Source organism: Nycticebus coucang, chromosome 8 (assembly GCF_027406575.1).
Source record: "Nycticebus coucang isolate mNycCou1 chromosome 8, mNycCou1.pri, whole genome shotgun sequence".
Classification (NCBI taxonomy): Eukaryota; Metazoa; Chordata; class Mammalia; order Primates; family Lorisidae; genus Nycticebus; species Nycticebus coucang.
In genome coordinates, this window is record NC_069787.1 from 106274469 (window position 1) to 106346557 (window position 72089).

Consider the following 72089-nt stretch of genomic DNA (forward strand, 5'->3'; position numbering starts at 1 on the left):
TTTCTATTTTGAGCATTCAGTTTGGTGTAGAATTGTAGTTAAGTAGATGCTACCGCAAGAAGAGACAGTGTCAAGTGGAAAATTAGAGATAAACTGATAACTCCAGGGTAAGAGGAACTGATTCATCCACTCCCTTCATCTCCCCTTTTCTTTTTTAGGACACATTTGGCTCAGAAGACAGTCTATGTAATTTTCTGGAAGTTTATTTCACCCCACGGAACACATGTGCAACAACTTTTCCACTGTAACAGCTGCCAGAGACCTCAGCGCTTAGCTTTGTCTCTGCATTGAATGAATTGAGTGGTCTTAGGCAAGACCCTCAATGTCAGAGACTCAGCTTATTCATATAGAAGATGGGAGTTTCAGTGCCTGCCCTATGTGCCTCACCAATTTGCCATGATGAACAAAAAGACGACGAAAAGCTAGTTTACTGTGAGTGAGAGGAAAGGGAGTCATTCTATCATTCTTCAAGGTAGTTCAAGGTTTTTCTGTGCCTACACAGCCTTGCAAGGGCTTCCAGGCATGTCTTCAAATGTTTCCCCTATTCCTCGGGAATTATCAGAAATAGTTTCCTAGTTAGGATCATCATTCCCTGAAGTTTCCCTGGGGATCTCATACCATCACTTAGCTCTTCTCGTTGCTGGATCTTTGCTTTTTCCCTTGCAACCAGTCCCTTCTCAACACACAAAGGGGAATTTTGGCCATGGAATTTGAGTTTATGTAGGAACTTGTGAAGAGTTTGGGCTCTAAACAGAGGCATAGGGGAAAAAGAAACCCTGAGTGAGGACAAATATGAGGCAGACATGAGCCTTGGGGGAAAATTCTAAGATAGGGTATTGGAGACTATATAGAAGTTGCAAAGGTGTTGCTGGAGACAGCAGGGGTCCCTGGATTGTCTGGAGTGTCATCTTTCTCCCATGGGCCTTGTCCTTCCTCTCTCTATCCATCTCCATGATTTCAACCTCCAAACACCATCTTGAATTCTAAAAGCTCAGGGAAAAATCCTAATCTCTTTAGGAAAAAGAAAGTTTAGATCCTGCTAAATCACTGACAGTTGAGTAATTGAGACATTACTGTATTTTTGTTTTACAAATAATAGGAAGCCATTCTTGCTCCACAGAGCTGGTGAAGGTATGACCGCATGAATCTTACCAGTAGCTGTAGCCAGATAGTCTTGGGTTATAGATTAAAGGGTCAGCCCGCCTATCCTCCCTGGAGGAGTAGGAACACACCCAGGTCAATCAGGATCTTGCATTTGATGTAAAGCGTGTATTGGAACAAAGTTATTATGACAGCCGCCTCCTGGAGAGATCTCATGAGTTTTTGCCTCTGGGGCTCCTGGAACTGTCTTCCTTCAATCCTTCCTAAGCTTTCACTGTTCAATTTTTCACTGTTCAATTTTTTCTTTAATGCTGAGATAGTCATCCTTCCAATCACTTCCATCTCTGTTTTACTCAGAAAAATTTGTCTCTTGCAATAAGAGAACCTCTGGATACCTTCTTCAGAAGTAAACTACCCTAAATTCTGAGAAATGTGTCTTTTAAAAAAGAACATAATTAACTTGCACACAACCTTCTCACACCCCCTTTATGAAACACTAGGCATCATATCCTGAAAGTACTTTATTTTTTTTTAAGGACAGAGTCTCGGTCTGTTGCCCTGGGTGGAGTGCCATGGTATCATAGCTCACTTCAAATCTTGGGCTCAAGAGATCCTCTTGCCTCAGCCTCCTGAGTAGCTGAGACTACAGGTCCCCACCATGATGCCTGGCTACTTTTTCTATTTTTTGTAGAGACAGGGTCTTGCTCTTACTCAGGCTGGTCTCGAACTCCTGAGCTCAAGCAATGTACTGCCTAAGCCTCTCAGAGTGCTAGGATTACAGACATGAGCCATGGTGCCTGGCCAGTACTTATTCTTAAAATCTTCAAGATAAGTTTATCATTATACACATTTTGCAGGTGAGGTACTGAGACACTGAAAGATGTGGGCATCTGCCTAAAGTTATAGCTAGAACCAGGAATCTTGGTAACTCCCTGTCAGCAAAATTCACTGTAGCCCAAGTAAAGGAGGTTAATGAAAAGAAAGTGGAAGGGTCTCTGGCCAAGATAGCACCTTTCTTCATTTCTCTCCCATCTCTGTTTCTAAAGATCTGCTCCATTTTCCTGCTTTTCTCTGAAGACTGGATTTCTCGACTCACTCATCAGTAAGTGCATTGCTAAAATAGGCTGCTTCAGCACAAACTCTAAATAGTTATTTATCTCAAACTTCCACCATGGATTATAATTTCTATATTCTTAGTTTGAATTATTGAGAGAAAATCTGCTTGGTGCCTCTTCAGCTGGGGTAGGCAGAAAAAATGTCCCTCTACCTCTTCCCAACCCCCAATGAAAATTACATCCTAATCTCTGGAATCTGTGAATGTTACATTGTAGGGAAACATAGTCTTTGCAGATATCATCAATGAAGATTTTAAGATGGGGACATTACCTTACATTATCAGAGTGGACCCTAAATGCAATCACATACATCCTTATAAGAGGGAAGCAAAGAGAGACTTGACACAAACAAAAGAGGAGAAGCTGATGTGAAGATGAAATCAGAGACTGGAGTGATGTAGCTACAAGCCAAGGAATGCTTGCAGTCCCCAGAAGCTGGAAGAGATAAGGCACAGATTCTTCCCTAGAGCTAAAGCCTCTGAGCAGAGCTCTGGTGATCCTTTACTTCCAGCCCAGATTTCTGGGATTCAGAATTGTAAGAGAATTTCTATTATTTTAAGCCAGAAAATTTGTGGTAATTTGTCAGAGCAGCTACAAGAAACGAATACAGTGGCCAATGGATTCATTCCTCTTGCAGTAAGCATTCATCTGGTGTCCCATGAGCTGTGTCCTAGAGCATGTTTACAAGGAAAAGCGCTGAGGTCTCCCCTCTTAGCAGTGGCAATGGGATGGCAAGAGATTCTCAGGGTGGAGGCATGAGTTAGGAGAAATCTGCATGCATTGTTATCACATAGGTTATAGAAGAAATGTTGGGAAGCGCAGGGCAGCAGTCATACAAATAGGTGCCAAACCTACAGCTCCCCTCCCCCATCAAAATCAGGAATGTTTTCATAAACGGCACTGTTAATGAGAAGTGGGAGAAAAAACAGGCAAAGTTAGAAAGTGAATCTGTTTGTTCAGATAATTTAAAGAAATGTTTCTTTCACAACCTTCTTTCACCTTAGCATAGGCACCAACCTATAGTCTAGGGAAGCATAAAACCTGCATATCCTGGACAGTTGGGAAAGAACAAAAAGAATTAAAAAAAATTTTTTTTAGAGGCAGAGTCTCATTTTATCACCCTTGGTAGAGTGCCGTGGCATCTCAGTTCACAGCAACCTCCAACTCCTGGGTTTAGGCGATTCTCTTGCCTGAGCCTCCCATGTAGCTGGGAGGCTTACACTACAGGTTCTGGCCACAACGCCCGGCTATTTTTTGTTGCAGTTTGGCCAGGGCCGGGTTTGAACCCGCCACCCTGGGTAGATAGGGCCAGCGCCCTACCCACTGCGCCAAAGGCAAAAAGAATTTTTTAAACAGTAATTTATTCAAGTGTTTGCTGTGTGCATAGATGTACTAGGCTATGTGATACTGCAATAAAATTGGTAAAATCACTGTATTCATGGGGTGAGAAAAATAAATATTTAGATAAATGAGCAGAATAATCACAAATTGTGAAAAGGGCAAAAGAGTAGGTTTTGAAACAGAGTAAGATATATGATTTGGTGGTGGTGGTGATCATCAGGGCTTGAATTCAGAAGTTAGATTTGGGGTGTATGTGAGAAGTTTGGAAAATCCAGTAGGTAGTTGGGATTTAAAACTGGGGATGGGAGAAATGGTTTGGGTTGGAAGTAGAAATGTATTAATATCATTTAGAATCATACAAACGAATAAAAACCCCACACAAAGAAGCGCATAGGTGAAAAAGTGTAAGTTTCAACTTTTGCTCTATGTGTCTTCTACTTGTGAATAAGCAGTACAGGAGAAACCATCTACAAAGACCCAGGAGACTTCCGCCCTGCCTCCCTCACCTAGACTACATTTCCCAGAATGCCGCAGAAATGGCGTAAACCGGAATTGGCTCCCAGCCGCTTCCGGCGCAAGTGGTTTCGGGTACTCATGGCGACTCTCAGGTTTCCTCCGTTGCTGCGGAGCGTCCTGACAAGTTCTTGGGGTTCGGAGTGGGTCTGTATCCGGGTCCGAACCCAGCCCCGGCTCGATGCCCTGCTCCAGCCGCTTCCCTCGCTTTTCGAAGTGGGATTGCCACGCCGCGGGTTCGGCTCCGAGGCGGGTAAGCGATCTGCTGAACTACCCAGAATCTGATTCTGCTGGTGAAAACCACTCCGGGTCCTTCTCGCAGCTCATTTTCCGATTTAGCCGGCTTCTTTCTGTACTTGCAGAGCTTGTCATCGCCTACATTTGTTCATTCATTCGCTCATTAAGCCTGCAATGCCTAATTTCCGCTAGTTGCAGAGCACAGATCTAATCTGAGTGGGCATAGCAAACTAATACTAACACGGACTTTCCCCTGAGGGAACACATAGTCCCTTGGGGAATTGGCAGTGCAGTGTGACTCGGACTGAGAGAGGGAACGCACATAGAGGCAGTCAGACTGGGTTCCTGGAAAATAAGACTAAAGCTGACACCTGGTTAACTATGCTAAGGAGAAAGCCAGAAGCATTTCAAGCAGAGGGGGCGGCATAGGCAAATGTCCAGAAATAAGACTGAACACCGGTATTTGGGGAACCCATTTTGAAAGTAGGATTGATAAAGGCTGGTATAGCTTAAAAGGAAAAATCAAGATCGTTTTTTAGGTTTCTGGCTGTAATAGTTAAGCTGAGGCTTGTCCCATTTATACCAAGAACGTTTGCGTGTGGGGTGGGGTGGCCTGCAGAGGGCAGGAGTGTATGAGGTCGGGAGATGGGAAGGGAGACAGAATTAAACCCGTTTTGGACACAATTTTTTTCATATTTTCTTTTTTTGTTGTTTACTTTTGATTAATATAAGGGCACATGTGTTACATTGTTTGTTAGGAAAAGTCAGTTGTATTTGAGTCCTTCCCCTAGGAGATATGCTGTATATCCTTACTTTGTACCCATTAGGTAGGAGCTTACTGAGTTCCTTTCCTCCCTCCCCCGCCTTCTTAATTTAATTGTGTTTTTACTCTAACGTGGGCTGTAGTTGTTCATCTGCTAGTTTCAAATTAGTATTGAGTACACGGGATGCTTGTTTTTCCGTTCTTGAGATTCTTTACTAAGAAGAATGTTCTTCAACTCCATCCAGGTAAATACAAAAGATCTCAAGTCTCCATCATCTTTCTTTGGCTGAATAGTATTCCATAGTATACATATACCACTGTTGATTAATCCCTCATGGGTTGATGGGCACTTGGGTTATTTTCATATCTTTATGATTGTGAATTCAACAGCTATAAACATTTGAGTGCAAATATCCTTATGTTAAAATGCTTTTTTTTTTTCTTCTGGGTAGATACCTAGTAATGGGATCACAGGATCAAACAGTCTACTTTTAGCTCTTTGAGAATTCTCCATACTTCTTTCCAAAAAAGTCTGTATTAGTTTGCAATTGTACCAGCAGTGTTCCTGTCTCTGTGTACCCTTGCCAAAATCTGCAGCTTTGAGACTTTGTGATGTGGGCTGTTCTCCCTGATGTTAAGTGATATCTCAAGGTGGATTTGATTTCATTTCTTTGATGCTTTGAGATGGTGAGCATTTTTTCATGTGTTTGTTGGCCATTCTTCTGTCTTCTTGGGAGAAGGTTGTGTTCATTTCTTTTTGTCCAGTGACTAACTGGGTTTTTGCTTTTTTCTTGTTGATTTGCTTGGTTTCTTGCCCTTTGTCAGATTCATAACATGTGAATACCTTATCCCATTCTGAAGATTGTTATTTGCTTTGTTTGTTGTGAATCTACTAAATTTGACCTGCCTGGGCAACATAGTTAGACTCCATCTCTTTCAAAAAAAAATTTTTTTTGAGGTGCCTTTGGGATTCAAGTGTTCACTGTGCAGTTAGATATAAATTGAGGAACACTGGAGTACAAATGGTAACTAAAACTTGGCACATGGGCAAGATTGTCTGAGGAGAGAATAGTTTTGAACATCTAATGTGTGCTGGACACTCTGAGGGACCCTGGCTGTCAGAGATAAGATAAGGTTCTGGTCTTCAGAGAGCACATCATTTAGTGGGGGACATAGTGATGTTGGGAGCCATTGGTGAATTTTAAGCTTGTGAACTGTCTTAATTACCTTTTTAACGGATTATGCTTGTTGCTCTGTGAAGAATGGTCTGTAATGGAGCCAGAATGGAGGTAGGGAGGATAAGGCAAGGGATGAGGATGATATTGACTAGGGTAGTGACAGTGGGAAATGGAGGATTTAAAAGAGATTTATGAAGGATATCAATTAGTATGTTCTATGTCAGTTTTTTTGTTTTGTTTTCTAGGCTTTTCTTTTTTTTTTCCGGTAAAATGAGGATAATGGTAGTATTTACCACGTGCAGTGGTAACAAATGCCCGTGGTAAGCCTTTAATAAATGCTAACAGTTATCATTACTGTTGTTATTACTACTGCTGTAGGCTAGAGCTGGAGAGTAAAGAAGTTAGGAATGACTGTAAGGTTTCTGGCCTGATGACCTACTGAGTAGGTTCTGAGATAAGGAACAAAGGAAAAGCAGGCTTGAGACAAGAGAAAGTTGGTTGGTTTTGATTCAGAAATATTTAATGTGAGGTGTCCATTGGGTAATTGGATGGAAGATGGTCTTGACTGGAGATTCATATTTTAGAGTTTCTAGCATATAAATATAATTAAAGTCATAGGGAGGGGAGGAGAGCACCTCCAGTGAGAATATTTGAAGGGAGAAAAGGATATAGTTCAGAATCTTGAGGGACACTAACAGTTTACGGGACTGGCAGAGGAAGAGGTGACTGGGAACAAATAGCTTTTTGTTTTTTCCTAATTGAAATGGAAAACAAGTTAGGTAGTGGAAGAGGCAGACTACATGATGTAGAGCCAAGATTTGAGTCTCCTCTTCTGGGGCTCTTCCATGACACCTTATTGGCCTGTTTAGTATCATGTCCAGTGACCCGAGCCACTCTTTCCTAGCTGCAACCCCTTAGCCTAGAATTTTCTTCTCTTTTTTCTCTGGTGAGGCCCTTGGGATGCTTTCTTTGGCCCTTTCATGCCCTTCCCTCCTCCAGGCTATGTTTAGTTCCTTCCTCTGCAATCACACAGCCCTTAGGCTGAGGAGCGTTGTAATAGATCGGGAATGACCTAGGCTCTAGAACCTGACAAACCTTTGCATAACTCATAGCTCTCCCACTTAATAGCTTGTTGTCTTTGGGTAGGCTTCAGTATCCTCATTTATAAAATTGGGATAATAATAGCTATATGCTTGTCATAAAAGAGACAACTCTGTAAATGGTCGCAACCTTTATTTATTAATTACATTAATTACTCTTTTGTTTCCGTGAATATACTTTTTATTATGAGTTTGACTTTTTTTTTATTGTTGGGGATTCACTGAGGGTATAAGAAACCAGGTTATACTGATTGCATTTGTTAGGTAAAGTCCCTCTTATACTTGTGTCTTGCTCCCAAAAGGCGTGTCACATACCGAGACCCCCCCACTCCCCTTCCCCCCTTTCCTCTCTCTGATCTTCCTTCTCCCACCCCCTCCCTCCTTCCCACTCTCTGCTCTTCCTTTTCCCCACCCCCTCCCTCCTGTCTCTCTGTTTTGCCCTTCCCCCACCCCCCACCTTGTACTAGGTCATTAATTGTCCTCACATCAAAATTGAGTACGTAGGATTCATGCTTCTCCATTCTTGTAAGGCTTTACTAAGAATAATGTCTTCCACTTCTATCCAGGTTAATACAAAGGATATAAAGTCTCCATCTTTTTTAATGGCTGAATAGTATTCCATGGTATACATATCACAGCTTGTTAATCCATTCCTGGGTTGGTCAGGGCATTTAGGCTATTTCCACTTTGGCAATTGTAAATTGAGCTGTGATAAACAGTCTAGTGCAAGTGTCCTTATGATAAAAGGATTTTTTTCCTTCTGGGTAGATGCCCAGTAATGGGATTGCAGGATCACATGGGAGGTCTAGCTTGAGTTCTTTAAGGTTTCTCCATACTTCCTTCCAAAAAGGTTGTACTAGTTTGCAGTCCCACCAGCAGTGTAAAAGTGTTCCTTTCTCTCCACATCCACACCAGCATCTGTAGTTTTGAGATTTTGTGATGTGGGCCATTCTCGCTGGGGTTAGATGATATCTCAGGGTGGTTTTGATTTGCATTTCTCTAATAATTAGGGCCAATGAGCATTTTTTCATATCTTTGCTAGCCATTTGTCTTCTTTAGAAAAGGTTCTATTCATGTCTCTTGCCCATTGATGTATGAGATTGTTGGCTTTTTTCATGTGGATTAATTTGAATTCTCTATAGATCCTAGTTACCAGGCTTTTGTCTGATTCAAAATATGCAAATATCCTTTCCCATTGTGTAGGTTGTTTATTTGTTTTGATTGTTATCTCCTTAGCTGTACAGAAGCTTTTCAGTTGAATTAAGTCCCATTTGCTTATTTTTGTTGTTGTTGGGATTGTCACAGAATTCTTCTGTTTTGAAGTCCTTTTGCTTCCTCCAGTAGCCTGTTTTGGCAGAGACTGAGTCTATATTTTCATCAGAGTGAATGCTTGGTAAACTTTAAATAAAGGAATGAATGAATGAATCTCACAGATAGCTTTATGCAGTGCCAAGGTAGACATCATGGTAATAGTTCTTATTGTTAACTTACTTTTCTATTTAGGGGTCTTGTTGGCTTGCTATTTTTGTCACCTTATTTATTAAAGTACATTTTAACAGAATCTGGTAGATCAGAGATCAAGAAACCTACATTTATGGATGACGAAGTTCAAAGCATACTGATGAAGATGACAGGCTTGAACTTGCAGAAGGCTTTTAAGCCAGCTATACAAGAACTGAAGCCACCAACCTATAAGCTGATGACCCAGGCACAGTTGGAAGAGGTACATGAATGCAGGCACATTGCTGGGATACCTTTCTTTCTTTAAGGGGTTAAACAAGATTTCCAGAGGTCCCCTCCAGATGCATATAGCTGCTCTTCCTAGTGAGGCACTAGTGAGGAAGAAAATGTTACAGTAGGCAGGCAGAGAGGTAGGGCGCATGGTCAGAACTGAGGAGACTAGGGTAATATGTATCAGATCTGGGTGTCCAGAGAGTCTCCTCTCTGCTCTCAAACCAGCCTGAGCCTCCTTCCTTTTCCCTGCGTTCTTCAGTATCCTTCTAGGAGAAACATTTGCTGTGAGCTGCCTTGGGGCTGAAGCTTTGGTGGGATTATGAGATCCTGCTGAACAGCATCCTACTCCAGGCACCAGTGTCCTTCTGCAGCCATGGGTACTGAGTTCTTTGTGGAAAATACTTTGATGCATGAATATATGAAGCATTAATTTCCCTCTGATTCAGAAGTAATTTATAGTCATAGCAAAAAATCACGTATCTAATAGTAGATCACATCAAGAGTAAAAAACCGCCTTTTCACCTCTCAGAGATAACACTGTTAACAACGTGGTATGAAGCAGTGTAGTCAGTGGTTAAGAGCACGGGCTCTAAGGTTGGGTTTCCTGGGTTCAAATCCCAGTGCTGTAACTTCTGAGCAATTTAACATCTGGTTGCCTTTATTTTAGCTTCCATAAAATGGAGATAACTATAGCATGTAGCTTATAAGGTATTTGGGTCATTAAATGAGTCACATATATTCAGGATATTTGAATGGTATCTGGCAGAGTGAGCACCCATTAAATGCAGTTCTTTACTCTATTTCAAGCAGCTTTTGAAGCCTGGCTCCGTCAGAGCATTCCTTTGCATAATGGTGGAGCCTGTAGCTCTCAGCCACACCACAGAGGCAAAGACCAGGGCTTATAAGTCCATGTTTGGTTTTTCACTCACTGATGTATAGCTACAGCCTTCTTTTCTTTGCAGTTATTAGCGTTTTTGATTAGTGTCTGCTTTTATCAGATGATCCTTTTGGTCTGTAATCTTTTGGCTTTCTTAAGAAATATGTTATTTCATTAGGCTACAAGACGGGCAGTTGAGGCAGCTAAAGTACGATTAAAAATGCTGCCTGTTCTGGAAGAACGAACACCAATAAATGACGTGTTAGCTGAAGATAAGATTTTGGAAGGAACAGAAACAGCCAAATACGTGTTTACTGATATATCATATAGTATACCACACCGGGTGAGTATTGTATCTAATTGCAAAATGATCTTTGTTTGAAATACCATGTGGGGATGGACCTAAGGGACTCTGATGCTTCCAAACTGGAATTTGTCTGACTGGGTGAGATCCTTTAGGAATTATAAGGAGGATGAGAAATACAGACAAGTCCCAAATCATTGTATTACTGTTTCCTTACAGATTATAGACACAGTATATTCCACATTGGCTGCAAAGTGACAGAATAAGGGGTATACAGACAGAACCCCACAAGGCAAAGGGAGGATGAGATTCTTTTTGCCTAGTTAGATTGAGTTCCTTAGCTGAAGCCTTTTAAGACAGTGGAGTGTTTCTGTTTTGTTAATTTCCTTGATGATGCCAAATAACTCAGACTTCCAAAGGATTTTCATCCTCTACAATGTTCAGTAAGTAAAAATGACAGAAGTTTCTCAGTTTTCAGACATTACCTCTGATGTAGTTGTTATTTTCTGGCTCTTCTTTCCTTGTTGCCAGTAGCACTCTGACACTTTAAAAATGGGTCAGTTTGGTATTTGAGCCTTTGCAAGCAAAGAATAAAAAGACGGTAATATACAATTGAACCTACAAAATACATTAGGATGGTAAAGACTGCTGAGTTTGGGAGAAGGGCCAGCCATATTATGTGATCTTTTATACATATGATGATAGTTAGAAAACAGGATTTGAGCTATGTCCATGCCTGTAAAACATCCATCTGCATATCTGACATAATGAATGAGGATCACAAAGTTTTCATCTTAATTAGAATTTTTGTGTGTATGCTGCTTTAATATATGTCTGCAATACTAAGAAGGCTGGTTATGGGAACATTTATGTAACTTCAAAAAGGAGAAAGAAACTTAGAATTCAAGTTTCTCCAATTACCTAAATCCTTTTGAGGTAAAACTGTGTTATTTTCACATCTGGTGTATATATATATATATATATCTATATATTTTTTTTTTCTAATTGCAGTGTTTGAAGAAAGCTTTAATTACACCATGCCCAGAACACATTTAGAGACTCATACACCTCTGAAAAGTTGACAGTCATTAGCATCTAATTAATTTATACATTATCAGCTATCAGCAATATGCAGAGCTCCACGTGTGTTACTCTCCATGTTGCAAAAAATTACAATCCATGGTTTTTACCCTTTTCCAGTTACATAACAATATCTGAGAAGTATAAGAATTGTGTATGTGCTAACTTGCCAGCTGGATATTATAAACAGTGGGTAGAATTTAGAGGAAGCAGTCCCATGGCCCAGATTTGGCAGGTGGAGGAGTGGGGAGATAAGAGTCAGGTGGACCAGTCAGTAGAATTAAGAGCCTGCATTCTTGGGTTTGTTCCTTTTATCCCAAGGACTTTAAACATAGATTGTAAAGTAGTAAAATCTGTTCAGGTGAGACTTTGAGATAAGGAAATATTTTGAAAAGGTCATGTAGCACTTCTTTCCTCTAAAATAGATTTAGATGAATCTCTTTTTTTTCTTTAGTTGAACCATTTCATATATTGAACTCACCTTATCACCACAGTTGGTACTTACTAAGTACTTTTATTTTAGGTTTCTGACTGCCATATTCATAGCAGTGATTAGTGAAGAAGTGTGAAACCTCACCAAGTCTTTGAGGTTTAAAATTATCATTGAACTCATATGCATGATTGCATCTTATGTTTCCTAGTTGCGCTTTATATTGTTGATTGCAAATTATTCTTATAATGGTCCTAGTGGGACACATGAACTAAAAATAAGTTCCCACAAACTCATCCTTGATTATGTTTTCTATTTTAGGAGCGTTTTATTGTCGTTAGAGAACCAAGTGGCACATTACGCAAAGCCTCTTGGGAAGAACGGGACCGGATGATACAAGTTTATTTCCCAAAAGAAGGTCGTAGAGTTATGCCACCAGTAATTTTCAAAGAAGAAAATCTTAAGGTAAGGTGACTTGGGTTTTATATTTTAGTCACTGGTGATGGTTTCTTTGAACTGGTTGGCTCTGTGCTGCCTGGCATTTGGGCTTGTTAAACACAGGTAAACATTTCTAATGGTAAGCTTGGCTAGGGTTTCTCTCTCCTATAATTGGCTTAGCTGGGATTTGAATCCAGGTGTAACAATTACAAAGCCCAGGTTATTTCTTTATGCCGCTTAGTGAGCACAGATGTAGCCTGTATTTAGATGGGTAGGTCTGTCATAGCATCAAGACAAGTGCAGAACTTTTTTATTCTCATCTGATTCCAACTCTGCTATGTGGTTTTAGACTATGTACAGCCAGGACCGGCATGTTGATGTCCTCAATCTCTGCATTGCCCAATTTGAGCCAGATTCCTCTGAGTATATCAAGGTGTGTATATTTTATAGTTTGTAATATACAGGCTTAAGTCTAGTTATGAGTAAGATATTTAATCTAACACAGTTTGATTGTAAGCCTGATATAGGGAAAGGGAAAATCTGAAAATCTATCAAGTACAGATGTGTGCCAGACATATATATTTTATTCTTAGAACAATCCTTGATCGTTGATGAGGAAATTTAAGCTTGGAGAATTAAGTAGCTATGCAAACTACTTCATTAAGGTTGCATAGCTAGTAAGTGGTAATGTGTTAGCAACCAAACTTGTGACAAAGCTTATTCTCTTTTCAATTTACCATATAGGAACAAAGTTATTTACCAAAATTTGCCAAAGTGCAATGTGTGTTTCTTACAACTCGATAAATACTCATTAGTACCATCTATGTGTAAGATATTGTTGTGGGTAGTATAGTTGATGCCGGGAACTAGGTTAGGAACTAGGTGGTTTGAAATTAAGCTGGAAAGTGGATGGGGCCACATCATGATGACCTCTGATGCTAGGCTGAGGAATCTGGACTTTGGTCAGCAGGCCTTTGAAAACCTTTTGGACAGAGGAATGCCCTCATCAGAGACCTCATATAGGAGGATCAGTATAACTGAAGGAACCTTAGTTAATAACATGGAATAGGATAGCTGAGGGAATAGAGTAGTTAATGGGATAGGGGAAAGGGGGAGTAGTGAAAAATGTTCTTTATTTCACTTCTCCCTCAGTGACCAAGAAATGGGTGGCACACTATTTCCAGTAGTCTATTTATATGTAAGAGGTACTTAATATATAGTGCTTGGCTGCCAAAAAGTAATCAAAAGGGCTATACATGTTTCATAGAACTTAACTCCAGACTGCCACACACTTTGACAGATTTGCTGTCATTCAGGCAAACTCTTCTGTCTTACTAGAACCCTCCATTCCACCTAAGGTGCGTGATACAAGGAATGGTTTAAACCAAATCTGTTATTTTCTTGATCAGCACTCCTGTGCATTTCTGAAGACTTGCATTTTATGTGGATATAGGTTCATCATCAGACCTATGAAGATATAGATAAACATGGAAAGTATGACCTTTTGCGTTCAACACGACACTTTGGTGGGATGGCTTGGTATTTTGTAAATAAGAAAAATATTGATGGTTTGCTGATTGACCAAATTCAGAGAGATTTGTAAGTATGATCTTAGTAAGTAAAAGAATCATTGTTATTGCCCCAACAGTTCATCTGTATTTAAGTTGTGATACTTTTCCTGTGGTTAAAGTATATTGTCTAGTAATAAAATGCTTCACTTTCCTCAACTTGGGCTTGGTTCTTCTAGCATACCCTACTTTTCCCACTCTTTGCTTTTATGTTACAGATTCAAGTGGCTTTGGATCTGTAGTGTATACCTTGAATATTGACTTATCCTGGGTTCACCAGTGCTCCTGGGTGTCAGTGAACTGTCCAGATACATAAAAGGCATTTATTTTTTTATTTTATTTTTTTTATTAAATCATAGCTGTGTACATTGATATAATCATGGGGCATCATTCACTAGCTTCACAGACCGTTTACCAAGTTTCACATACACCCTTGTAAGATGCACCGCTGGTGTAATCCCACCAATCCCCTTCCCTCTATCAACCTTCTCCCTCCCTCCCCTCCCTTTCCCCCTTCCCCCTATTCTTAGGTTGTAACTGGGTTATAGCTTTCATGTGAAAACCCTGAATTAGTTTCATAGTAGGGCTGAGTACATTGGGTGCTTTTGCTTCCATTCTTGAGATACTTTACTAAGAAGAATATGTTCCAGCTCCATCCATGTAAACATGAAAGAGGTAAAGTCTCCATCTTTCTTTAAGGCTGCATAATATTCCATGGTGTACATATACCACAATTTATTAATCCATTCGTGGATCGATGGGCACTTGGGCTTCTTCCATGACTTAGCAATTAAGAATTGGGCTGCAATAAACATTCTGGTACAAATATCTTTGTTATGATGTGATTTTTGGTCTTCTGGGTATATGCCCAGTAGAGGTATTACAGGATTGAATGGCAGATCTATTTTTAGATCTCTAAGTGTTCTCCATATCTCTTTCCAAAAGGAATGTATTAATTTGCATTCCCACCAGCAGTGCAAAAGTGTTCCCTTTTCTCCACATCCGTGCCAACATCTCTGGTCTTGGGATTTTGTGATATAGGCTAGTCTCACTGGAGTTAGATGGTACCTCAAAGTAGTTTTGATTTGCATTTCTCTGATGATTAAAGACGATGTGCATTTTTTCATATGTCTGAAGGCCGCGCGCCTGTCTTCTTCAGAGAAGTTTCTCTTCAAATCCCTTGCCCAGCCTGTGATAGGATCCCTTGTTCTATTCTTGCTAATGCATTTGAGTTCTCTGTGGATTCTGGTTATTAAACCTTTGTCGGAGACATAACCTGCAAATATCTTCTCCCATTCTGAGGGCTGTTTGCTTGCTTTACTTACTGTGTTCTTGGCTGTGCAGAAGCTTTTTAGTTTGATCAAGTCCCAGTAGTGTATTTTTGAAGCTGCTTCAATTGCCCTGGGGGGTTCTCCTCATAAAATACTCGCCCAGACCGATTTCTTCAAGGGTTTTCCCTGCACTCTCCTCTAGTATCTTTATAGTTTCATGTCTTAAGTTTAAATCTTTGATCCAGTGAGAGTCTATCTTAGTTATTGGTGAAATGTGTGGGTCCAGTTTCAGTCTTCTACAGGTTGCCAGCCAGTTCACCCAGCACCATTTGTTAAATAGGGAATCTTTTCCCCACTGAATGTTTTTAATTGGCTTGTCAAAGATTAAATAACGGTAAGTAGCTGGATTCATCTCTTGGTTCTCTATTCTGTTCCAGACATCTACTTCTCTGTTTTTGTGCCAGTACCATGCTGTTTTGATCACTATCGATTTGTAGTATAGTCTGAAGTCTGGTAGCATAATTCCTCCTGCTTTGTTTTTATTTCTGAGTAATGTCTTGGCTATTCGAGGTTTTTTTTCTGATTCCATATAAATGAAGTATTATTTTTTCAAGATCTTTAAAGTATGACAGTGGAGCTTTAATAGGGATTGCATTGAAATTATACATTGCTTTGGGTAGTATGGACATTTTAACAATGTTGATTCTTCCCAGCCATGAGCATGGTATGTTTTTCCATTTGTTAATATTTTCAGCTATTTCTTTTCTTAGTTTCATAGTTCTCTTTATAGAGATCTTTCACGTCCTCTGTTAGATAAATTCCCAAATATTTCATCTTCTTTGGCACTACTGTGAATGGGATAGAGTCCTTAACTGTTTTTTCAACTCAACTATTGTTGGTATATATAAAGGCTACCGATTTATGAATGTTGATTTTGTAACCTGAGACGCTGCTGTATTCCTTGATCACTTCTTAGAGTTTTGTAGTAGAGTCCCTAGTGTTTTCCAGATACACAATCATATCATCTGCGAAGAGCGAAAGTTTGATTTCTTCTGACCCTATATGGATACCCTTGATCGCCTTTTCTTCCCTAATTGCGGTGGCTAAAACTTCCATTACAATGTTAAAAAGCAATGGAGACAACGGGCAGCCTTATCTGGTTCCTGATCTGAGTGGAAATTATTCCAATTTAACTCCATGTAATATGATATTGGCTGTGGGTTTGCTGTAGATGGTCTCTATCAGTTTAAGAAATGTCCCTTCTATACTGATTTTCTTTAGTGTTCTGATCATGAAGGGATGCTGGATATTATCAAAAGCTTTTTCTGCATCAATTGAGACAATCATATGGTCTTTGTTTTTTAATTTGTTTATGTGCTGGATTACATTTATAGATTTACGTATATTGAACCAGCCTTGAGACCCTGGGATAAAACCAACTTGGTCATGATGTATAATTTGTTTGATGTGTTGCTGGATTCTGTTTGTTAGGATCTTGTTGAATATTTTTGCATCTATATTCATTAGTGATATTGGTCTATAATTTTCTTGTTGGGTCTTTTCCTGGTTTGGGGATCAGGGTGATGTTTGCTTCATAGAACGTGTTAGGTAGTCTTCCTTCTTTTTCTACATTTTGGAACAGGTTGAGTAATATAGGTACTAATTCCGCTTTAAAAGTTTGGTAGAATTCTGACGTGAAACCATCTGGTCCCGGGCTTTTCTTTTTAGGGAGGTTTTGTATGGTTGATGCTATTTCCGAACTTGATATGGGCCTGTTCAACATTTCCACTTGATTCTGTCTAAGTCTTAGAAGGTGATGTGCTTCCAGGTATCGGTCAATTTCCTTCAGATTTTCATATTTCTGAGAATACAGTTTCTTGTAATATTCATTAAGGATTTTTTGGATTTCTGAGGAGTCTGTTGTTATTTCGTCTTTGTTGTTTCTGATTGATGAGATTAGAGATTTTACTCTTTTTTTCCTGATTAGGTTGGCCAAAGGTTTATCTATTTTGTTGACCTTTTCAAAAAACCAGCTTTTTGATTTATTGATCTGTTGTATTATTCTTTTGTTTTCAATTTCATTTAATTCTGCTCTAATTTTGGTTATTTCTTTTCTTCTACTGGGTTTGGGGTTGGAATGTTCTTTTCCAGTTGCTTGAGATATCCCATTAAGTTGTTAACTTCCTCTCTTTCTGTTCTCTTGAGGAAGGCTTGCAGTGCTATAAATTTCCCTCTTAGAACTGCCTTTGTCGTGTTGCAGAGGTTCTGATAGTTCGTGTCTTCATGGTTGTTTTGTTCCAAAAAGTTGGCAATTTCTTTCTTAATCTCATCTCTGACCCAGCTATCATTCAGCATAAGGTTATTTAACACCCATGTTTTTGTATGAGTATGCAGATTCCTGTTGTTACTCAGCTCAAGTTTTATTCCATGGTCGTCTGAGAAGATGCATGGAATAATTTCTATTCCTTTAAATTTACTGAGGTTAGACTTGTGACCTAAGATGTGATCGATTTTGGAGTAAGTTCCGTGGGCTGATGAGAAGTATGTGTATTCAGTTTTGTTGGGATGAAATGTTCTGTAGATGTCTGCTAAATCCAAATGTTGGATGGTTAGGTTTAAATCTAAGATTTCTTTGCTCAGTTTCTTGTTGGAGGATCTATCCAACACTGCCAAAGGAGTGTTGAAATCTCCAACTATTATGGAGCAAATCAAGTTGCTCATGTCTGTTAGAGTTTCTCTTATAAATTGAGGTGCATTCTGGTTGGGTGCATAGATATTAATAATTGAGATCTCATCATATTGAGTATTACACTTAACAAATATGAAGTGACCATTTTTGTCCTTCCTTACTTTTGTTGGTTTAAAGTCTATTGTATCTGCAAATAAAATTGCAACACCTGCTTTTTTCTGGTTACCATTTGCCTGAAATATGGATGACCATCCTTTCACCCTGAGTCTGTATTTGTCTTTTAAGTTAAGATGTGACTCTTGTATGCAACAAATATCTGGCTTGAGTTTTTGTATCCAGTCAGCTAACCTATGCCTCTTTAGAGGACAGTTTAAGCCGTTCACATTAATGGAGAATATTGATAAGTCTGGTGAAGTTTTGGGTATTGAGTTTTTCAAGAGTCCAGTGGGCATTTTTAATCCTTTCGCCAGTATGGAAATTGGAGTTTGATCCGAAGTTTCTGAGTGAGTTTACTTTTGTGGTATAGGATTGGGTTGGTCATTTTGGAGGATAGGTCTAAGAATATCCTGAAGAGCTGGTTTGGTTATGACAAATTTCTTCAACATATGAATGTCATTAAAGTATTTAATTTCTCCATCATAAATGAAACTCAGTTTAGCTGGATACAAGATCCGGGGTTGAAAGTTATTTTGCTTTAGGAGAATAAAAGTCAGTGACCACCCTCTTCTGGCTTGAAAAGTTTCACCAGAGAGATCTGCAGTCATTCTAATATTCTTCACTTTGAATGTAATGGTTTTCTTTCTCCTGGCAGCTTTGAGGATTTTGTCCTTCATATTAACTTTAGTGAAGTTAATTATGATATGCCTGGGGGATGTCTTACTGGGGTTGAGTCGTGCTGGGGTTCTGAAGCTGTCCGCTATCTGAATTTCAGAATCTCTAGGCATGTCTGGAAAATTCTCTTTCATAATTTCATGCAGAAGGGCCTCTGTGCCCAGCGAGGCCACTTCATCTGTTTCTGGAACTCCTATGATTCAGATATTCGCCTTCTTCGAATTATCCCAGAGTTCTCGGAGAGAATGATCCATTTTTGCTCTCCATTTCTCTTCCTCTTTGAGAGTTTCGGAGCGTTCAAAGGCTTTATCTTCGATGTCAGAAATCCTTTCTTCTGCTTGCTCCATTCTGTTGCTGAGGGATTCTGTTGTATTTTTCGTATCTTGGAGGGCTGAAAATTCTTGCTTCAGTGTGTCTAAGTCTTTGGTGGTTTTGTCTTTAAATTCGTTAAATTCTTGAGACAACTTTTGAATTTCTCCTTGAATTCCTAATTCCACTTTGTTAATTTTGTCTGCAATCCAAATTCTGAATTCGATTTCTGACATCTCAGCCAGTTGTTTATAAATGGGATCTTCAATTACATCTGGCGTATCTTTCCTTGGGGGGGGTTGATCTATTCTGGTTATTCATGTTACCAGAGTTTTTCTGCTGATTCCGCGCCATGGTTGTTTTACTCCCTTTGATTTTTTCCCCTGGGGCTTTGTCGAATGCCTGTACAGTGTTGTGTCCTGAGAAACTGGGGCCCTGTCTGGTGTGGTGGGGCTAAGTGGTTCTTTCTTGTTTCAGCTGGTTTCTGTTCCACGTGAAACAGATACTCTGGATTGAATTCTCAGCTGTGGAGAAATATCAGCAATTAAGTCACATCACCACCCACCGGCAAACAATTGGAAAAAAAAATCAAACCTTCCTACCACCGTGCACCCAGGGCACCACCTGATTTGTCCTCAGGCAATTGGTTCAGTTCAAAAAGTCGAAATCAATTGTCTCAGTCTGCACCTGTCTCGGGTGAGAGAGTTTAAGAGGTCTCTGGGAACTGGATCACAGGGGTCTGGTGACTACTCTGGTGTGGCTTGCTCCACTGTCACACCCAGTCACTGATATCCCTGCTGTTTGCTGACCCAGTTGCTTGTAGTGAATCGGTACTCCAGGAGTTTGCACCTGCCTGAATCACAAGGAAGTCTGCCAGGCCGCTGCGCTCTGCCTCTCTCTAGCAGGAGGAGGTGAGGCCTGACAACCTCGGGCGTGTGATGAAGGTTGGGGGGTTTTCACTCAGGTTCAGTCTCGCCCCTGATTAATGTTACAGAACAGAACAACTCTGCAGTTCCCCTGCAGAAGAGAAGCTGAACCGAGTTCCAAATCATCTTGTCTTCGCTCTTGTATTGTCTGTAGGCTGACAATCCCCTGAGGGCCAGGTGCGTCTTAGGTTTAGTAAAGCGGACTTCTGGGTCAGCCCTGCCCTGGGAGTTTCCCCGGTTTGCAAGTTGGAGTAGCCTCAGGCAAATCCTATACTCAAGAGTCTCTGGTTGCCCAGGGAGACGGGGGTGTGGCTTCAGAATACTCGTGAGCCGTATTGCTAGCAAAAGAGGGCTGCTGTTTTATGGCTCAGGCAACCGCTGCTCCGGTGTAGCTCCCTTGCGGCCAACCGTCCTCTCTCCGCTCCCGTACCCCAGAGTCTGCACCAACCAGCTGCAGCCCAGCACTGTCTACACCCCTCAAGCAATCGCCCAAGAGTCTGGACCCTTGGGGGACAGGCCTCCAGACCTTGGAGCGAGAGCAGAGGGGAGCGCTGGGAGCCTGGGGTTGCGGGGAGAGAACACACACAGCTTTACACAGTTTTATGCCTGGCCGTATTGTCACCAAAAGACGGCCGTCGCACTGTGCCTCAGGGAACTGCCACTCTGGTGCGGTCCCCTCTCTGCCAACCGGGACTGGCCTCCAGACCTCAGTGTGAGCAAAGGGGAGCGCTGGGAGCTCAGAATTCCAGGTAGAGGCTATATGCAGTTTATACAGTTTTATGCCTGGCAGGAGGACGCCGTGGCACCCTAGTGGGGGAGGTAGGTCCAGTTTTTAGAGGGTCTCTCCCGTGGAGTGTAGTGGGAGGACCTTTGAACTCTGCCCGGTTGTGGGGCACTCTGAGCCGTTCTCATGGGGGAGGGTACTACCGTCTGCTTGGTGATGGATTTTGTACCTTTTGTTTGTATCCTTGTGGTCGCAGCTCACCACAGCAGGGTTGACGTGCGTTCTTCAACCTTCTCTCTTAGTGCAGCTCAAATCCACCAGGTTACTTGCTGAATTTTTGTCCTTTAACTCTCCTACTGGACGGGAGCCTCTGTGGAAAGCTGGCTTCAGTTAGCCATCTTGTCTCCTCCCCCCATAAAAGGCATTTAAATAGGAAATGTAAGAAGACATAAACTCTGGTGGATGTTTGTTTTCTGGTAGAATGATAGGGTTTTTCTTTAAAAGTCATCATTTAACTTATGAAAAGACTTTTGCTTTTGCAAGATTTTTAAGGCATAAAAAAAAAATTCTCCCCCCAAATAGTGCAAAACAGAGATTGTTATATTTTATCATTGAGCTGGGGTGCTCCCAGGCTTCTAGCTGAAAATACTGTCCTTTGTAACTTTTGATAACACTGAAGAAAAATTAATTTTGATCACTTATCAGTTGAGTTAGGAAGGCCAAAATCACAAGGAAAAAAAGAAACCAGCATGGCTGCAATAAGAAAGTCAACTTTTCACAAAAAGCCCTTGCTGGACTTGAAAGTTTAATCTACAGAAAGGTTTGGTGATTATTACCATCTTTGAACTGTTAGTTTTTGATTGACAGAGTATCCTACGTGTAATATGAACCATACAGAGGTAAGGCATTTTGTATTGGAACTTTCCACATGCATTGTCTTAGAAGTACAGCCCACATTTGGAAATGGCATCCTTTCTTTTAGAAATAGCATTCCTAATGATTCTAATTTCCAAGCCATCCCATTTTACCAGCATGTGTAGTGTAATCCCAATCAGAAGGCAGAAACAGACAGTCATACTCTGTATGAAGGGGGCTGGTGATGACAGGGATGCACAAATAACCTGTCTTTATTTGCACTATCTCCTACGAATAAATCTTGTTTACAAAGTTTCTTGAATGTAATCATTCTGAAATTATTTTATTAAAACAGTATGTTTTTATAAAATAGCAGAGCAACAGAAATGTTTAAGTTTGAAAATGAAAGTTCTTTACTGAGTGGACTAATATATGATATTATGTGATAGTGTTCTGAAGTGCTTCCTGCGTACCGAAAGTAAGTTTGAGTACCTACCTAAACTTTCCTGCTGTGCCTGTGTAAAGCTCTCCCTGTGGTAACAGAACAGGATAATGAGCTTACTGCCTATCAGAGGCTGGACAGTAGAGGGTGCTCATCTTCACTGAATGGAGCCCAGGTCAAAACTGAGGTTCTGTACATATTTCAGACTCAAGTCCCACTATTGGTTTTGTAGTGAGACCCTTTTAAAAATCTTTTTGAAAATATAATTTATTTGCTCTTAATTTCAAATATGGTTTGGGTCTTAAGCTAAATTTAAATTATTCTGCAGGACACAAGCCTTTCACTTTAGCATGAACCTAAAGAAGCCCTAAACTTGATTCTAATAGGTAGAAACCCAGTTAACCTCTTTATAGGGCCACATGGTTAAGCCTGAAAGGGAATTATTTTTATCTTTTATTGGCGAGGTAGTTTGTTGCCATGTTTATTGTACTTTGTTAGATTTTAACGAGCATAGTGAACATTTTTGATTTTTTTCTCCTTGAAGAGCTTTACCATACAAACAGCTCTGGTTTCTCAGCTTTTCCAAGAGATAGCTTAAAGGCATTTGCCCCTTAGGATAAGCCCAGAGCTTTTCTTCTCAGGTCACCATGGCTTTTGGAATTCTGTACCTATTCTGTCACCCTACTCTTTATTCCCCAGCTCAGTTAATGGGAAAGCAGGGAAGGTGAGAATGATAGCTGGGGACAGGCACTGAGTTAGGGTATTCTCAGCCCCAAACCCCAAATAGAAGCCAGTAGCTCCTAAGTATATACAGTACAGCCTCAACATGAGCGCTTTGGAAGGGCTGTTTTTATATATCACCCCTAAGCTTTGAGGTGGCAAATGGTAGGAGGTATCATTTGTATTAGAAGATAGTGATCGTTTTGTTTGAGGAAGGTTAGGGTAGTTTTAATGTTGATAAAAAATTGCTTATGTACATAATTTCAAATTTGCTTTACTGGAATGCTAATTCTTAACTAATGTGTTCGTATGAATATTCAGGTGGCCTAGAATCTGTCCTTGGACTCCTAGGGGACCTCTTATAGAGGCATTAACTACTAATTCAGTCTTTTTTTTTGGCCAGGGCTAGGTTTGAACCCGCCACCTCCAGCATATGGGACCGGTGCCCTACTCCTTGAGCCACAGGCGCCGCCCTACTAATTCAGTCTTGATGAATATTTGTTAGCAGTTGTCACTAAAGGTAAATGACTTTGAGGTCCTTATGACCACCAGCCTACTACTTATGTGGGATGAAGTATTTCTGTCCTCTGAATTGGACTGGATTATTACATGCTGGTGGAATGGGCTGGCCTGGAAATCATCTACCATTAGGAATGTTGTTTTGATGAGAAACGGTATGTTCCATTTCCAAAAAGAATACAGCAACATTTGGAATATATTCACTTTCTTAAATTTGGTACTTCCTGTAGTGACTCCTGCCCTACCTATCTCACAGAATTTGTGTGAGGTCTAAACTAGTCAATTTTCCTGAAAATGCTTTTCTAAACTAGTCAATTTTCCTAAAAATGGGGAGGGAAGGGGGGAGGTGGGTGGAGGCAGGGTGATTGGTGGGATTACACCTGCAGTGCATCTTATAAGGGTATATGTGAAACTTAGTAAAAGTAGAATGTAATGTCTTAACACAGTAACTAAGAAAATGCCAGGAAGGCTATGTTAACCAGTGTGATGAAAATGTGTCAAACAGTCTATAAAACCAGTGTGTGGTGCCCCATGATCGCATTAATGTACACAGCTATGATTTAATAAAAAAAAAAAAAAACAACCAAACTTGGTGCACATTTTTATAGGACTGTGGTGCAAATGAGGAAAACCCCTGGATAACATCAAGCTTTTTCATTCTCAGAACTGATGATGCCACCAGCTTGGTCCAGCTGTATCACCTAATTCATCCAGATGGCCAGTCAGCTCAAGAGGCCAAAGGTCAGGCTGCTGAGGGAGTAAATTTAATTAAGGTAAGGTGTCTTTTTCCACATTGGTTGTTTTATAGTGGTAATTGAGTTGGGAGAAATTCAGAAGTAGGTCATATTTAATGGTCACTAAATAGATTTGTGAGTATGGAGCATTTATGGTATATACAGTCCCATTTCTTCAGTCTAGACAGTAGAAACAGATGGGGTCGAGGTGGGGGAAGACTGCAGTAAAGGAGGACAGGTGTTCAGAGAAGTTTGGATAGTAGGGGCAGCAGCCTTGCTCTTTGGAGCACTGGAATAGCTGAGCTACATGTGAAAACATCAAGTCACCAGCAGCACAGGGTGAAGGATTAAATTGTGTATGTCCTCAAGAGCAGTTTTCCATGCTTCTGTGTTGTCTCTTCACATGAGGGGGAAACCAAACAGCCAGGTATCAAAGAGGGATGTGGTGGTGCTTAGATATTACCAAGCTTTAGTTGTATTATCACTCTGGGATTGTATATCTCTCAAAACCATGGACTTAACATAGATTTAACTGTAGATGTTTAGAGTGGAGTTTCTTCAGTAAGGGAAGGGGAGACAATTATATAATTTCTTCTAATGCTTAGAACAGACATGGTTTTGTGGAACTAGCTTCTGTTCTAGTAATATTTTTTACATTCTCCAAAACAGTTATAAGGCTTACTGAGGATAAAAATGACTTGTGATGATATACTAGGAAGAGCAGAAACTATAGTAGTAATCCTAATTTTCTTTGATAAGCCAGATAAAGTGCAGTGCTTTTGAAGAAAACCTTTAAAGTGAAAAATTAGTTTCCTCTTATCCTGCAGATTTCTTTCTAACCTAAGGGTTTTCATCATTTTAATCTAGCAAGTTAAAAGAGACGGCAGCCATACTATGATACTTCTGGTGCTTAAACTGTATTCAATACTATTTTTCTGTTCATGTATCCTTATTTTTAATGGGGAAAAAATTATTGTGAAATTTGGAAGAACTTTTTAACCAGGACTCTTCTTTGCTACTAATAATGTTTTAAAACTCGAAACTTTGTCTTATTTGCTTTTTTTTACTTTAAACAGGTCTTTGCAAAAACAGAAGCACAAAAGGGAGCGTATATAGAATTAACACTGCAGACTTATCAAGAAGCATTCATTAACCATTCTTTAGCATCCTGAAAATATTTTCAAAATGCCTTTCGTTTTGTTAAATACTGACTCAATTTCCCTTTGTTAATATTGTGCTGAATGCTTAAAAATGTCAAGATTAAAAGGATCTGCTTTGTAGTTCTTTATATATAAAGAAAAACCTATCACTCTATTTACTTTCCTAGGTTACAAGGGGACAATTGAGAAATATATTTCAGTACTGGATATCAGTTTCTCTAATCACATTAGATAAATGCACGCTTTGAAAAGGAACAAAAGTACTATGCATTTCTCTTTCTGTATTTGATCAAATAGGTTAGCAAATAATTTAGACTAAGGTCAGAGGAACAGAGATTTTAGAACCTGATTTCAGAAATTGATAGCTTTTTAGAGTCATGCTACTCAAGTTATACAAACTGAGAGGAATGATGCAATGAGACCCAAAAGGGGGAGGTTTTTAGAGAATTATAAGAAAAATGTGACTGATAATACAGAACCTCCAAAGTTGACCACCACTGTGCACTGACCATCTCCTGAGTTGATCTAATTTTCATAGACTAGACATGCACCACATGTACTCAATGGAAGTTCCTTATGTTGACCACCTCTGTATGTTGACCAGTTGCTTATATTCCCTTGGGTAGTCAACTTACAGACGTTGTACTGTATTTGGAAAAGCAGGTGTAGTTATGCAAAGAAAAGAGAATATAGGGCTGATCCCTAGGTGAGCTGCAGGGTGGGCTCAGCCTTCTAAAATTAGAAGCCTATTTTCATTATTCAGAAAGGAAACTGAAATATCTTCATTTATTCAAAAGGTTTTATGCAATATGGTCTAATAGCAATATGAAAAAAATCAAAGTCTTATGTTTTAGTTACCAAGGAGAACATAGTGATTTAAATGCTGCACATAAACTCTTAAGATAGGAGGGGGCACTGTGTTCCCAGTGGTCCACAGCACTTACATATAAAAATTTTAGAAGTTTCTCATAGTCCACAGCACTATGGTCAGGGTGATGATCAATACCTACACATAATAATCATCTGTTAAGTAAATGGAAAACATTACGTTCAGTCATCCAAAATATCTTCATCCAGATTGATATCTGTTGTGTCAATATCTTCTAATTCCAAATTATCCAAATCTACTTCTAGTTCAAGTAAACTCTGAAAACAAAAGGAAGAGGGCTATGAAGTTATACAGCACCGTGTGAAAGAAAGGTCATCTGGGGTTCATGATGTAAAAGTGAGAACTAAAATTTTCTCAGTAGTCAAAAGGGACTTTCCTACTTCAGTGCTCCTGCTCTGAAACTCTGAAAGAGACTCCATTACTTAAAACCACAGAGGCTTCCACATACTATAGATAATCATGGGGAAGAGGTTTGGGTATATATAATGTAGGTGTACCTTTTCTTCTTTGTTGGCTGTGTGGGAAGCCACAATAACCGGAGTAGAAGAAGGAAGTTTCTCATCAAGTTCCTAAAAGCCAAACAAAAGAATTTGCTCAGGAATTTAAACTTTTCTCCCAAGAGGAAGATGATCAGGATTAGGAAGTGGGAGATGGTACTTGGTCAATAATCTCAGCCAAATTATCAAATGAAGTCCTCTACTGACCTGTTGAGCTATAGACCTGGAGGGCTGAAAGCCTTTTGCCTCTTCCATAACATTTCTCTCTTCATTTGGCTATGAGAGAATAAAACAATGATAAAATGAGACATTTTCAAATCATAATTCACCTGTCAACATGGCCAAGTTGTAGATATTAGCTTTTTATCCAACAGTGAAGTATTTAATGCAGTTCAAAACTTGAAGGCATGAAGCCATACATTTTTAGCCAAACCTGTAGCCATACATACTAAATGGAGCCTGGCACCCCAGCCACTCACCGTGACAAGTGGATATTGTTTGGCTGGCCACAGATCAGCATGTGTTTCCTTCACCCATTCTTCAACAACAAAGGCTTCTTTTAATCCAGGGAAAAGGTTTTCATACTCTGTTGGGTCAGCAAGGGAGTCTGCTGCTTTCTGATTGACTTTTGAGAGATTTTCTCTCCAGAGTTTCACTACCCTATTATAGACATCAGGGAATCAAAGAGAGATTACGTAAGTGTGCTCTGTTTTTATTCGAAACAATTCTTCCTAAAATTAAGTCCATACCTTGAAACCTGACTGGGTAAGTAAGTTCGAGCCAGGAAGGCAGCTTCTGGCAGCCGTCCAGTTCTAATCAAGAGCTCCAGGCAAGCATCAAGCCTAAAGATTAAAAAGAAGAGCTACTGTTAGAATAAACACTGTAACACTGGCACTAACAACATAAAGAAATGTAGATTTAGTGTTGTAAAACCAAAATTCTCCCAACCTCCCTCACACACACATCTTCTGTTACTGAGCCATTTGTCTTAATTAAAGGCTGTTACTTACAAAATCAATAGACTCCAAGGGTAAGAGGGATAAGAGCTTTCAGGACCACTTTCAATCTAAGTTTTAAGAACGCCTAAGGAGAACCTAAAAGGGCTTTTCAAGAGGGCAAGTTAGATTATTAAGATTTAAAGGATTGCTTGGGAGGCTGAGGCAAGAGAATCGTGTAAGCCCAAGAGTTAGAGATTGCTGTGAGCCGTGTGATGCCACGGCACTCTACCCGAGGGTGGTACAGTGAGACTCTGTCTCTACAGAAAAAAAAAAAAAAAGATTTAAAGGATTCAGGATGCAAGCAGAAATTTAGTTTTATGAATATTTAGGGTAGTGTCTCTCCAACATTTGCTGGACCAGACAAGCCAGTGGTGCCTAGAAGGAAAATACCAAAGTGTCCATTTTTAGTTCTTCAATTTTTAATTTCAATTTTTTTTCTGTGAAAGTTTTATAAAGTATAATAATGTGTTTCATAATTCAGACTTGGATTTTAGAAAGGTACACATTATATATTTCCTAACATTCTTATCATTACACAAAAGTCACAAAAATTAATTTCTCTCCAATAACATAAGTTTATCAATGTGATTAAAAACAAGCAAAGTATCATAATAGCAACTAAAAAAAGCATGTCAGAGTTCAGATCAGGTTTTGTCATCAAATATATTATAAAAAACTTCAGAATAATTTTGGATTTCTGAATTATTGATAAGGAATAGGGGATCTCTTCTTACAGGCAGCTAAATTTATAAATATATTTAGACATATTGGGGTACATATTCAAAGTTTTATGATGCAGAATGAGGCTTTTAAAAATAAGCATGGAGGACCAGGCTAATAAAAATTTTTGTGTTTTATTTCGTGAGACAATCAGCTCATGTCCAAATGATCTGGTTTGCACTAATGCTGTTAGATTTAAAAAATACATGACATTTTTATGCTTTTCAGTGAACTCAAATCTTAAAAGTAGCTGGTATCCTCATCCGTTTCTTCTTGCTGTAAACAGATAAAAATTATCTAGTTTGGGTAAAATCACTGCCATTCAGGTACCTCACTAGCCTCCTGCAGTCATAAAATAAAATGCCTCTGCCATTAACAGGCAGAGCTGTGAAAAAGGGAGGTTAGCATTTCTCCTATTTGAGTCTCTCTTAACAACTCAGCTCAAATATTTATACCAAATATGTTAAGAGAGGCTCTTGCTGAAAGTGCCACCAGGTAGTAGTGCTGTCCTTTTTTAACTGCCCCCACCATTCAACACCATCCAGCCATTCATCAGTTCCTTCTCTATTGTTCATTCTTCACACTCCTCCCCCCAAAACCATCCTATGACTATGTCAATGGTAGAAGTAACAGCTTTTAATTACTATACTCACCAAGCTCTTTTAGACCTTAGATTAATACTTACTTGCCCTGTAAAAAGTAGCTCATGAACGCCACATTATTTTTGCCATCTCTCTCTGCACCCTCTGCTAGCTTGTTCACCATAGTAGCATTTCCAGAGGCAGTGGCCAAAAGCAGCAGACCCCCATAATCCTGTGCATGGTGCAGGCACTCCTGGGCTAGGCCAAACTGACATTTACTAATGGCAAGTTCGGCAAGTTGTTTCCACTTCTGTTCTGACTGTAAGAAAGAATTTCCAAGTTAAAATATCTTTGGAAATAAACATTTCAATTTCTAACATCAACATTATTCTGTTAACTTGAACATTACTGTGTTGATAATGGAAGATACACATATAAGTTGACATTACAGAATGTATAATGAAGAAATGGAAATTATTCATGAATACAAAATGAGTAAAAACACATCAGTTTTAATAATGCCTGAATAATTACCAATCCATTATATTTTTATTTTGTTAATTACATAGTGAAACTCAGAGTAAGACCATTTAACTAAAGTTTCAAGGTAATTATAATGTAATTATTTTAGCAAGTGATTTACTACTACTTTTTTGAAAAAAATACTTTTTATGTCCTTAAATATTTAAAATAACATCTGTCACTTTTAACTCCTCAAAAATCAAGTAAAATGCTGTACATTTTGATGATCTTAACACTGCTAAAATTTATTTTGCACATCTTAGTTTATCCGTAAATGCTGCATTTAAACCACAATTTAGAGGCCCCATATATAAAAACCCACAAATTTAATTTATGCAATTAATTTACGCAAAGATTAACAAAATACATCTTTGAAATGCAAGAGACAATAATTGCATCAAAATAAGTCACTGATTTGCGTTTGAGAAAGCTTTAATAACAAAATATATTAACCACAAAGAAGAACCTACTGATTTTTCCATCAGTTATGAAAAATAATGACTTAGAACATACCTCTGCCTCCACTGCTAATTGGTATGCAATTTTCAACTCTCCAAGCTGAAGAGCGAGTTCAAAACGATGTTCAGGATCTGTGGATACTGTAAGAGCTTGCTGCTTGAACCCCTAAACAGATTTAAAAAATACGTGTTGAGTATTTATGCATACATTACACATATATCCACAGAGAAAATCCTCCATTTCCCTCTAAAAATAACTTTGCTAATATAGAAACCCTACTACTCAAAACACAAAAGTAACAGTTAACAGAATATTCTATAATGCGAAATGGAAAAGGTTATTAAATTAAATGGTAAAAACAAACCTGGCAGATAAAATATTAACTCACATCATGCTTACTGTTTTTTAAGATAATGGAAGCTGGCCAATGCTAGATAAACTCAAGTAAAACAATTAGTAAAATTAGAAAGGTAAAAAGAAATGTTAAAGAGAGAGGGGTTTTAGAAAGTTGCCTAAGAATCATTTCAGAAGAAAACAAGGTACAGAGGTGTAAACTTTGCTGTTGGTAACCTACTCCTCTGTGCCTTAGAGGTCATCAAGTGAGTCCCTCACTTTACAGATGAGGTCACTGGCAGTAAATGGGCAGAGAAAAGGAAATCAAATATAAAACTTTTCAGCTTTCTATTATCTGTAGTTCATTTGGTAAACATTCTGTATTCAGGTCCAGACACTGGTCGGCTGTATTACCTACGCCTTTACTGGTGGTCTCAAGACCAGTTTATTCATTAGCAAGTATCCTAAGAAAGTCTAAAATTTTCTTCCTATACTCCATTAAGCTATCAAGAAAAAGCTTTTAAACCAACGATAGTAAGACTAAAATTAGCCTCTCTCACAAGACAAACTACTGATGCAGTGTGCCCTTTTCATCTCTAAAGGGGTGTGGTGTGTTACACAAAAATTTCAGGGCTAGTTCACCTCTTCATCACACTGAGGAAGAATGCTCATTAACAAGATGGTCAGTATGGAGAAGACAGGCAGCTTTCAAGAGTTCTGTTCAGCTAGATCTTCAAGATGGCTTTTTGTCATGGTGTTTGATGTATTAACTTCCCAGATTCTAAATAATCTGAGTTACTCCTTTTTATTCACTAGTATTGATATAGACACTAGCACTCTAACATAAAACCCAAGAGTGGAAGATGGAAATTTTTTAGAATAGATGGATATAGGCAAGGGCAAAGCAGCTGAAATGAGATGGGTTAAATATACACTTTTGATTTCCCCTAAGTCCTCACTAAAATCACACTAAAGGGATTTGTTTTTAAAGGCATGAATTCCCAAAGGACATACAGAAAGGGAGAGGAAACTTAAGTAACAAAATTTTGGAAGCTGGAGGCTCAACGCCTATAGCTCAGTGGCTAGGGCGCCAGCCACATATAGCAGAGCTGGCGGGTTCGAATCCAGCCCGGATCTGCCAAACAATAATCACAACTACAACCAAAAAGTAGCCAGGCGTTGTGGCAGGCTCGCAGTCCCAGCTACTTGGGAGGCTGAGGCAAGAGAATCACTTACGCCCAAGAGTTTGAGGTTACTGTGATCTGTGACACCATAGCACTCTATTGAGGGCAACTGAGTGAGACTCTGTCTCAAAAAAAAAAAAAAAAAAAAAAAAAAAAAAATTTGGAAGCTGGAAATCTGATGGAATAGAAACATGGTAAAACTTAAACTAGAGGAAACTAATCCTAAATCAGGAGTGAGGACCCCACAGAAACAACTGGATCGACACCTCAGAAGACCCAGAGGTATTTCATGAGGGGGTAGTACTAAAACAAAAAGATTACCCTGTAAGCAGTTAAATAAAATAATATCCTCTCCTCTTTCTTACACCCTTTGACACACAGAAGACAGGTTTATACTTTGGAGAGGGTAAACAAGAGGGTATCCAGCCTAGAGATACTCAGTACACCGGGAGGGGGGAATGTTCAATATCAAAAGGAAAATAAAAGATTATGCAAATGGATACACAGAATAGGTGAAATACTCCAAGCTGTCTTCTATTCATTCCCCAGAATGATGGTGATTGGGGAGCTTCTCTGTGAAATCTAAAAACCTCAAGAGGAAAGACCTAAAAATACCAAAAATGTCAACTCTGTGAAGGCTATGTCAGCTAGAACAGTGCCTGGTACATTAAGTGATCACTAAATACATTTAATAAGCAAAAAGTAATTAAATGTATTATAGCCAGATGAAGATACTGATGTTGAGGCTCCCTAATCTATTGGCTTAACTACATCACACATTGTGAAGACTATGCCCCACACAAAAATTCAGATCTTTTAATCTGCTTTTTGGCCCTCCACTCTTAAATAAGGACCCAAAGCTCATCAGATACCTAAGAAAAATCTCTAATAGAGATTGAAAAAAGCATACCATGTAAGGGAAAAAAGAAAACTTTAAAAACAACAACAAAAAAAAATTCATTTTCTCAGGGTAAGAGACACTTTATCTACATACAAGAAGGTCTAAAAAGTCAGAGAGTAACAAAATAAGAAAACCAGTGCAGGGAGACTGACTTTTGAATAATAGTTACAGAAAAAGAATACAGAAATCAAAGGAGGGAAATCATCACAGAATGGTGCGTGAGAATCTCTCAGAAACAAAGAACATGAGTTTCCCATTTAAAAAGCTCATCTAATGCATACAAAATGAATGAAAACCGACCTCTACACCAGGGCCTACCATCATTGTAACATTTCAGAACAACAGGGACAAGATCTAAAAACTTTCCACAGAGAAACAATAGGTCATGTACCAAGAACTGGGAATAAAAATGGCAGTGGGATAAAGAAAGCTAAATCTTTCTTGTATGGAGGGGAAGTCACAAGAAATGTCTAAAGTTAGGCGGAACCTATGGCTCAGTGGTTATGGCGCAGGCCCTATATACCCAGGGTGGTAGGTTCAAACCCGTCAACTGCAACAAAAAAATAGCCAGAAAAAATAGCCGGGCGTTGTGGCGGGCGCCTGTGGTCCCAGCTACTCGGGAGGCTGAGGCAAGAGAATCGTCTAAGCCCAAGAGCTGGAGACTGCTGTGAGCTGTGACACCACGGCACTCTACTGAGGGTGACAAAGTGAGACTCTGTCTCTTAAAAAAATAAAAAGAAATGTCTAAAGCTGAGGAATAAAGAAAAGCTATGTTGCCTGCCATATTGCTTGCTATGTAGCATGTTATTAATTAGAAATGTGGAAATAAATACAAAAAGAGTTATTTTAGATAAAATAATGAAAAGTACGTCCAGGGAGTAGGAAGCAGAGAGGGAAAAGAGGGCTGCTTTTTCCCTAAGTCTGCAGAACTCCCTGTATGCTTTGTGCATATATAGCTTAGGTTAAAAAACACTATATTAAGAAAAAGATATGTTGCTAATGATGAATTTTATGTGTTATTTTATCACAATTTGAAAAAAAGGCAGGTGGAATAGTGAGAAAAAACTTAGGATGGAAATGGAAATATTTAGACACTGGAAAAGAGGTGTACAGAAGGTGAGAACTGGTAAATCACCTCCAGCATTTAAAAGGGGTACTAAGAATACCGAGGAAGAAGGAGAGTAGAAGGAATGTGCACAGATGCTGTGAAAAGTGGCTTAAAATTTACAGGAGATATTCCGATGCCGTAGGAAATCAATAGTGAGTAAGAAATTAAGTTTTTCAAATCCCTACTAACATTCTTTCATATTGCTAGTTTTAAAAACAAAACGAAAACAAACAAAAAAATTCCTCTCACTTGCTTTTCCAAAAAGTGTGCAACTCTGGTCCTTTGTTCTTTCGGGATGGTAGGAAGGACCTTATCAGCCATACTAAAGTCCCTTCGCATAACAGCCGTCTGGTATTCCAGGACTGAAACCAGCAAGGAGTAGCTAACAATGTTTAATTCTTTATCCCCAAGATAAAGCCTGTTGTCTTTCGGAATATAGCCCAGGAGATACATTGTCCTATAACAGAAACAAAAACTAAATTAGAAGTTTAAATCTAAAGTTAAACAAACACATACACACCACATTCCCAACAATGCAATTTTGGTTAACAATAGGCAAACCTACTAAAACTGTAACAGTAAAAATAATCCACTTATTGTTGCTACAAGCTAGCAACAGCTTCTGTTTAAAAAGTACACTTTGAAATTTAGGTCAAAAGAAAAATGATACTCAGCTACCTGTCCAAGTGGGCAATGGTGACTATTTCTCCTCCAACATAATAATTTAATCTGTTCACAGAACTCGTGTAAATGAAGCAATCGCCTACCCACAGCCCTGTTTTCACAATCTCCTGAATCTCACCAAGAACCTGCCGAAAGAAAAGACTATTAATACCTTATCCATCATTAGAGATCTGTCAGTAACAAAAAGCTAAAGATACTTGAGGGTGATAAGGTTGAATAAGGAATGCAAAGTAAAATCTTATTTTAAGAAAGAAAATCTTAGCTGGGTGTTGTAGCTCAGTGGTTACAGCACTGGCCCCGAACCTCACCTGGGCTTGATTAAGGAAAAAAAAGAAAGAAAATCTTTCCTTGGAATTTCTTCTTTTTTCATGTAAGAATAGATTCCTAGATTAATATTTATAATGTGAGATCTCATTGGTGGGTCAAAACTGTGATATAAAAGGGTGTTGATCTAAACTCCCTAATTCACATGAAACTAGAATATTAAGTACTTTATAACCTTCTAGGACATCTCCACAATGGATGATTTATCTTTACCATTTGGGAGCTCATTTAAATCACTCTGGCTCAATAGTCTTCTGACCAAAACAACTACAAATTTCCTTACTGAAAGACAGCAAAGTAAGTCTAAAGATTTCCTAAAACCAAAGCATAAATTTCTTTTAAACATATTTACTTTCATATTCTGATCTCTGAGCCAAGATTTTAATTTTCACATTTCATCAGAACCCCTTAAATGCTTAGCTTCCCCAAACCAAATTTATAATGAAATGTTAAAAACTTCATGTTAATGAAATTTATAATGAAGTCTATAAGAATATAAATCATTTCAAAACAAAGCTAACATTGTGCTGATGCAATTACCTCAAAGGCATCTTCAATGCCATCTTCAGTAACTCCCTCATGTGTTTCCTGTGCAGCCAAGACTTTTTCCGACAGATACTTAAGGATAAAAAATGATTCCTCGGTGGCAATACAGACTAACTCTCCAGAGTCAGACCAGAAAATCTGCCACAAGACAAAAAACACAGACAACTGACTTGGATTTCTGATTGGATGACAAACTGTATACACTTTATTTCTTAAAAGATTTATCTTGTTATATCAAGATAGTAAGTGTGCACTTAACAATTTTATGTAGCATATTTATACATATATTTGAGGGCTGTTCTATTTAACCCTATAACAAAAAGACCAAAGGAAGACAGGAGGGAGAGCTGTCAGTACATATTGGATGTGCTGTAATTTAGAGGAATAGCAGCCTATTCCTTACTGCTCTGTAACAGTGTTTCTCACCCTTTATTTTCAGTGTTACCCATTCCCTAGGAGCCTTTATAGACATTTTTTTCCTAACCAATATCACAAATATGCTGGGTATCTGTTTATAATATATGATGCACACAGATATACATCCCTATGTTTTATACATAAAAAGAAAGTTTTTTAAATATCTTCCAGGAACCAGTTTTTGCCCTTTTGGAGAAACTATGGCCCCCATTGAGAATACTCGCTCAAGAACTAAGCCACTGGGAAGCTGGTTTGTTTTCAAACATAATTTCCTGACAGTGAAAGCCATCAAAGCAGCAGGAAGTTCTAAAGGTAGAACATTGTGTTACTGGATATGGTTACCCGAAATTTCAGCAGCCACCATCAAGTAAAGTATGAAAAGGTTTTCTAAACTACGTGGGAGCTTCTGTGGCCTAAGCCAAGAATTCCGACTTTTCTTCAAAATATGCTTTTTAAAAATATATTTAAAATGTAACTATCAGTTGGACTTTGAACAGTTTTTTATACTTTTGAAAATATCCAGTATCTACTGCCTCATTCAAATAACACAATTCTCTTTTTTTCTTGAGACAGAGTCTCAAGCTGTCACCCTGGGTTGAATGCCATGGGGTCATAGCTCACAGCAACCTCCAAATCTTGGGCTCAAGCTATCCTCTTGCCTCAGTTTTTCTATTTTTAGTAGAGATGGGATCTCACTCTTGCTCAGGCTTGTCTCGAACCCATGAACTCAAGCAATCCACCTGCCTCGGCCTCCCAGAGTGCTGGGATGACAGGCGTGAGCCACCACGCCCGGCACACAATTCTGACTGAGTAATCCCGAGGTAAACAGCACTGTGTCTGATACTCTGAAACAGGGACAGCCGAGTACGAGGACACACACTTCTTGGCCTTAGGGACTCAGAACTCACCAGAAAGATAAACACTACAAAAACAACAGGGGGAAAACTCACATGTTTGGGCTGGATTTCAATTCTGCGTATGAGTTCTGTATTGTCCCAGTCATAGAAAGCTAAGCCATTTACAGATCTGACTCCCAATAAGAAGCCTCCATAGATACCTGAAAAAGAACACAGAATTTTTGCTTGATGTTCCTGAACCATTACAAAGCTTCTAAAAATGTATCCTATGTAAGTAACACTCACTTTCAGCTCCAAAATCTGGTTTAAATGATTTTTTTTCCTTAAAATTCTTAAATATCTTTACAACGCTGTTGCTCTCTCTTATGGCATATCTGGGAGAAAAAAGGCAAAATAACATAGTAAGTTATAATTCTACCAAATGTTAGAAATATCTTCAAATTTTTTTGAGTAATTATGCAAAAATATAAAATGAATATTTGAGAATTCAGTGATATATTCATTTCCTAAAATACATTGGTGAATTCCTTACAGTTGGACAAATAACATGGGCTTCATATTGTATATTACACAAATCACTAGGGCTTACAAACCAGTTTTGAAACTGGAAATGACCCAAATGTCTATCAACAGATGGCAATGATTAAACAAATTATGGTATACTAATACAATGGAATACTACTCTACAAATAAAAGAACCAATTACTGATCTGGACAACATGGATGAATCTTAAAAACATTGTGCTGAGAAAAAGAAGCCAAATAGAAGAGTGCATACCACATGGTTTCATTTATATAAACCTCTGAAGAAGGAAGATGACAAATATATCTATACAGGAACAAAAGGCAGATGAGTGCTTGCTTGCGACTGAATAACAGGTGGCTGAAGAGTGTGGACTGACTGTGGGAAATAAGGGGCTATCTAGGGGACCATAGAAATATTTTGCCATTTGACTGTGTTCACGTTTATTGAATATATACATTTATTTGTCCAAATTCACTGAAATGTACATTAGCCCCATCCCTTTGTCTGTGGAACATACATTTCAAGGCTCCCAGTGGAGGCCTGAAAGCTGAGATAGCACCGAACTCTATACACACTATGTTTTTTCCTATACAGTAACAGGTGGGTGGCATATCTGAGCATACTAGATAAGGGGATGATTCAAATCCCAAGAGGAATGGCAGGAGATTTCATTATGCTACCCAGAATGGCATGTAATTTAAAACTTATTAATTGTTTATTTCTGGAGTATTCCATTTAATATTTTGGGGTTGAGCACAACTGCAGGTAACCAAAACCACAGAAAAAGTAGCAGCAGATAAAGGGAGACTACTACACACTTAAAATAGTACATTCTGTTCTATATAAACAATACCTCAGTAAAAGTGATTTACAAAAATAAACCCTGTGACAAATGGTTGACTTGTCAGCCTTGTTCTGTGACACCTTACACAATGCTTACATGCAGGCCTCTCTGCCTGGAAAAGAGGGGCTGTGGCTATCATCGGATATTCGAGATTGTGTGAGGAAGGGAAGTGGTAAGTGCTTTGCTCAGGACAGGAGAAATGCTGAGCAGGGGCATCACTGGATAAAGCCGAGAAGTAAGCTGAGACAAGTGGGTCAGTTCATGAACCACAGGTTCTTAAGATGTTAACAAAGAACTGTGCACATGAGAGCGTACTTAGGACATTTATAGAAAGATCAAAATAATTCCTTACCTCTCTGTAAATTTTATTGTTATCAAGTTTTCAAAAATACATTTATCATGCAGTGCTGAGGCTCAAGTTACTCCACTGTTGGGGGCGGGAGGCAACTCAAAGTATGAGGAAAATAAAATGAAGAAAACTGTGATGATTTAATTCAATTGTGTGGTCTGAAAACACCAAAGCTGTAATATTCATTACAAGCACCAAACAGGAATTAAAAAAGAACTAGAGTCAAGGACTACCTGGTAAAACAATCCAGTGTTAACTTATTTTTCCTGCTTTTAGTAAGAGCTTTTTACGAACATTCCAAGTTCAAACAGAAATTCCTTTTGTTGAAAATGGGAGGTGGGTTAACCTCATGGAAAATAAGTTTTAAAAAAGATCCAATAAACTTCTCAAAAAAGACATCAAAGCACAACTTATCTTCCAATTAGCTCATAGAGGGGCAGCAGCACCTCAGGATACCCCGTCAAGGGAGGGTCTGCCTAAGGCCTGCCAGAGTATACTTGAGGGCCTACTCTGCCTTACGCCCATTCATAAGCACCAGTTCCTGCCATGAGCTCCATCAAGGAAATGAGTGCTGAGTCCCCAGTTAACTGTGATTATTTCATCAGTCTCAGCGAGCCAGCTCAATACTGGACATAGAAAGGCAAAGACAGCTCATGCTACAAAGTTGTCTCTGACTCTAATCTTCCAACAGACAGCTCTGGTAAGAACTGTTTTTTGTACATAGAGAAACAAAGCCTCAAGTATCTCTTTTATAGAACAGCATACAACACCCATGTGCAATCAGGGCAAGCTGAATATCATACAGTCAAAACTTACTCTGAAGAGTCGTGGGCCCATGCAAACTCCTGAGCAGACCCAAAGCTCTTGTTTCTCAATGCCATTGCTGTGTAGATTATATACTCCCCATCGCCACACACCACGACAAACCTAGAAATCACAAAAGCCAAGAAGGAAAACAGAGGACCAAAGACATGTTAAGAAACAATAATTCATCTTTATGGTAAAATAATTCTAATAAATGTCATTTTTAGTCACTACATATTACAATCTTCTTTTAAAGTATGTACACAACAGAGCTACACAACAATATTTTAGCCAACAAATCCAAAAGCAAGTTATAAATATGGCATTGTTGTTGAAAATGTTACAGCAATGGCCTTCTGTTCTAGACAAAGGAGTCTGGGGACAGGAAGGTGCAAACGGCTGGAGATGCATAGGAGAAAGGTTCCAGTTATTCAACTAGTATTTTTTGGACACCCAGGTGCCTTTTGGTACCACTTGACTCATAACATTTAGACCATAAGAAGGCATTATCTTATTGAAGACTATCTTCAAATGAATAAAAGTATCTTTATTTTATTTTATTTTATTATTTTTTTTATTGTTGGGGATTCATTGAGGGTACAATAAGCCAGGTTACATTTTTTTATTGCAATTGTTAGGCAAAGTCCCTCTTGCAATCATGTCTTGCCCCCATAAAGTGTGACACACACCAAAGCTCCACCCCCTCCCTCTTTCTGCTTTTCCTCCCCCCCATAACCTTAATTATCATTAATTGTCCTCATATCAAAATTGAGTACATAGGATGAATAAAAATATCTTAATCTACTTTTTAGTGACTATTAAATTTAATAAACAAGGTATTTTAACATTCAATTATTGAGTAAAAATAAAATGTTGCACAAATAAAATTTTTCCAATAGACATAACTGTCTTTAAAGTTATCTTTTGTAACACTGTAATAGCTGCTATCAAAGGACTTCCATAGGTAAAATGTGACACAGCAAAAGAATGGGAAATATAAATAATATGTTCTTAACCTTCATAAGGTAATTATATTACAAGTCATTATGGATACCATTTACTGAACTTGGTGGCATACTTTGTACATATATTTTGTCTTTTTTAATACTCAGGACAGCAGTGCAAGATACCCAAACCTACTGTAAAATAATTTTTAAAGCTTTACAGGTTTTAAACTCATTGTGCTAGAAACTTCTCCCTCATGAGATAGTTGGTGCTTTATAAATCTTAAGGGAAAAACAGAACTTATAGTTCAAATTACAAATACGAAGCAGAATTACAAGCAATCCCAAAACGCTGAGTCAGCTTTTCTTAAGAGTAATGAATTGCAAGTCTTCCAAGTATTCCAGCAAGTACAGAGCACCTATTATGTCTCAGATGCTCTCAAAGGACAACAGAACCAAACCCAACACACGTGAAATAAGAGTAAACACAATACTATTATATTTAACAGTTCAGAAATGTGTGGTATAGAATAAGGCCAGGAGGGTAAACATGCTCCACCTTACGCGCCCATTTAATCAACTAGTATGGCTGCCTGCCTAAAGCTGTGTTGAGAATGGTGAAGCCAAGGCAAAAAGCTCAATGGGAATGATTAGAAATGTTTACCCAGAGGGAAGGAATGAATATGCCATGGATATGCAAACTCTGCTCACAGAAGCTCCGAGAGAGATTTTGGTAGTGGCTTACCGTCCATTAGGATTATGTTGAATAGTCTGAGGGTAAATTTCACAACTGCCCATATCCTTCACTGCCAGTGGCAATCTTTCCCCATCTTTAATTTCAGCATCTCCCATTGCTTTTAGGTTGGCCTGTTGGACTTCTGAATGCTTGGCCCAAATTATCTTTCCATTGGCATCCATGGACATGGCAGGTTCCTCTCGACCAAGCTGTAACAATGATAAATGGTTCTTAGCAATGAAAAGGAAAAAACCACAACACAATAGATTATTCTTTTTTTAACAGAGAGCTCTCATCCCTTTCTTCTACTTTAAAGCTCCATTGCTTAATTAAAGAAGTGTCAGTTGAATGAAACTGGTGGCTTGGAAGATGACAGTGCTAAAATATAAGGAAAATTGCTTTGGTTGTGTCATCCTACTTAGAGAGACTGTATAAATTACCTTAACAATGATGCTCCCTTCATCATAGCCCAAAGCGACATTGTTGGACCCTCTTAGACTGGCCACACACCATACTCTTTCCATTCCATAGTTCAATGTGCTCTCAAGCCGGTAGGTGCTTGAATGCCAAATACGCACTGTTCCTAAAAAGAACAATATGAATATTCCCTTTTGATACATGTACCCAACAATAAACTGTAACGGGTGACTGAGCCACATGGAAGTTTTTTTATTCAATTAAAAAAAACATTCCCTGGAGGCTTTGTGACCAAGTTTTTGGTCTAAGGTCTTTAAATGACTTTATAAAACAACATAAACATAATCATCGAAATGTATAAAAAATTAAAACTAAGAAATGTGATTTTAACTGTGAAATAATAACAGGATTTCTTTGGTAAAGTGCTTCCTATGTGCCAGATACTTTCTACACCTGATTTCTTTTTACCCTCTCACTGTAATGTTATAAAGTGAAAATGTATATTTCCTTTCACAGTTCTCCTAAACCACACATTCATGAAGTGGCCAGGTTTGACTCCAAAACACATGTTTTTTCAGTTTTTTTTCTAGGACAGCTGGGTGTCCTACCTAAGGATAGCATCAAAACATATTAGAGTAATAATAATGAGGATAAAGATGATGACAATGCCCATCTACTCTCCTAGAGCTTTAGTCTCAGATTATCAAAATGCTTCAATTACAAAGCAGAAACACTACCTCGTTTAAACATTTTCTGAGTAATTACTAGCATAGGAATAAACATATACTTTTAACTTACCATCTTCTGAACCTGTGATGATAATTGGCAACTCAGGATGAAAACTGGCACAAGACACATTTTGGGCATGTCCCTCCAGTGTCTGCACACATGTTTTATTCTATAATAAAGAAAAAAGAAACATTTTTTATTAGTAAAAAACCAGTAACCAACCTACCCTTAATTTTTCAATGCATTATAAATGACAGTAGTTATGACAATTTAAATAGTATCTAATACAGAAATTTTTTGAGATAGAATAATCTTGCCATATATGTGAATATTTTCTCTATTTTATAAAATAGATAAATATATATGTAGCAATCAAATTTAAAGAAAATAAAAACACCAACCAAGTTTTCATCTGAATATTACTACCCCAAATTCTTAGGACAATAAATTTTTCCCTTAATACTCACACTTATCATCTGTGGACTAAGTAGGTAGTGCTGTTTAAGCTTTTAATATTTTTATTTTGTATTTAAGTACACATCTGAAAGAGTTTCTAGGTAAAACTGGTTTTCTAGGCCTCATCAACTGCTTTAAAAAACTTTTTATGTGAGAACAAAAATACAGACATTTAAGAAAATCCTGGAGACAGCATGGTATCAAGAGCTGTATGCAGCTTAGTGGTTGTACCACGTCTATATCATGACACAATTTATTGATCTAGTTTTCAAATATAAATATGCCAATGAGGATACTGGAGGATTACAATTTAACATTAAAATGTTAAAATTCAAAAAAAAAAGTTAAAATTCTAATTTATATTATTACATGACAAATAAACATGCTGGCATTTTATTTATAAAATCTTGACATGCAATGTGCTCATTTTTATGGATGATTCTAGGAGCACAGGTTAGGTACAAATCCTTAAGACCTTAAATTATTATGCTACAAGCAGAGATCAACAACCCAAGTTTTAACTGCCCTGTAACAAATAATAAGAAACATGTCTAACATATGGCACGTAAGGTTATAAAATACCTGTACCTGATAATCCCATATTTTAACAAGACGGTCATCTGCACCTGAAATGAGGTATGGTTTGTCGCCACCACTGTAGTAATCGATGCAATTCACACCTTTCTCATGTCCTTCCAGAGTGAAGTTTGGTGAAGAAGAGCCCAACTGCCACACCTTCAGAGAACAATAGCCCCAATCATTACAGGGCCTTGCTTTTACAGAAGGCAGATCCCCTGACACTTCTGACATATTATATAATGCCAAAGTCCAGGAGAGAAAAGCTAAATATTCCTTTTTTTCCACCTGTTTTTGTTCTTTCTCAATTAATTTCTAGGGGGCAGAATCACTATGCTGTTCTCCAAAAATGCCAATTGCCAGGCTTTATCACTAGAAATTATGATCTAGTTTATTGATAGGACGGCCCAGGAACTTAGATTTGTAAGATGTTAAGAAACACTACATTAAGGGTAAGAAATGAAAAAAAAAAAAAAATAAATAAATAAAGGGTAAGAAATGATTTTATGAGAGATTTAACATGAAGCTAAAGGAAGTAGATTTAGTAAGATGTAGTAAAAGAAAATTACTCTTTAAAGTATAGAAAAGCAGTGAAAAGTTCCCACAGGCTTGGCACCTGTAGCTCAGCAGCTAGGGCGCCAGCCACATACACAAGAGCTGGCGGGTTTGAACCCAGCCTGGGCTTTAACCGTTAAATTAATTTAACCCTAAATTAATTGAGAAAGAACAAAAACAATTAGGTGGGAAAAAAAAGGAATGTTTAGCTTTTCTCTCCTGGCCTGCCAAACAACAATGACAACTACAACCAAAAAAAAAAAAAAAAAAAAAAAATAGCCAGGCATTGTGGCGGGCTAGTCCCAGTTACTTGGGAGGCTGAGGCAAGAGAACTGCTTAAGCCCAAGAGTTTGAGGTTGCTCTGAGCTGTGATGCCAAGACACTCTACCAAGGGCAACAAAGTGAGACTGTCTCAAAAAAAAAAAGTTTGCACAGCACAGAACTGAGATTTATCTTTTTTACTGAGTGCCTACTACATATGAGGCTCTGTGGGGGAGTATAAACATATGTAAACAAATGTTTATGACTTACTGTATACAATAAACTTTACTGGAGTCAAAAATAAAATAATTCTTATACTCAGGATAAACCTAATTTAGTGAAGAAAGTTTAAAACTAATTTCTAAGTTTCCAACCTATGTTAAAAGCAAAGATAATTCTATGAAACGGAAAAAAAATAAAGTCAAAACTCTAAGATATTCAGACAGGTAACATTTTACATAAGTTAAAAGAAAATAAAAATGTTATACAGATGTAAACAACCACATATCAGAAGTTAATTTGATTTTAAATCTATGCATATAGAGATACATTAGATGCATGCACTCCATGCAACACATACTAAGCATCTAGGACAGGCAAGGGCACTGTGCTATTCGCTACTGCCCCAAACATTTAACATTTCAGAGGGTAAAGATTTTCAAAAACACATTAATTATGACTCAGTGTCAGAAAGGCTGTAACAGAGGCAAAAAGCAATGGAAGGAACAGGATGAGTACGACGTATAACTGGCTCGGTCTAGAGGTGAAGCAGATGTCTGATAAGATCTTTTCAGAGCAAATATTTGTGCTAAGCTTTGAAAGCTGAGTTCACCAAAGGAAAATAAATCAAAATGGGAAAATAAAAAGAACAGGAGGAACAGTTAAATAAGGTAAGGTTCTATGAATATTCGTGGCATCTCTACAGCACAGTGAGTAGACCAGGATTTTAGATGTCTCGTAATATTAGCCCAGGCCAGTCTTGGAAATCCTTGTATTCCATACTAAGGCATTTGGACTTTATTCTTACATCAGGAACTGACAAGATGAAATCTATGTTTTAGAAAGATAATGACAGCACTATAGAAAACTGGAGTAAGAGTGAATGGAGGCAGGTGGAACTTAAAATATAAAATATACCAATAACGAGTGGAGGTCAATGATGATTATGCTAAAAGTAGAGGAAAGTCATGACCTAGAAAGATATTGGTCTTTTTGTCTTATTCTGGGTTCCTGCAGATCTAAAAAATTTTATATGTTGCTTCCACACAGAAAAACACTCTTTTATGAAGAGCACTGGGTCACCACAATATTTTTCTAAATAAAACATACTCCTGTGGATTGAAATGAGAAGCCCCATTTTAACTTCAAAATAAGTTTTTGAGAAAAATTCTCAAAATAAGCTTTAAGAAAAACTTAAAAGTGATATTTTACTAATGATAACTGACACAGGAAGCAGATACTCTACCTTGATGGTCCTGTCCAAGGACGCACTGGCAAACTGATTATTATCTTTGGGGTTGATCACAATCTGCATAACATAATGGGTATGTCCTTCAAACACTTGCGAGCAAGACCATTTTTTATCCCAGTCCCAGAGCTTAATAAGCATATCATCTAGGACAAAAAAAAGTCTCAAGTTAGTTGCAATTTTTATTTATTTTTCATTTCAGAACTAAGACACAGAGCCTAGGTACCTTTTAAGGCAGCAAACCTAACATAAATCATATACTCCATGTTCTGCAGAAATAGAATCAAAACTGAACAGATTTTTCAAAATCTTTATCCTATAAATAAACCTAACTTTCTATAGAAAAGCAGAGATAAAATAAATAAAATAGATTGCTGAGAGCAAAATAAAAATTTTGTGAAAAATTTAAGAAAAATTCAGTGGGCTTTAAAGAATGACAAAAGAGTAACATAAGTTTGATTAGAATCTGACTGAACAATAATAGCAATGATTAGAGAATATTTGCTCTCATAATACTAAAAAAAGTTCTAAATTAACATCTCAATTTTTAATTTAAATAGGTTTCAAAGAGTTATCACCAATTCAGTGCTACTTGTTTTTACTGTCCTCTAAAAGGTCCACTTGTTTACATATAATACTAAGGAGCAAACTAGTTTGAATATAAAGATAAAACTGACTAGAGTCTATAGCAATCTGCCCAAAACTCATTCATCAGAATGTAAATGAGTTTTCTGTTCAGCTGATGTTTAAACATCTCAGGTCTTTTCTGAACAAGAATCAGAGCAACTGTTACACAAATCCTGAGTATAGATGATATTTTATTAGTAATCAAGCAGCATCAGTAGTACACTAATGAATCTAAATAGTTTAAAGGATGCTTGGAATTAGAACTCTACCTGAAACAGCAGTTAGAGAATATCATGTCTCACTGAATGAAAATGAGATGCAGATGACCAAAGGAGGTCATCTCTTACCACTGCTGGTTAGAATGAAAGGCTGGGTTGGATGAACAGCAATACAGCGAATGTAGTCTGAGTGTGCTTCAAACATATGGACTCTCTCCAGAGTATTGTAATTGAATACTCTAATCTGCATGTCATCCTACAATGGAAATTTTAAAACCATCATCACTGTTATGAAGTATAGTGCATAAAAAACTGCATCACAGCCTCAAAGAATGAAGTCCATCCTTCAAAATACTGTACTAATTAACAAATCAAAAGTGAAAATTCTGCAACTAATTTACATAATCATTGACCAATTCAGAAAATGGGATTAGAGAATGTGTCTACTTACCGCTCCTGTCACAACCCAGTTCTTTCTTGCGACAAACTTTGCAGCTCGAACAGGAAGATCACACACTTCAAATGTCTTCACCAGTGTCTTTAAATTTTAACAAGAATATACACATTGAGTTATGAGAAAATAACTGAAAAATCTGCTATATTTAATACATCCAATTATTTAGATCACTTCTAATTTTGAAATATTCTCAGGCTAAAATATAAAAGTTCAACATTAAAATGAGAAAAGAAAAAGACCAATCATTTTCTTTAATAGAGTCAAAATTAAAACACCTTTAGAAGACAGGAGAAAGTAAATGTCCACAAGATGTTATTCCAGAGCCTCTTGCTCTGGCCCTTTCTTCCCTCTCTAGCCTCACCTCTAGTTACTCCTAGCCTCACCTGTTTCTGTTCCCTCTGCCTGGAAAATCCACCCACGGAAATCTGTAATCCCCTTTCATAATGTATAATAGCACCTCATAATTATATGTTTAATGTCGATCTTTCCTGCTATCCTCTCCGAGGGCAGGAATCTTGTTTAACACTGTATACCCAGACCCCAGAACCATGACTGGAATATAGAGTAGTACATAGTAAGCATCTGTTGAATGAATTGACTCTTAGTTTCTTCTTTTTAAGACTAAAACCCATATAATAAATGGTTCAGAAACACGGTACAATTAATTCTTTTGCATGTTTTAGCAATATGATTCCATACAAATGCTATTTCTTTTAGTAAAATGTGGAAATGCAGTGATTTATATGTTCCTTCAAGTTGCTCAGAGTGGGATTTTTTACATAAGATAAAGGCAGAAAACCAGGAGACCCTCCTAGAAAGAGCAGAGATAAATGCACAATGCCTGTTCTTTAACATTTTGAAACTCCAACTATCATTTTTCAATCTCTCTTTTTGTACTAGAGAGTAATAATGAAATAACTAAGTACAATCTTATGATTAACATATCCACAACAATTTTTCCCACAGACTATCATGATAAATGTCAGTTCTTCAGTATTTAAAATACTTTGTACAAATTTATTTGAGAAAGCAGTTTGCATATAACTATTAGATTCCGTGATGGTATTAATATTTCTTCTCTTTCACTATGAACACAGTCTAACAGTATTTTTTCTAATGAAGTCCTTAAAAATTCCTACCTGTGTTTCATGATTCCAAACGCACACACTGCCATTGTAAAGACTTGCCAACATCCATGGCTCTGTAGGATGCAAATCCACACTCTTAACTCGATCTGATCTAGCAGTTAGCTTTCTTTTAATATCAAGTCGCAGAGGCTAAGAAGAAACAACATTGAAAAAACTTAAATTGCTAAACCAAATAAAACATGCTTGAGATCTTAACTAAAAACAGTACATTAACAAGCCTACAAAACAATTCAGTTTTTACTTTCCTAAATTATAGGGACAGTTTCAAGTCTAACACATTTCTTCATTCATGCATCAAAAAATGAGAATATTAAAAATTTTTAAAGTTATAGTGGCAGTTTTAAAACTTTTTGATCCAAGAACTCCTTTACATTCTTTAAAATTTTTGAGGGCCCCAAAGAGGTTTAGTTTACTGATATTTTTACCATGTTAAAAATTAAAACTGAGACAACTTTAAAAATTTATGTTATGAATTAATTTTCAAGTAACAAAAATAAACACATTACTTGCCCACTAAAATTATACATTTTTATGAAAACACTTTTTAAAAGAAATTTAGGATGATGAATGGCAACATTTTATATTTCTATAACTCTTCAATAGAAGACATTAGTTTCTCATATCTGCTTCTGTCTTCAACATGTTGTGGTATGTTCTTTTGATTGATATCTAACAAAAATACTTGGCCTTACAGATTAGTTAAAAAGAGAAGAATATTTTAGTAATTTTTCAAACAATAAGATATTCTTCTTTGAAACTCAAGAAGTAGTAGTTTCCCCTAAAGGCTACCTGCAATGTTGAATCTGAAACCATATCAATAAACTATTTATACTTTGTTAGATTAAAATCTACTGAAATTCTGTACTTTGAATGGATCTTTCACTCATGCATGATTTGGTAATAATAAGCATTGGTCATTTGGAATATGCTGGTTCACTGAGTTATGCAGATCTTTCAAATGTTTATGACTCATCATTATATTTTTTAAAAAATACCACATTGATTAATAAATGTATCACCACCTATATCAACTGATAAGCCATTAAGCACTGGAAATCTGTGAAGTTAAGTGATAGTTTTCTAAAATTCTAATTTTCACTTGAAATCTCAAATTTTATCATTGGGAACAAATACTGTCAGAAACCAACAAACTTCAGTTTTTAAAAAATGTCTATAAAATATCCACCAAATAATCAAGTGTAACCAAGGAGTCTCATTGTTTCAAGTAAAGCTCACAACTTAACCATAAATATGTTTTTCCTTGTGATAACCATCGTAGAACTGCTTTATGAATACTCCACACTCATCACACAGAATACTTAAAAGATAAATATTCAAGTGTGATATATGATAAAACTAATAATTTTTATTGTTTCATCAATGACATTCTTAAATGAAACTGGGTTTTTTGTTTTGTTTTGTTTTTTAGAGATAGGGTCTCCCTATGTTGCCCAGACCGGTCTGAAACTCCGGCCTCAAAGCAATCCTCCCACCTTGGCCTCCCAAAGTGCTGAGATTATAGGTATGAGCTTCTGAATCTGGCTTTTAAAAGAACTGCATGGCAATGAAGAATATACTGTCAGAACAATTTGGTGCCACTGCACCAGCACTTTTACCTTCCATTACTTTTATACCATCAGTGCAAATATAACACAGCGAAAAGGGCCAATAGCATCTTACTATTAGGAACACATCATTAAGACCTTACTGATTATCTTAGCCTGAAATATTCTTTCCTAAGGAATCCTGTAAGATTTCATTTTAACCATTGATGATACACTTATGAACATATCTTGTCTTGCTTTCTAGAGTAGATGTTTCTTAAAGGCAGGGTCATTACTTATACATGTCTTCATCTCCACAGCACCTTATATACTGGGGTATGAAGGTTTAAGGACGAATAACATAGGAATAGAGAGTCACCGTAAATTCGAATTTCAGTTCTGTCACTCATTTCAAATATGCAAAAGTGGGCAAGTTTACTTAGCCTGTGTCAGGCTAGAATTGTGTGAAACAGGGACAATACTATCATTATATACTGTTACAAGAACTAAATTCAGAGTTAAGCAGTTAGAGCATCACCTGGCCTGTAGTAACTGCACTATAAATGTTATTTGTAAGTCTATGAATAGACTCCCTGCTGTTGTGAGAATTAGGTGGCAAATGTTTAGCCAAGTGCATGGCTCATAGGAAATATTCTATTATAAACGAGCAAATGAGCAAATTCACATTTTGTATTTCATGTAGAAGATTTAAAATATATTAAACACAATGAGGGCAATATTTCATTAAGATACATTTTTAAATGTAAAGACTACAAAAGAAAACTCAATTAGGCAGGTCCAAAGGCCTTTCCCAAAAATGTTCACTGGTGCAAGCACAGCAGATCCAAATCAAAGGAGGTCATTAGTAACATGAAATGGTATAATTGAGAGACTTGAGGCCTTGTTCAGGTACTGTTAGCCTGAGGTTCCAAGAAAGTCTCTGGATGAGGAAGGGTTGGGGTGTCTGTAAGTGAATACACTAAATTTTATGCGAAAATGTGTTTTCTTATGGCATTTTTCTGGACATATTCATAACTTTCATCACTTTCCCCAAGGGATCAACCTGTTTCTAACTTTGCCACAATTAGCTTCATACAAACTTGCTGTAGATGAGAGACTTGGATTTATTAACCCCTATGGTCTTCAAGTTCCCAAATCCTGGATTCTGTGTTTCATAACAAGTAAAACTTTAAAAGGCAGGAAAATATTTAAATATAAAATACTGAAAAAGATATTCTCACACTACCCTATTTTTTCCTTATAACAACACTCTTGTGTAAAGTGTTTTAAGGCATTTTTGAGGGGGAGGGTGATAATAAAAAATGTGCTGTCATGACTTCTATTTTGGACATTGTATTTACAAGTGCAGAAAAGCACTCCAGCCAGCATCATAAACAGCTCCTCAACCCTCCTTTTCTCCCTAGAAACCTAAGAGCTAAGATTCCAAAGTATTTGAAATTCCATTTCTGATTCCATATACATTTTTTTCCTTGGCTTCTCTGCGTAAGTTCGTAATCAGCACACGCTATTCCAGAAAGAGACCCCAACAGGGATGCATGATTAGTTCTCACCGTTTTAAGAGTAAAATGAAGTAATTTTGCCAAAGCCTCCTATAGAATTCAACGTTTCGACCTCTGTATTTCCCTACCCAACTCCGTCGCAGACCGCCCGAGCTCCAGTAAGCTCCAGGGCAGTCAGGGACCCCTCACTCGGCAGGCACTGCGTCCCCACACCATCCCGGCTTCCTGGGGCCCACCGCCTCTTCCCGCCCGCAGCTCAACCTGGACCAGGACTCCGCAAGGCCAGAGGCAGCGGCCCTAGCAGGAGCCCAGACCACTGCTTATCACAGCCCTTAGTCCAGGGGCCCCAGGAATCACCCGTAGCCGACGGGGCCGCCCCCCTTCCTGCAGGGTCTGGACCTACCATGGCTGCGTAGGTCCGAGGCCGAACGCTCCCACTTGCTACCGAAGACACGGGCCCTAAGCCCCACCGACCCCACAGACCGGCTGACTGACGTGGAACTTCCGGGAAGCTATCCTCGCGATAATCGACGGCCAAGAGCCTTTGCGCCTGCGCAAATCCTGTGCGGAGCTGGCGTTTCCAAGCCCCGCCCCGGTTGCCTAGGCAACCTGACTTTTCGTTCCACTGGGAGCCAACCAGGTGCTGCAGGGGAAGAGGAGGTGTGGCATAGACCTTGGAGGGCTGTGGCCTGGGGCTGCTGATCGTGGACCTGGGCTGAAAATCCAAGAGGTTAAAAAAGACGAGGAAAACAAAATTCCTACTCCCTTCTGGACGCTAGCGTCCCGGGAAAACTATGGTGGAAGCGCTGTCCGGCCTTGGCTCTTAGAGGAGGGGAGGAGGAAAGAGAGAGCGAAACCTGGCCAGCGTGCCCGGGTGGTCCGAGTACGAGGCTGGGGGCGTCGGGGCACTGATTGGGGCTGAGAAGATGGGTGCTGACTTGGGCCGAGCTTCATGCCTTTGAGGTCAGAGGGAGGCCTAAGAACCTTCGGTTCTGGAGCTTTGCAGGAGACAGGACTATTTTTGCCTTTTATTGGCTATCGGCTATGTTATTCTCAAGTATTTATCGATCTTCAGGCCATGTGTTCTTCCCAGCTTTTCGCATCAAACCTGAATTATCTCTATTTTGCTAATGAGGAAACTAAGGCACAAAGAAGTATCCTGGCCAAGACTGCATAGCAACTGGTAGTGTGAGGATTTGAACCCAGACTAATTTGTCCTCAAAGTCCTCTGCTGTTTCTACTATAGCAAACGATCTGTCTCTTCATTAAAGTAGTTGAAGTCTACAAGAAAGACCTGTGCTGTAGGTGTTGCAAAATAAAGTGCAAGAGCATTGGCCTACCACTTTTGACGCCCCCTCTATACCCCCCCCCTTTTTAAAGAAAATTGTGGGCCAAATTAAACTTGCTATCTGGTTACATAGGAACGTGTTATCTCTGACTTAATAGAAGCCTTGGTGTCTCTTCAGGCCTCCAGACTTTAAGAAAGGCAAAAATACGTGTGGTTCAGAGAGACATGGATTCTGCAACAAGTAATTTGACCTAATTTTAGGACCCTCGCACTAACGTGACCTCTTACTGTTTTGAGTTTTCCTCAGCTTAAAAAAAAAAAAAAGGGCTGTTTGATTTCTAGGGTCCTTTCATTTCTGCTGTCCTATGTTTCTGTGACTTTCAGTAGTAGAAAGGAGAGTAGGTCCGGAACTGGATTTTATTGCGAGCAATGCGATCTTATGGTATGTAAATTGGGCCTAATAATTGCATACTTTGCTCACTCAGTGGAGTGATTGAGGATCACAAGAGTTAGTTGAAAAATACACAGATGTGATCTGTACTCAGTTTGTTCGAATTGTGGAACATCCACGATTTCTGATTTCTGGATACTCTTGCAGGACAGAATATCTTTGGATTTGACACAGTGCCAAGTAGTACAAAATAAAATCTATTCTCAAAGGGCTTGTTGGGAAGCCCTTAATTAATTAATTAATTAATACTTAATCTCTGTCTACCACTAGGCACCCAAGGATTTACCTGACTGGTATTGATATGGGGTGAGCCCACAAGTGTCATGTTTAGTATGTACCTTTTCACATTTTTCTATTGCAATTAAAATTAAGTCCTGCAATTGTGAACTATAAATTCATTTTTCATTCAGCTATTCCATACTGAATTTGTACTGTGTACAAAGCACTATATGAGGTGCTGCCTTAAGATAATACCCATAAAAATTTGGTCTTGGATTTTGTTTCAAAGAAATTTTAAAGAAATAAAATTCTCAGATATGAACCCAGACTGGTTTGTCCTCAAATTCCTGTGCTCTTTCTACTACATCTACTGCATAGACTAACATTAAATTTATGTTTTATATCCCTGTGTATTAGACCCAGAGTTTAAAATCTTTTGTTTAGAGGAGACAGGAAGCTTAGGAAAAAATACCTCTGGGAAGAAAAGAAATATGGGCAAGCTTAGCAAATTAGTAAAGGGTTTCCCAAGAGGTTGATTGCAATTGATGAACAGATCTTAAAGTCTTACCTGGTCAATTTCTAGGATGGCTATTTCAACCCTGCCTTTTTCAGCTACTGGGAGAATTCCAAGTGGAAATTCAGCCAGCAGTACCTCTATTAATATCCCATATACACACTTTCCTTTCCATCCTATCCCCACCCCTTCATGAGAAACTGAGGAAATGAAAACAGTTCCTTGAGAAAGTCTCTAGGTTTTTTGTTTGTGTCTTTTAATAAGCAAATATCACTCAGCAAAGTGGCAAATAATAGCATGAATAAGAACCTAGTTTCTCCCTTCAAATGGGTTATAATCTATAAGCATGAAATGTTTAAAGTGCATAATATATATATTATTTGTAAATTATTTGCATATGTATACACAGGCAAGGTTAGTAAGGCATATATATTAGGAAAGGTTAATAATGCACAAATAATTGAAAGTCAGACTATGACTACCTTAAAAAATAAATACCAATAAAATACTTTGAAGGTGAAATATCCTCCTGGAGAGGTAAGTTTCATAAAGGAGGTAGCATCTGAGGTGAGCTTTTTAGGTAAAGAGTATATGGTGTGTTTGAGGACCAGAAAAAGTCCAGTTTTCTTAGAGAATTAATTTAGAAGAGCAGGGAGAAGGTTGAAGAAGAGGTTGAGGCTAGAACCTGAAGATTTTTAAATAGGGAGAAATTGGGTTTTGATTCAGTAAGCAATCGGGAACCATTGGGCTAGAAAAGAAACCTGTTCATATCTGCCTTCTAGAAGATTTACCTTTTGTTGATGAATATGACATGTTGGAAGAAATGAATTGGGACAGAATGACTCTACAAGTTTGGAGGAAGTGGGTGTAGAAATAACAGTAATAATTAAAAGCTTGAGTGCCTCTGTGTACCCACCATTGGAATATACACTTTGTGGACTGTCATTCATAAAGCAATACTAGAAGACAGGCATTTCTTTCTCCAATTTGCAGATGAGAAGCTGAGGCCTGAATTGGTTAAGTAATATGCTCCATGCCAGATTGCTCAAGAATGTATGATAAACCTGAGATATCAACCTAAGTCATAACTAATGATATCAGTGCCCTTCTTCTAGACTGAAATTTCTTTTTCCCAGAGAAGCGAGAATTGACTGGATACACCTATGACTTGAGCTTGTTGAGTTGAGAGAGTGAGAGGGATCCTATTGCTGATGTTTTGAATCTAATGATCCCAGAAGAATATCTTTAATTAGAGAAAGATGTGGCATCAGTGGAACCAGGAAGGCAACAGAGAAAGAAACTTAGAAAAAAATGGTATTGTCACAGATGGAAAAGGAAAGGAAAGGAAGGGGTAACAGTGACTAGCAGCCATAGAGGCTTTAGAGAATTTAAAGAGGCATAGTGTTTGTGAAGACTATTGCCAGTGAATTAAATGAATTGCTTTCAAAGAAGCATTTTCAGCTGAGTAATTTAGGGGAAGCAAGTTCTCAAAGGTTTAAGAAATGATTGGATGATGAAGAAATGGAGGTTGTGAGTATCAATTATTTTTTTTTCTTTTTTTTTTTATTGTTGGGGATTCATTGAGGGTACAATAAGCCAGGTTACACTGATTGCAATTGTTAGGTAAAGTCCCTCTTGCAATCATGTCTTGCCCCCATAAAGTGTGACACTCACCAAGGCCCCACCTCCCTCCCTCCGTCCCTCTTTCTGCTTTTCCTCCCCCCCAATAACCTTAATTGTCATTAATTGTCCTCATATCAAAATTGAGTACATAGGATTCATGCTTCTCCATTCTTGTGATGCTTTACTAAGAATGTTTTCCACTTCCATCCAGGTTAATACGAAGGATGTAAAGTCTCCATTTTTTTTAATGGCTGAATAGTATTCCATGGTATACATATACCACAGCTTGTTAATCCATTCCTGGGTTGGTGGGCATTTAGGCTGTTTCCACATTTTGGCAATGGTAAGTTGAGCTGCAATAAACAGTCTAGTACAAGTGTCCTTATGATAAAAGGATTTTTTTCCTTCTGGGTAGATGCCCAGTAATGGGATTGCAGGATCGAATGGGAGGTCTAGCTTGAGTGCTTTGAGGTTTCTCCATACTTCCTTCCAGAAAGGTTGTACTAGTTTGCAGTCCCACCAGCAGTGTAAAAGTGTTCCCTTCTCTCCACATCCACGCCAGTATCTGCAGTTTTGAGATTTTGTGATGTGGGCCATTCTCACTGGGGTTAGATGATATCTCAGGGTTGTTTGAGTATCAATTATTTTAGCAAGAGATTTGTGATGAAAAGGCAAATGTTGATGTGACATGTCTCATTGAAAGTGGATTGACCCTTCCTGCACTTAGAGTGTGGCTGACATTACTTTATGATAACACTACAAATGGATGTAGGCATCTAAACGGACTTTTGCATTGTGAGTGGGAACCATCCAGGCAATAGATTAGCATGCCTAGGCTGGAGAGTAAGAAGGGGAAAGATTGAGAAATGGTACGAGAAAGACAGATGAAGCTCAGATCTGGAAGATTTGCGATTGTCAGTTAACCAGTCTGAACTCTGTTTTGAAGGCTTTGGGGAACCACTGAAGAATGTTAAGTAGTGTAATCTTCCTGCTCCATTACTGATTCATCATTGCAGGTCAGTTACTTTCCCTATTAAAGGAAATGTTAAGATTATCAGCTGGATGTCTGCATGAAGTGAATGAAAGTGAAAATTTTGACCACATAGTCACATAGCAGCAGCCATCAGCGGACTAAATTGAGTTGGAGAACCACTGAGCTGTCTTCCACAAAAGTCAGAGTTTGTGGTTGCTGAGCACTTAGAGGCAAAGGTTTAACTGATTACAAAAGCATTGATCAGCCTCAGTGTGTTGTATACTTCATAAGATTACCTACTAAGAATTTAAAATTTGTTAAAACAAATTTACTCCACATGAGTTTGATGTGGGATCCAGGATGGAGAGGATATTCATTTTTGTTTACCTAGAAGTATAAAAATCCAGGTTGTTAGACATGTTTTTGACTTGTATGTCATTTTACCTTTAAAAATTACATTAATTTCATGTTTTTTTTAAATAAAAATAAAAATTTTTAAAGGAGTCAGTTTAAAATTAGTTTTGGAATGAAGAAGGTGTTTCATAGATGGGAATTGCTGCATGTTTTGAATACGGCAGTAGGGTTGGGGAGTTTGTCAATTTAATGACCTCATAGTGTTCTCTCTGCCTATTTCTTCTGTAGCTTGCTTTTCACACATGACTTACTGACCTCATGGGAAGACATGAGCAGCACGCTCTGGGCATTTCTCTGTCACAGGTTGTCTTTCAAAGTGACCTCTTTGAGTTTTAGCTATATTACCTACACAATAATGTTGGGCATCATGCTCCAAAGTCTGTTTGAGGTTAGTTTCATTACCTGCAAAATAATGTTGGACATCATGAGCTCCCAAATACCTTCCTATTTCAAATGTTTTTTATTACACTTTTGAGTCTGTGATTCATCTACTTCTCAAATCAAGTGGATGAGGAGGGAGCAGCTACATGATGTTTTAGTGGACATTTGTTTTCACTTAGTTTGTGTACCACCACGGTCGCCTTCCTCACATATTTCACAGCATGCATTTCTCTTTTTCTCTGGAAGACACCTTCCATCAGCAAATTCTTGTTGATATTTCATTATGCTTGGAACAATGCTCTATAAAACTGAGTGTCCTGGGGCTCAACCAACGTGTAACTTTTTTCCCTGGGAAAAGATTTCACAAAATTTTACATAAGCAAGTGGATAGGTTTAGAGTAATGATGTTTTCTTAAGAATATGTCCTTTCAATGACAGTGCTGCATATAAATAAACAAGTAATAATGACAAATAGCCAGGATATCTGGCATATAGCAGTTACCTTTAAATTAATTGAAAACAATTTAATGTAAAAGTGAAATATCTGGAGTGACAAGACAATACATAGTACAATTTCCATCAAATTGCTTTATTCCACTTCCTTCTAAGGAATTTGTCAGCTCGGGTGATTTAAAGGCATTAATGAATTTGAATTCAAATGTAGTTCAGGCTCCAAGGTTTAAAAATGAAATTCTTGGGCTCTCTCATGGTTTGTGTTTTGTATCTGAAGGTGACAGTCCAAATCACCTTGAGCTTCACTGCTAGAGAACTTTTCATTTGATGTCACAGCAACTTCACACAAAATCCAAATAAAGCTATCGTCTTTAGGGAGAATAAATTGTTTCTTTTACTAAATATGGCCTTAATTTGGTACATCTGACATTAACAATGAATAGAGATGTAACTTTATCCCGAAATGGTTTATGTATAAAGTGAATGTTACATACATATAGACAGAGAGACATAAGTAAAGTCAATATCTGGGGGAAGAAGGAGATTGCAGGGACTATTAAGAGCCCCCCACAACACCCAGCTATTTTTTGGTTGTAGCCATCATTGTTGTTTTTTGGGCCCAGGCTGGATTCGATCCCGCCAGCTCAGGTGTATGTGGCTGGCGCCTTAGCCACTTGAGCCACAGGTGCCAAGCCTAAGTGTAGTTGCTTTTAAACCTGGGTCTAATAGTTGAAGTCTGTGCAGGTCTATTCCTTCTCTATTGTTTTGCTGGTTCTTGTTCCCTTAATTCTTGCTTATCTTCAATTGGATAACTCGTCATTTTCTTTAAATTACTTGTGTGGGTACTTTAAAGCTCAGTTTGCATGTGCCCTCCTCCAGAAAGGTTTTATTTTGTTTTTGCCAGGCACCTGGGGTCAACAACAGTTCAGATCTCACACCAAATGCATGGCATAAAGGTCCCTGGCCTACCCAGGCTAAGTTTACCTACAGTACATCTCCACAAGAATTTGGTCTGTGGACACAACTTCTCAAGGACTTTTGTTCCTTTTCTTTTTTCTCCTTCTGCTTTGTTCAGTGCCAAAGCCAGTTTTTCTGTAGTCCTCCCAGGCTGAGGAGTAGGGAAGGCAAATTTATATCTGGTTTATCTTTAATTTGCATGTGCTTGAATTTAGGGGGGGACCGTCTTGTAAGACTCTCCAGTTTATGTGGGCCCCAGATCTTCTTGTACCCATCTTGCTGGCCCTATTGCCTACAATAGAATTGGCAGGTGCCTCCAAGGCTCTGGTCATCCAGTCATCTTCTCACCATTCTGGTAGCAGTCTTTCATCCAGATGTTGACCCGGAAGTGCTTTGTTGTATTTTCAAATGTTCGATTATTTTAAAGCAGTGGATTTGTTTAAATATATTTTATCAGTATTTTTCATTGTTGTTATCAAGAAGAGTGTTGATCTGAATAACTTAGCTTGTTATTACCAGAACCATAAGTCTCTGAGGAAGTTTATAATTGGGTCTTAATAAAGGCATTTTAAGGATGAAAGACAATGATGATATTATGTTATTCTGATTTGGAATGGATGAAAGAAGTCTAGGCTTAATTGGCAAGAAGCTGCGTAACAGAATTGTTGCTGTATTTTCCTTCCTCTTTTTCTTTGACTGCATTATCTCATTTACTTCCACATCATTTCTTTAATTACGCACATCGTACCGATAGGCAAACTGAGCTCAAAGTGTAATGAATGGCAGGACAGATTTGAACCCAGCCCTTCACTCCTTGCTGTGTTCTACCTTCTTCCCCAAACCGCTTATTCTTATTTCCCCATCCCCACTGCCCTCTGCCCCATTTCAGGACCTCATCTCTCAGCTGAACTATTGTAAGCTCAGGTCTCTCCCCTAACACCATTTTAACCAACCTCAGAGCAATTCTTCTCTGTTCTTTGGCCATAGAGTTGCTCTGCTTGGGACCCTTCAAAGGTCCCTTCCTTAGACTGACCACCTCTCAAAGATCCAGGCTGAACCAGCCACAGAAAGGATGAAAGTCTCTTATATAGATCAATATAAGGCCGATGATGCTCAGTATTGTTAAAAATCTCTCTTCACACATTCTTATTCGTGCCCTCCCATCTGTACCATTGTCCTCCAAATTATTGTTATCTAGAAATTGTATCTGTTACTCTTGCTTTCAGCTGCCCGCTGCTCAGAGACCCCTCCATACTTTTCTGAATATCGCTACTGCCTTTTATTCTAACACATCAAGTTCACTGCAGAGTTTGTTTCTTCCCAAATATCTGACTTCTCCCTGTATCCTAGCAGGCACACCACTCTTACTTGTCTTCCGGTCCTTAAGCCTTAAGTTTGCCTTTTGTTTTAAATGTTACAAAAGTAATTATGCTTATCATAAGAAATCCATACAGTTCAAAAAGGGGAAAGTAAAAAGTAAAAGCCCACACACTCCTTCCCAATTCTGAAAGGTAGCCCCTTTAACAACAACAACAAAAAAGAATATATATATATACACACACATACAGTAGCGGGATTGTGCAGTCAAGTGGGAAGTCTACTTTGAGTTCTTTGAGTATTCTCCATACTTCTTTCCAACTTCCTCTTTTTTTTTTTTTTAGTCAGGGTTTTGATGTGTCAGCCAGGTTAGAATGTGGTAGTATTACCATAGCTCAGTACAACCTCAAACTCCTGGGCTCAAGAGGTCCTCCTGCCTCAGCCTCAGCCTCCCCATGTGATGGGACTGTAGGTGCGTGCCACATCGCCCAGTTAATTTTTCTACTTTATGTAGAGGCAGGGTATCACTCTTGCTCAGGCTGGCCTTGACTTCCTGGTCTCAAGAAATCCTCCCACCTTGGCCTCCCAAAGTGCTAGGATGTCAGGTGTGAATCATTGTGCTTGGTCCCTTGAAGTTACATTTTATTTTTTTAATTTCAGATTATTGTGAGGGTGCAAACAATTAGGTTACGATGTTTGCATTTGTTACGTAGAGTCCCTGTTGTAGCTGTGTTCTGTACCCAGAAGGGGATGCATATATCCTTCCATTGTGCCTATTGATGGGAGCACACCAATCCCCTTCCCTCCTCTCTGCCCTTCTTCTAAAGCTACATTTTAAAAGGAGGTGAGATGGAGGCCTTTCTAGTGCCCCTGGAAATCGAGCCCATGTATGGGTGATGTGGCAGGATAAAATTTTGATGGATTTGCCCAGAATTCTTCTCATGTTTCTTCATATGCTTACCTTCTCCTAGCATCTGTTGGCCTTGACTTTCTAATGGCTTCTTTCAATTTTCTATCAAGCTCTCCCTCCATTCCCTCCACCACTGCTTCTTCTCTCACCTGGATGAGAATGGAGGGGAAGGTTCACAACATCAACTAGTATTCCCAGGTCAGAGCAGGATCTTCTCCCAGGGGAGAAAAAAGTATATTACATGGGTATTTTCTCACTCAGTTTCAAGGCTTCATAGAACCATATTAAAAACCCAAGCACCAAGTTGATGGTATAGACTCCACAATTACATTCAATAAACCTTTCTTAATGACCTATTATGTGCTAGGAATAATGTTTAGTTCTGCAAAGAGAGAAATAAAAATACATTACTTTTATCCTAAAGGGGCTTGGGTTTATTATGATAATATAATGAAATATTACAAACGTGTAACATCTATCCTTACAAACACATCCAGGGCGATGGCTCTTTGACAGGCTATTATGAAATCGTTCTGCCTGGTTTAAAAAACAAACAACCCCTCCCCGCCCCAAACATGGGACAAGCTGTAAATTTCAATTGCAGCAAAAGAGCAGGGATCTAACTACATAGTTTAGTGCTTAAGCCACACAGTCAAACAAGGGGAAAACAAAGGATGCAGAGAAGTGGTCCCCTGCAGAGGTAGTGATGTTTGTAGAGGGTCCTCCCCATGTATAGTGAGTAGAGGGCCAGGTTCCCATAGAGAGAGTGTCCAGGGGACACCGAAGAGAGATGCAAGCCGCACACTTCCACTTAAGAGCCCCAGATGAGGAGGAGCGTCAGCATTGCCTTTGGCATACTGGGGAGAAGAGAGAAAGACCAAAAATATAGCCACATCTTCAAACAGTAAAGACTACAGCAAAGATGGCTCTCGATGCCACTTTAGGACATTTTTTACAGATCAGCTATGTTTCCAAAGTCTCATGGCCTATCACTCCCAGGTACAATACACTAAATAGCTAGTCTGTACAACAAAACCCTGAGCGTAGTTTACCAGTGAGACCGGATGAGTTCCTTAGCCTGTGACCATGTAGCAGAATTTCATCATACATTTCAATTTAAACAAATTAGTCTACTTGAGTTCAAAAATAAAAAGTAAGTTAAACAATGTTAGTAATTCCTCTCTCCTTATCAGGGAATGAGCGTAAGCTAGGAGTGAATTTGTTCTCTCAGAAGACTTCAGTTCCTTCGTGCCTCCCATGGTGTGAACGTGTTTCCTCACTAAATAAAATTCTAGGGTTTAAAAATAGATCATTTTTCTGTTTCATGCCCATAAATGAAGCCATCTGTGTATCTAGTGCTTAACTTGGGAAACAATAAAGGTAAAAATGCCTGTGTTGGACTTACTCAAGGACAGTTGTACATCAGTCTCCGGTGTGGCTCCTTCCTAAGGATGTTTTTAAGGGTTCTTTTGTTATGATTTTGCCTGATACACTAAATGTAGAACCCAAGCCTTGATTGCATGACTCTACTATAAATGCAAAATATCTTTTTTGTTATTGTTGAGAAAGAGCAATTATGCAATTCCTTCACAGTTTTAGAAAGCTAAATTGATAGTTTACTGTGAAGAATTCAGTTTAGCTATTTCAATTCACTGACTTTTTATGGAAGACCTAGTCTGTGCAGGGCACTGTTAGGTGATGCTGGAGATATGCTATGTTCCTGCCGCTCGGTAGCCTTCACTGCCTATTTTGGGTGCTGTAAAGAAGGTGTAAACCAAAGACAAAAGGAGACAGAGGAGAGAGGGATACCATTTGACTAGGAAGCTGAGGAAGGCTCAGGGAGGAGGAAACACTTAAGAATGGGCCAGATTCACATGAGCGGAATAGTTATCTCTCAAAAGAAGACATACAAATGGCTGACTGGTACATGAACAATGCTGAACATCACTAATTGTCAGGGAAATGCAATCAAAATGAGATATCATCTCGCCCCAGTTAGTATGGCTGTCATTAAAAAGATGAAAAATAATAGATGCTGGTGAAATTGTGGAGAAAAGAGAATTAGTATATTAGTAAGTAAATTAGTATAACAGTTTCAGAAAACAGTGTGGAGATTTTCAAAAACTAAAAATAGAGGTACCATATGATGCAGCAATCCTACTACTAAGTATATATCGAAAGGCAAGGAAATCAACATACCAAAGAGAGATCTGGCCCAACGCGATGGCTCATGCCTGTAATCTTCTAGGAGCAGGTGGATTGCTTGAGCTCACAGATTTGAGACCAGCCTGGCAAGAGTGAGACCTTATCTCTAAAATCTAGCCTGGTATTGTGGCAGGTGCTTGTAGTCTCAGCTACTTATGAGGCTGAGGCAAGAGGATTGCTTGAGCTCAAGTGTTTGAGGTTGCTGTGAGCTGTGATGCCACAGCACTCAACTGAGGGTGACAAAGTGAAACTCTGTCTCAAAAAAACAAAATAAAACAAAACAAAACTGTACTCCCATGTTTACTGAAAAATGTAGAATTAACGTAGGTGTTCATTAATAGAGGAATGGATAAAGAAAAAGTGATATACATATATGCACAACCTAATACTATTCAGTCATAAAAAAAGAACACAATCCTGTCATCCCTGGTAACATGGACAATCCTGGAGGACATTAGGTTAAGTGAAATAATCTAGGCACAGGAGACAAATACTCCATGTTCTCACTCACATGTGGAGACTAAACAAGTTGCTTTCATAGAAGGAGAGAGTAAAATAGTGGTTACTAGAGACTAGGGAGGGTAGGGGTGGGGGAGATAATAAGAGGTTGGTTAACAGATACAAAATTACAGCTAGATAGGAGTAACTTCTAGTGTTCCGGTGTTCTGTGGCACTGTTAGGTGACTGTAATTAACAACAATTTATTGTATATTTTCTTTTTTTTTAGCGTTTTTATTTATTTATTTATTTATTGTTGTTGTTGCAGTTTGGCCGGGGCTGCGTTCAAACCCTTCACCCTCAGTATATGGGGCCAGAGTCCTATTCACTGAGCTACAGGCGCCACCCAATTTTATTTTCAAAGAGCTAGAAGAACAGATTATGAACTTTCCTCACACAAACAATAAATGTTTGAGGTGACAGTTGTGCTAATTACTCTGATTTGATCATTACACTTTGTATACATGTATTGAAATATTGCATTATACCCCCTAAATATGTAGCATTGTTATATGTCAATTAAAAATAATGACAAAGGCAAAATAAATTATAAGCAATGAACCAGATTTCAGAAGGCACAGATAATAACAACAATGGCCATGTGTCACAGAGTTTGGTGCATTTCATTCAAAAACCCTGAAAATATTCCCATTTTATTAGATGAGTAATATGGTCATCACAAAGATTAAATAACTTGCCCAAGGCCACAATAAGTTGGTAGACTTGACCTCAAAACACAGATGAGTGTTGTAAAGTTATGGCTTTACCTATGACAAAGATAATGTTAAGCTAGGTAGGCTCCAATAACATTAATTTACATGAGCACTCAGTAAATGTCAGTTCTCTTTTCTAATTTCTACATTGTGTTTCCTACAGCACCAATCTCAGAAGTGAATGTGTGATAGAAACATCAAAGAGAAGTTAGAGAGCTAGAGGATAGAACTGAGGTGAGGAGGGCAGTAAGCTGAGACAAATCACTGGGGCCCAGCAGTTCAGAAGAGGACCCATGAAGATCGAATGTAATGATTATTAGTCTGGCTTCTATTGCTGAGGACTTGAGAATAAGATCTTCACCAGGACCCAAATCTACTCATGGTAATTCTGATTATAAATGTTGTTTTCCAGAAAGCACTATTTTTTCTTAGAATGTTTATATGTGTATATATATCCACATGTGTATATATAATAAATAATATTATATATATAGTATTACATAATGAAAAATTGGATATCACATGGGAGTAGCTCTTTATTTTTTAAAATTCATTTACAGTGGATATGTTTGTTGCTTAGACTCCAATGTACCTTTCCTGTGTTGGAGAATTCCCCATCCTCTGGTGACTTGAGCTTGTACGTGGCCATGCAGCCTCGGTACAACCTGTAACATGCTTCTGCCTGAGCTGAATCTTGAGAGGCTGGTCAGCTCCTGGTGATTTGCAGCAGAGTCACAGCCAGAGGGTGTATTTAGGGCAGTGACGTGCAGCAGCACTGGTGGTGAAGACCCAGGGTAGTGACACCCACAGTACCCGCGGTGCCAGGGCACGGTGCTGGGCAGACATCTGTGGTGGGATCATGGTTGTGTCTTGTTCCCCAAGTAATAGACTTCTGACACATACCTTTTGGACTTAAGTTTTGTAGAGTCTGAGTCTGTATAGAGTTGTTTTTAATGCTCCAAATGTCATGTTGATTTTAATGATAGCTAAAGTGAGTTTGAGATAGTAGCCATTCCAAATTGGACGTGGGTTTGATCATCATTTATGAAAATAGTGTGCTTTGCTCTCTACATATATGGGCTGCAAGAAAACAGTCAGAATCAATCATCAAACCACACTCAACCCTTATCTCTCTGCGGCTCAGTTGGTTTCTTGGCTCATTTCTTATTTTATCTAAAGGCAGGTCAGACTATCCAGGTGGAATGTTCATAAAAACCAAAGCCTTAGTGTGAACATTTTCTTTAAGGTCAAGGCAATTTACAGGCTGTCCAGAGAAGCTTTTAGAGATGTAGAATGTGACTGTAATCCACAATGCACTCTCATTACCCTTCTCTCCTATTAGAAATCGATTTTGGCAAGATTCCTTCAGGTGGAAAGTGACTCTGTCAGCAATTGCTGTTTCTCTTTTCACATATTGGGGTTCCCCTCACCGAAGTATTAAAGCCTCTTTAGTGTTCCTTTAGGAGAGGTTAAATACAGTTATCACCAACATTTGGAGTTTCATATCTGCCTGCTGTTTCTATTGTGCTCCTTGGAAAAAATCATGTGGAGTGGAAGATCTTTTCCTGAAATTATCTGAACTTGGCTATTCTGCATGCTAGGTGACCCTGAAGAAAAATGCTGTCAAACAAGGTACTTAGCCCTGGCTGTGCTTGACAGCAGGTGTCCTTCTTTCTCCCGACCCCACCAGATCTCTCTTGTACTTTAAGGAATAGCTGACACTGACACTGTCACCCAATTATGTCTGACACCTTGTAACTTGACTCTAGACAGCTCTCGAGAACATGGCCTCCTTCAGTAGATAAGTTAAAGCTGACAAAGAGGGTGATCAACTTGCTTTCTTATGTGGCCTTTGGAGTTCCTGTAACTTTCAGGGGATTGGGTAGTGTCTTTTAATAGAGCCCATGGTGCTCAATGCTTAGCACAGTGCTTTTTACACTGTTTAAATTCATGGCTCCTTTGGTTAAATATAAAAAATTCTCCTGCTCCATATATTGAACATTACATTCTTCACACATTTCTAGATACCAAGTAGATGTTAAGTTTAATTTTTCTTAAACTTATTATTCATTTTAAAGTCTCCAAATATGGAAGCATATTGTATATGCCTTTAAAAAATGAAGTAGTGCTGAAAAGTTAAGCCTTGGCAAAAGAAAAGAAAATGGAGTAGGCTCCCTGAAGATTTGGGTCAGTGTGCTTAGGAGGGAGCTCCCAGTTAGCAGCCATGGACTATGGCAAAACTGCAGTGTTGTGGATGCAAAAGCCATTCGCAGCCACCTTCTCTTCATTGCCATCTGCTTGCATTAAGCACTCACTAGCTTTTCCAAATTTTCTTGCAGTGAATAAGGACTTAGTTGTTTAGTAGTGAGATGCAAGTAAAAGTCTGTTTGAGGGGAGGAATTTCTGGGAAAACCTTTATTTATATAATAAAGAGGACAGACAAAGCTGTTTGCATCTCCTCAAGCCTTCTTCTTGACTTGGAGAAGTTTGCTACCTAAAACAACCACTGTCTTTCAATGTAAAATGATAATAATACCTAACTCATAGATTGCTACAAAGGTGATAAAGATAATATATTTGAGATGAGAGTACCTTTTATGAATGTTAACATAATTTTTTTGCACCTTTATTTCCTTCTATCCTTTTTTTCTTTTATTATTAAATCAGAGCTGTGTACATTAATGCGATCATGGGGCACCATACACTGATTATACCGTTTGATACATTTTCATCACACTGGTTAACATAGCCTTCCTGGAATTTTCTCAGTTATTGTGTTAAGACATTTATATTCTACATTTACTAAGTTTCACATGTACCCTTGTAAGATGCACCACAGGTACCCCCCCCCCCAACATAATCCTTTTAGTGCTATTCTGTGATTATGAGATGTACTGGTGAAAACAGATATATAAGGAGTCTCTTCTAGTCTAGTCTAATGGGGGAGGAAAGAAAAGACTCAGGACACAGACTAGAGAATTCCTAATGATTCAAGATGTTGAAAAATTCTTACATAAGAAAATTTCATTACGTAAGAAATGAAATTCTTACGTTTCATTTCCAGGATCATGGAGTCGACATACTTCTCCTTATTCCTCTCCCTAAGTGTAACAGACAAGCTAGGGACCTCAGAATCCAAATAATGATGCAACAGTGAGTTCTGAGGATTTTCTTTTTATACTATATATCTCAGATTTGGAGCTGAAGAAGCTGAAGAAGTCAGCAACATGGAAACATCAATGGGCACAAACAAAAATAACTCAAAGAAAAGCCTATTCTCTGTCTAATGGGCCAGGAAAGGGAGAGTCTAGCAAGACAGAAAGCTTTTAGAATAATGATAACTGCTCTACTCCAGTCAAGAACCACAGAAAAAAAATGCTGCCCTAGCCTGCTTACTCCAACAAAGGTTAGGGAAGTAGTGAACCTAGACACCCATTCTCACCAAACTGTGATAAAATATCCTTATAATCCTGCTGGGAAGGTATTAGAGAAGGTCAAGTGGAGAGTTGGGACCTTAATCTTCAATGAATGATGAGGAAGCTCACCCCTCCACAGTATCAGTGGAAACCAGGTGAAAAGCCTGGATTTCTACACTTATCTGTCAGTAATGACAGAGAAGTCCCAGTGTGGTAATATTAGAATATTTCCATCATCCCAGTGTGGTAATATTAGAGAAGGCCTTCCCTCTACCCCTGAGGCATCAGTAAAGGTCATGTGGGGAATAGGAATGAGGTATTCCTACCCCTCTCAGCTGGAGAGATATCAGGAGAGGCCTGATGGAAAGCTGCAACTTTTATCCCCACCCAGCAAGGAACTCCCACATCCTGTGTCCAGGTTTCAATAGAGGCTGAATGAAGGACTTGGACTTCTACTTGCACTTGGAAATAATGAGATGCCATCTCCACCCTCCACTGTTGGAGCAGTGTTAGAGGAAGTCAGCTAAAACACAAGGTTCAAATGAGATAAAAGGGTCAAGCATAATACCCAGAATGATGAGGTTTCAATTTAAAAAATCACTCAACACACCAATATTCAGGATGATTTCAGGCTGAATGTTAAAAGATTATCAATAATGACAATACCAAGATACTAGAAATTTTAGAATTATATGACAAAGATTTTAAATTAGTCATCATAAAAATTCTTCAATGAGTAATTGGTGAACATGCTTGAAACAAAAGTCCAAAGTCTCAGAGAAATAAAAAGAAAGTATCAGGAAAGAAATGTAAGAACTAAAGAAGAACCAAATAGAAATTTTATTTGATTTTTTTATTTTAATTTTTTTATTAAATCATAATTTTGTACATTGATCCATTTATGGGGTTCAGGGTACTGCTTTGATATGCAATGTGAAATTATTACATTGAACTAAGTAACACATCCATCTCAATTATACTCATTTCTTTTCTTTTTTTTCAGTTTTTGGCTGGGGCTGGGTTTGAACCTGCCACCTCTGGTATATGGGGCTGGTGCCCTACTCCTTTGAGCCACAGGCGCTGCCCCAATTATACTCATTTCTTAATAGTTTTGAAATGTACCATTGCATCATGCACGTTAGGTGAGGTCCTCCCAAATACCCTTGTTTCTCCCATATCCCCCCGCCCCCTCTCTCCTCTTCCCTTCTACTTTCTGGAATATAGTTATGTTTGCCATTCATATGAGTGTGAGTGTGTAGGTGGTTACATATTGATTTCATAGTAGTATTGAGTACATTGGATACTTTTTTTCCTATTCTTGAGATGCTTTACTAAGAAGCATATGTTCCAGAAAAGATGTGAAGTCCTCATCTTTTTATGGCTGCATAGTATTCCATAGTGTACATATACTACAATTCGTTAATCCATTCATGGGTCGATGGGCACCTGTGCTGTTTCCATGTCTTGGCTATTATGAATCAGGCTGCAATAGACATTCTGGTGTAAATGTCTTTGTTGTAAAATGATTTTTGATCGTCTGGGTATATACCTAGTAGAGGAATTGCAGGATCGAATGGTAGGTCTACTTTTAGTTCCTTGAGTGTTCTCCAAACTTCTTTCCAAAACAGTCGTATTAGCTTGCATTCCCACCAGCAGTGTAGAAGCCCAACATCTGTAGTTTTGGGATTTTGCGATGTGGACTAATCTTACTAGATTTAGATGATATTCTCAAATAAAGGAAAACTAAAAAAAGTTGTCATCAGTAGAACTATTCTAAAAGAATGGCTACAGAAAATTCTCTAAACAGAAAAGAAATGATAAAAGAAGGAAACTTGAAAACCCAAGGGTGAAAAAAAATGAATGTAGTAAGAAAAATACGGATAAATACAGTAGGTTTTCTTTCTCCTAAGTTTTCTAAACTATACTTGAAACTTGAAGCAAAAATTATAGTACAATCTGATGTGGTTCTTTATATAGAAGAACCATTTAACAATTATATGATAGGTGTAAGAGAGTAAAAATATGTAAAGGTAGAGAAGTTTTCTACATTTCATTTTAATTGGCAAAATAATAATATTGGTAGACTGTGGTAAGTTACATATAACAAATAATATCTAAACCAATAAAAATCTGTGTAAAGAGATAAACTCAAAAAAGTATAAATAAATCAAAACGAACTTTGAAAAAATGTTTAGCCCAAAGGAAGGCAGGAAAAAGAAAACAGAGAAGTAAAAACCAGAGATCAAACCAAAAACAAAAAATAAAAATGGCAGACTTAAGCCTTAACTTATCAATAATTACATTAAACACTAAGTAAAAGACAAAAATTGGTAGAGTAATTAAAAATTGTGACCTAGGCTTGGCACCCGTAGTACAGTGGTTATGGCACCAGCCACATATACTGAGGCTGGAGGATTCAAACCCAGCCCCAGGCCAGCTAAACAACAATGACAACTGCAACAAAAAAATAGTCAGGCATTGTGGTGGGTGCCTGTAATCCCAGCTACTTGGGAGGCTGAGGCAAGAAAATCGCTTAAGCCCAAGAGTTTGAGGTTGCTGTGAGCTGTGATGCAATGGCCCTCTACTGAGGGTGACACAGAGAGACCCTGTCTTAAAAAAAAAAATTGTGACCCAACCATGCACTGACTACAATATACTCACTTCAAATACAATTATATGGGCAGTTGAAAATAAAAGGATAGAATAAGCTATATAATGCAAATATTTGTTAAAAGAAAGCAGAGGTGGTCATATATTTTAGATAAAATAGACTTCAGAAGAAAGAGTGAGATATTACATACTGGTAATAAGATTAACCCAGCAAAAAGACACAGTAATCTTAAATGTGTATGCACCAAATAATAGATCTACAAAATAAGTGAAACAAAAACTGACAGAACGGAATGGAGAATTACAAAAATCTGTAATTATAGAGACTTCAATGCCTCTCTCTTAACAGTTGATAAAATCACTACATAACAAATTAGCAAGAATGTAGAAAAATTCTAGAAACTCAATAACATCATCACCAAATGGAATCTAATCAAGTAATATATAATAAAACATTCCACCAAATGTTACTAGAATTTACATTATTTCCAAACACCCAAAGATTAGATACTAAGATAGACCATATACTGTGCTATAAAACAGACTTCAACAAATTTAAAATAATTTGAAATTATACAGACTATGTTCTCTGACCATAATCCATTCAAACTAGAAATTGATAACAGAAAGAGAACAGGAAAATCTCAAACACTTGAAAACTAAACTATGTATCTCTAGATAATTAATGGATCTCAGAGGAAGTCTTAAAGGAAATTTAAAAAATACATTGAATTGAATGAAAATGAAAAGGCAACATATCAAAATCTGTAGGTCAAGCTGAGTGTGATAGTTCATGCTTGTAATCCTAGCACTCTGAAAGGCTGATGTGGGTGGATTGCTTGAGCTCAGGAGTTTGAGAGCAGTCTGAGCAAGAGCAAGACCCTGTCTCCAAAAACCCCCCACAAAAACAGCTGGGCATTATGGCAAGAGCCTGTAGTTCCGGCTTCTTGGGGGTCTGAGGCAAGAAAATCACTTGAGCAGAAGAGTTAGAGATTGCTGTGAGTTATGATGCAACAGCACTCTATCAAAGGTGACAAAGTCAGACTCTGTCTCAAAAAAAAAAAAATTTGTAGGTCAAATTTTTGACCTACAGCTAAAGCTGTGTTGCACGGTAAATTTATAGCACTAGGTGCCTATATTAGCAAAAAGGAAAAGTCTCAAATCAATAGTGTAAGCTCCCACTTAAAGAATCTAGAAAAGGAAGAATAACAACAATAACAAAAAAATCCCCAAACACACAAAAAGAAAGTAATAATAAAGAGCACAAATCAATGAAATTGAAAACAGAAAAATAATAGAGAAATTCAATGAAATAAAGAGCTGGTTAAAAGATCAAATAGGCAAATCTCATTTTATGAAGCTAGTATTACCTTAATACCACTAGAGAAAGACAATACCAAAAAAAGTGAGAGAAAGAAAACTAAAGACCAATATGTCTCATAGAGACAGAAACCCTCAATAAAACAGCAGTGAATACAATTCAGCAATATATAACAATTATACTCCATGGCTAAGTGTGATTTATTCCAGGGAAGGGGACTATTTGCATATTTGAAAACTAATCAGTGCCACCCAACAATAGGCCAAAAGAATAAAAATTATATGATTATATCAATTGATGGAGAAAAGCATGTGACAAATTTCAAAATATATTCATGCCAAAAACTCTCAGAAAATTAGAAATAGAGGGCAAATTCCTCAATTTGGTAAAAATCATCTATAAAAACTTGTAGCTAACATAATTCCTTTTTTTTTTTTGTAGAGACAGAGTCTCACTGTACTGCCCTCGGGTAGAGTGCCGTGGCATCACACGGCTCACAGCAACCTCTAACTCTTGGGCTTACGCGATTCTCTTGCCTCAGCCTCCAGAGCAGCTGGGACTACAGGCGCCCGCCACAACGCCCAGCTATTTTTTTGTTGCAGTGTGGCCGGGGCTGGGTTTGAACCCGCCACCCTCGGCATATGGGGCTGGCGCCCTACTCACTGAGCCACAGGCACCGCCCGCTAACATAATTCTTAATAGTGAAGAATTGAATGCTTCCCACCTAAGATTAGGAGCAAGGCAAAGATGTTCTTCCTCATTTCTCTTATTTATCATAGTGATAGAAGTTCTAATCTATGCAATTAGGCAAGAAAAGGAAATAGAGGTACTTGAAAGGAAGAAATAAAACTGTCCCTATTTGCAAATGACTTAATTATCTATACAGAAAATCCTAAGTAATCTACATAAAAACTATGAATAAGTTCAGCAAACTTGAAGGATACATGATAAACATACAAAAGTTTGTGGCTATGTACTAGCAATGAACATATGAACATTAAAATTAAAAATACAATACTACTGTATTTACAGGTGCTTAAAAAATGAATACTAGGTAATTAAATACTATGTAAATATAGCAAAGCATATATAGGATCTGTATGTTGACAACTATCCAATGCTGATAAAAAGAAATCAAAGAAGATCTAAAAAATGGTGAAACCTACTGCGGTCATGGATGGGAAGATTCAGTATAGTAAAGCTGTTAGTTCTACCCAAATCGATGTACAGGTGTAATGCAATTCCTATGAAAATCCCAGGAAAGTATTTTGCAGACATAGACAAGATTATTCTAAAATTTATGTAAAAAGGCAAAAGAACTGGAGTGGGCTAAAACAATTCTGGAAAAGAGTAAAGTAAATGAATAACTCTACCTAATTTTAAGACCTATTATACTATATAGCTACATTATTCCAGACCATGTGGTATTGCTAGGACTATACATACAGATCAATGAAATGGAGTAGAGAACCCACAACCCAGAAATCAATACACACAGACATACCCAATTGATTTTTTTGACAAAGGAAAATGAAAACAGTTCAAGAAAGACAGCCTTTTCAACAAATGGTACTGGACAGTTAGACATCCATAGGCAAAACAAACAAACAAAACTCTTTAAAAACAACTCTCTAAGTCTCACACTTTGTACAAAGGTTAACTTGAAAG

General features: G+C 38.2%; 2 protein-coding genes across 3 annotated transcripts; one reads left to right on the forward strand and one right to left on the reverse strand.

Moving 5' to 3' along the window:
* Positions 1 to 4120: 4120 nt before the first annotated feature.
* MRPS22 (mitochondrial ribosomal protein S22) lies at positions 4121 to 24997 on the forward strand. Its single transcript, XM_053598437.1, has 8 exons — positions 4121 to 4323; positions 8908 to 9071; positions 10138 to 10302; positions 12095 to 12238; positions 12561 to 12644; positions 13665 to 13810; positions 23730 to 23838; positions 24876 to 24997. The coding sequence occupies exons 1-8, from the start codon at positions 4152 to 4154 to the stop codon at positions 24969 to 24971; spliced, it is 1080 nt and encodes a 359-aa protein (XP_053454412.1). The 5' UTR covers positions 4121 to 4151; the 3' UTR covers positions 24972 to 24997.
* Positions 24998 to 25747: 750 nt separating this feature from the next.
* COPB2 (COPI coat complex subunit beta 2) lies at positions 25748 to 50675 on the reverse strand. Of its 2 annotated transcripts, XM_053598434.1 has the most exons (22): positions 50562 to 50675; positions 47086 to 47223; positions 45941 to 46027; positions 45619 to 45745; positions 44642 to 44790; positions 42373 to 42519; positions 41398 to 41497; positions 40623 to 40765; positions 40192 to 40391; positions 38515 to 38625; positions 36265 to 36353; positions 36073 to 36179; positions 34700 to 34843; positions 33830 to 33960; positions 33401 to 33608; positions 29680 to 29790; positions 28749 to 28963; positions 27095 to 27187; positions 26825 to 27005; positions 26553 to 26621; positions 26346 to 26417; positions 25748 to 26105 (listed from the first exon to the last, which is right to left on the reverse strand). In XM_053598434.1, the coding sequence occupies exons 1-22, from the start codon at positions 50562 to 50564 to the stop codon at positions 26010 to 26012; spliced, it is 2721 nt and encodes a 906-aa protein (XP_053454409.1). In that variant the 5' UTR covers positions 50565 to 50675; the 3' UTR covers positions 25748 to 26009. The 2 variants fall into 2 exon arrangements, with proteins under 2 accessions (XP_053454409.1, XP_053454411.1); XM_053598436.1 differs by lacking the exons at positions 25748 to 26105; positions 26346 to 26417; positions 26553 to 26621; positions 26825 to 27005; positions 27095 to 27187 and adding an exon at positions 27620 to 27718.
* Between the last annotated feature and the right edge of the window lie 21414 nt (positions 50676 to 72089).

Bases quoted from the DNA above. Each gene is read 5' to 3' on its own strand.
- MRPS22 (XM_053598437.1), top strand. From the start codon at position 4,152: ATGGCGACTCTCAGGTTTCCTCCGTTGCTGCGGAGCGTCCTGACAAGT. The intron at 4,324-8,907 runs GTAAGCGATCTG...ACATTTTAACAG, and splicing joins CGGGTTCGGCTCCGAGGCGG to AATCTGGTAGATCAGAGATC. The intron at 23,839-24,875 runs GTAAGGTGTCTT...TACTTTAAACAG, and splicing joins AGGGAGTAAATTTAATTAAG to GTCTTTGCAAAAACAGAAGC.
- COPB2 (XM_053598434.1), bottom strand. The intron at 33,609-33,829 runs GTAGCTGAGTAT...TTTCTGTTATAG, and splicing joins ACCATTGCCCACTTGGACAG to GACAATGTATCTCCTGGGCT. The intron at 29,791-33,400 runs GTGAGAGGAATT...AAATCTGTTTAG, and splicing joins CACACTTTTTGGAAAAGCAA to GGGTTCAAGCAGCAAGCTCT.